This window comes from Panicum virgatum, chromosome 2K (assembly GCF_016808335.1).
Source record: "Panicum virgatum strain AP13 chromosome 2K, P.virgatum_v5, whole genome shotgun sequence".
In the NCBI taxonomy this organism is placed as follows: domain Eukaryota; kingdom Viridiplantae; phylum Streptophyta; class Magnoliopsida; order Poales; family Poaceae; genus Panicum; species Panicum virgatum.
Genome location: NC_053137.1, coordinates 48,848,180 through 48,917,312, shown reverse-complemented (window position 1 = coordinate 48,917,312; position 69,133 = coordinate 48,848,180). Strand labels below are relative to the sequence as shown.

At 46.5% G+C, this 69,133-nt stretch overlaps 9 protein-coding genes across 12 annotated transcripts in view; 4 read left to right on the top strand and 5 right to left on the bottom strand.

The window, feature by feature from the left end:
- Positions 1–1,318, top strand: part of LOC120681820 (isoamylase 3, chloroplastic-like) — an 11,288-nt gene extending 9,970 nt beyond the window's left edge. The window contains exons 23-24 of one of the 2 annotated variants that reach the window (XM_039963454.1): positions 401–512; positions 739–1,318. In XM_039963454.1, coding sequence (XP_039819388.1) covers positions 401–474 — 74 coding nt within the window. In that variant the 3' untranslated portion in view covers positions 475–512; positions 739–1,318. The remainder of the gene's footprint in view (positions 1–400; positions 513–738) is intronic. The other variant, XM_039963446.1, reaches the window with a different exon arrangement.
- Positions 1,319–4,776: 3,458 nt separating this feature from the next.
- Positions 4,777–5,529, top strand: LOC120681813 (arabinogalactan protein 1-like). Its single transcript, XM_039963434.1, has one exon. The coding sequence runs from the start codon at positions 4,875–4,877 to the stop codon at positions 5,277–5,279; it is 405 nt and encodes a 134-aa protein (XP_039819368.1). The 5' UTR covers positions 4,777–4,874; the 3' UTR covers positions 5,280–5,529.
- An 8,820-nt stretch (positions 5,530–14,349) lies between these two features.
- Positions 14,350–15,341, bottom strand: LOC120681806 (blue copper protein-like). The gene is made up of 2 exons (XM_039963421.1): positions 15,053–15,341; positions 14,350–14,973 (listed from the first exon to the last, which is right to left on the bottom strand). The coding sequence occupies exons 1-2, from the start codon at positions 15,210–15,212 to the stop codon at positions 14,666–14,668; spliced, it is 468 nt and encodes a 155-aa protein (XP_039819355.1). The 5' UTR covers positions 15,213–15,341; the 3' UTR covers positions 14,350–14,665.
- Positions 15,342–16,333: 992 nt separating this feature from the next.
- On the bottom strand, positions 16,334–17,177 carry LOC120696093 (blue copper protein-like). The gene is made up of 2 exons (XM_039979245.1): positions 16,982–17,177; positions 16,334–16,835 (listed from the first exon to the last, which is right to left on the bottom strand). The coding sequence occupies exons 1-2, from the start codon at positions 17,154–17,156 to the stop codon at positions 16,501–16,503; spliced, it is 510 nt and encodes a 169-aa protein (XP_039835179.1). The 5' UTR covers positions 17,157–17,177; the 3' UTR covers positions 16,334–16,500.
- A 6,507-nt stretch (positions 17,178–23,684) lies between these two features.
- Positions 23,685–24,966, bottom strand: LOC120681797 (mavicyanin-like). The gene is made up of 2 exons (XM_039963409.1): positions 24,561–24,966; positions 23,685–24,472 (listed from the first exon to the last, which is right to left on the bottom strand). The coding sequence occupies exons 1-2, from the start codon at positions 24,733–24,735 to the stop codon at positions 24,144–24,146; spliced, it is 504 nt and encodes a 167-aa protein (XP_039819343.1). The 5' UTR covers positions 24,736–24,966; the 3' UTR covers positions 23,685–24,143.
- A 2,149-nt stretch (positions 24,967–27,115) lies between these two features.
- Positions 27,116–29,240, bottom strand: LOC120681791. Its single transcript, XM_039963399.1, has 6 exons — positions 29,045–29,240; positions 28,841–28,885; positions 28,635–28,745; positions 28,452–28,522; positions 28,045–28,238; positions 27,116–27,472 (listed from the first exon to the last, which is right to left on the bottom strand). The coding sequence occupies exons 1-6, from the start codon at positions 29,215–29,217 to the stop codon at positions 27,359–27,361; spliced, it is 708 nt and encodes a 235-aa protein (XP_039819333.1). The 5' UTR covers positions 29,218–29,240; the 3' UTR covers positions 27,116–27,358.
- Positions 29,241–36,240: 7,000 nt separating this feature from the next.
- LOC120681772 (E3 ubiquitin-protein ligase Os04g0590900-like) lies at positions 36,241–41,141 on the top strand. 3 transcript variants are annotated; one of them, XM_039963365.1, is made up of 3 exons: positions 36,241–37,901; positions 38,109–38,213; positions 38,827–41,141. In XM_039963365.1, the coding sequence occupies exon 1, from the start codon at positions 36,446–36,448 to the stop codon at positions 37,547–37,549; it is 1,104 nt and encodes a 367-aa protein (XP_039819299.1). In that variant the 5' UTR covers positions 36,241–36,445; the 3' UTR covers positions 37,550–37,901; positions 38,109–38,213; positions 38,827–41,141. The 3 variants fall into 3 exon arrangements, with proteins under 3 accessions (XP_039819299.1, XP_039819308.1, XP_039819293.1); XM_039963374.1 differs by having other exon boundaries at positions 36,241–38,213; positions 38,827–38,886; positions 40,767–41,141; XM_039963359.1 differs by having other exon boundaries at positions 36,241–38,213.
- A 293-nt stretch (positions 41,142–41,434) lies between these two features.
- LOC120681786 (transcription factor bHLH94-like) lies at positions 41,435–43,403 on the bottom strand. The gene is made up of 3 exons (XM_039963384.1): positions 42,530–43,403; positions 41,954–42,415; positions 41,435–41,668 (listed from the first exon to the last, which is right to left on the bottom strand). Exons 1-3 carry the CDS (start codon positions 42,992–42,994, stop codon positions 41,555–41,557), a joined length of 1,041 nt encoding a protein of 346 aa, XP_039819318.1. The 5' UTR covers positions 42,995–43,403; the 3' UTR covers positions 41,435–41,554.
- Positions 43,404–58,429: 15,026 nt separating this feature from the next.
- Positions 58,430–60,139, top strand: LOC120681763 (E3 ubiquitin-protein ligase ATL6-like). Its single transcript, XM_039963352.1, has one exon. The coding sequence runs from the start codon at positions 58,497–58,499 to the stop codon at positions 59,868–59,870; it is 1,374 nt and encodes a 457-aa protein (XP_039819286.1). The 5' UTR covers positions 58,430–58,496; the 3' UTR covers positions 59,871–60,139.
- Positions 60,140–69,133: the final 8,994 nt, after the last annotated feature.

Genomic DNA, 69,133 nt, shown 5'->3' with positions numbered 1-69,133 from the left:
CGAGGGTTACAATTTTCATATAAAAATCATCTTCATCCGATGTTGTATCGAAGAATTATGATTTTTCAAAGATTCAGCCGAAATAAATTAGAAAAGGAAAAACAAAACCGCGGTAACTGTAGCAAATCCGGGTTTACTGTAGCAAATCGCGGGCGCACAGTGCCATGCAAAACCGGACTGGACCTGGGGTGAACGGGTTCGCAAGTTCGAGGGGGTAGATGTCCGGTTTCTAAGTTTATAGACCTATTTGACACAACACTACAAGTTCATGTACCCACAGTGCATTTTACTCTTATCTTATTGTACTTAAGTGTTACATTCTGTCCATTGGATGTTATTTCTGATGCCCTTTTACTTCAAATCTTGGAGTCTTAACTGCTTGTTCATGATTCTGGTGCAGGATACATGATCACAATTCTGGTGGAGATATCTATTTGGCATTCAATGCTCATGAGTACTTTGTGGATGCTGTAATTCCCTCACCACCGCACCATAAATCTTGGAGCCGTGTGGTATGGATACTGTCTGATCCTGCTAAAATGTTTATACTGAGTAATTTGTTGTTTGATCCTATGATGCTCAAGCTTCTGTTACCCTATAGCATTGTTTACTGCAAATGTAGTGTTGTCTTTACTTGGTCTGGCTAACTTTAGTGCTGCTTCTATCTCGGTTTGCCCTTCTATCTCGACTTCCAGTTCTGTTTGGTTAGCTTACTATTGCTTCATTTCCTTTCTGCAGGTGGATACCAACCTGGAATCACCAAATGATATTGTCCCAGAAGGAGTGCCATTCACAGGTTCAGGGTATAGAATTGCTCCTTATTCTTGCATCCTGCTCAAGGCAAAGCCTTAGTATGGTGGAGGCAAGCCATTCTCTAGGAAGCATAAGAATAATGTTGATTTAGCTTTGGTTAGTCGGTTTAAGATAGGCTGACCATTGCAAGAGTCTTGACTGTGCTGCAAACAAAGCAAGCTTTGATTATGTGAAGTTGGATCAATCTTTACGAAAATTGACTGGAAGGATCCATGTTTGCAATTGATTTGGTCAAGGCGAACTTATTTATAGCAACACATGGCGAATGGTCCCCACACAGAGAAGCAAGAAGAACCTTATTAGTCACTGGAGGCCTGGTTGGGGGAAGCATGTCTTGTTTCTAACTAATATTTACAAATGTTCTATCCTTTTCCATTCGACCTTCAAATGGCAGACAACCTCATGTTTTGTTAATAACAAGACATTCCGTGTTTGGTATCTGTAATTGTAATGAGAGCTTGATTTCCTGTACTGAACATAAGTTGGAGACTGGATGCCAGAACCACTTTCTTCTGTTTACGCATGTTGGTGGAGGTTGCCTGCACACTGATGGGGCCACACGGAGCGCATGAACTCTTAGCCAGCAAGGTACAGCATGTTCAGACTGAAAATACCATGCAGTTTCCTTATTGTAGTGCTTAACAGCTTGGAATTGGAATTTAGCATGCCAGTACCCATACTGTTGAAACCTTTGTGCTAGGCTGCTAGCAGCCGTGGAGCCTTGTGGCGGTGGCATGCCCACCGCGTTCGGCCGCGGCGGCAGGCTCCCGTGTCCGGCTGACGGCGGCGGCGGTTGGTGCGGAGAAGAAACAATGAAATCGTAACGGGGAAGGATAGGAATAGGATGGCATGCACCGGGGTTCCCAAGCGGGCACAAACCTGCGCTCCCCAGTGCTGCCAAAAGTACAGCCAGCGACGACGTGACAAGATAACATGGCATCGCTGATCGCCCGGGCCGGGCCAGCGGATCCCGGAACGGAACCGGCCATGTGACGAGTTCCCATCTCCGCCAATGAGGACAGCTCCGACGAGGGCCGAATAAAATGATCCCCCAGGCCCCACCCCGGTCTCTTAATCATTGGCTCATTGCCTGGTACTAAGTGGTAACCACCTTCCGAGTTACAAAGCGAGTGGAACGATGCGAACGCCTTTAGCCGAGATTGCGTATACTTAGCTGTCTTGTTTGCGGGTACTGATGCTAACGCCCTGCAAAGCTGCGGTTGCCATCATGATTTGCGTAGTACTATATGCGAAAGCGATCGGGTCGTTAGTACTAACCACCATTTACCTCACGGATAATGGGATTTGGCACTTGTTTAGCCCCATCCTGATCATTCACCGGTGACTAACGAACCACCCCGGTACTTGGTAATAATCAACGCGAAGCCGGTCTCCCTACCGGCCTCCAAAGAGAATGCGCGCGTTGAAGATCATGTGCCAACTAAAAATTTACACTTGTCAATTTGCAACCAGCTTTAGGGTATCCACAAGTATCGTAGTTTTGACATCACGAGGGGGTCGTCAGCGTATTCAACTTTTTTAGCCCAAAAGGATGGGGGGAAAAGATGGTAGTAGGAGTAACATTCCATCATCCTCATAATCGTCCATGCTCGCTCGTCACCACGACACCACCCACAAGGGCCACAACCATACGCCAACTGTACCACACTTCGTCCGTCGTGGACGGCACAGGCCACCATGGGGACGGGAGACATGGCGGCTGCTCGCGGACTCCACTCTCCAGGTGAATTTGTGGTTGTCACGTCGCGAACCCGCCGCCGCTCGGGGGAGGTGGGCGGCCTGTACGTCCGGTCTGGTTGGTACGTCGGCGTCGCCATTGCTGACTGGCCGGCTGGCCGGCCGGAATAATCTTCCAACCTGGGCACAGCCCTTGCCGGTGTGATGTGCGCGACGGTCACCCGAAAATGCTGTGGATCGCACGGGGAATTGGGAACGTACGTTGGGAGGTCATCTCACGCATGATCGACGGTTGTTCCATGAACGCCGCTGCAGAATAGGAGCACGTCCATGTCTCGCGACTAACTGCTGAGCTTTGTGTCGAGCGTAAAGAACTCATCGATCTTGCAGGTGTGCTAAGTGCCAATCTGCCCGTATTCTACAGTTTTTTTTTGCAAGGAATTTAAGAGTTCGTGATGCGTGGACTTGTGGGGCTTTTAGGCTTTGTCCACTTGATCGAGTAGGTTAGATGTTGCTGCATTTAAAGTCAATTGGTTGGATGTCAATTTTTGCCAAGCCAAAATCAGAGCATGCCAATAAAATTTGGCTATCAATTGGTTCATATTTAAAAGTTGGCATTTTAATATTTGTGACCAAAACAATGGCAAATTGCTAGAAGCTTCTTAAATCTTAGTACAAAGGAAAAAAAATATTGGTTGTCATGTTTTGGCACTAAACCAAATGAATACTTAAATTTCTTGACAACACGTTGACATGTTATGATTTTAGTAAGCTAACTAATATCTTGACTTGCTGTAATTTTAGCTCTGCAAAAATTGGCATCCAACCAATTAGAATTAGACCCTTGCCCAATTGCTCAAAGTCCAGCGTCACCAAGCAGTGAAACTCTTGGGATTTTGGTAGGGTTTGGTTAGGTGAGAAGTCACCAGAGTTTTCTTACATCGACCAAGTTGACCACTGCGTAGGAGTGCATGCAACTTTAGCCTTGGGAAGGATCTGGAGGTTAGGCTGGAAATCACTGGATTTATCTTATGGATCAAGTCATAAGAAAATCAAAAGTACCCATCTGCCATTCAAGCAGAACACGTTTGATAATGCAAAGAAGAAGAAAAAAAGAGCTCCTTGAAATTGTCAACCGATCGATCAGGAACCAAGAGGACTTCTCAGAGAGATGTCTACAATAATATTGTGATTCATGTCCCGTTTCATCCCTATCAAGCCACGACCGCTCTGGAGGTAGTTCGGTAGTAATGAACTGTATGTTTACCATTAGTCTGACTAAAAAAATTCGTGGGCGGAACATGGGCTTCATTGATTAGTTTCAACAGGCTAATCATCTCCCTCCGAAGGCATTATTCTAGGCAACCAAACCTTAGCTGGACTACGTACAAGTGGCCGCGCCAACGACTTTATCAACGGCTAGTGTAGCCGCATTAAAGTTTCCTTTTCCAAATTCACGAAAAAAAGCGGCACAATGTTTTTGTATTTTCCCCATAATATACAAAGGGCATATTCTGAATGAAAGTATAGCATATAAAAAAATCAAAATAATTCTCAATGAAACTGGGAAAGGAATTCCAGTCCTGCCAAATGGAACCAAATATGGAGCCAATCATATGTCCAACGAGTCATACTTAAAAAAAAGGGTCCATTTCAACAGTATTCGCTATCACAGGCTCGTCCCGGCGTTCCATACGGAGGAGAATTTTCCGTGGCCGCATTTTCCAAACCCCAGGAAAATACAAAATTAGGCCAGTTTTAATAAGAGTTTCATGGACACAGATACATAGACTGAGAACTAGATAACCGTACCAGATGAGTTTTATAGTGATGAAACTCTCTTCACATCTCATAAAACTCCATCTTTCTCTCTTCTTGCCATGTCAGCAAAAGTGATGATATTTAATGTCATGAAATCCTCCATGAAACTCTCAATGAGATTGTGTACGGCCAGACATACAGTGAGAGGCCAGCTCACATACCGACCATATCGATTTCCGCGAAAAGCAAGAATAAGAGGAAAATCCAAAATTGTAGATGTAGCCATATCATTTTCAGATTCTATTTTTTCTATCTATCTCTATCTCCAATCGAAGATCCGGAACCCGCCGCGATCTAGCCGGAGCGCGCGCCGTCGATCGCCGTCGCGCGTCGATCCGACGGCTGATCTCCGCGGGAAACTAGCACTAAACCCCCTGGCAGCGTTTCTAATCGCGCGTCGTGGCCTCGTCTTCCTCCTCTTTATAAGCTGCGCGCGTCTCCGCTGCCCCGGACACCATTACAGTACGCACTCCGGCTGACGCGCCCCGCACTCACAAAGCTCAAGCCTTTCGCTCGCTCGCTCGCTCGCGGCTACATCTACAATGGCGCGATTCCAGCTCGCGGCCCTGGCCATGGCCATGCTCTTCGCCGCGGCGGCGGCGCAGGCCCCGGCCGCCACCCCGACGCCGGCGCCCAGGGCGTCCCCCCCGCCGGCGACTCCTCCGCCGACCCCGGCGCCGGTGTCTCCGCCCGCGCAGGCCCCCGCCGTTCCTCCCCCGGCCCCGGCGCCCGCGACTCCGGCCCCCGCCCCCGAGGCCGCCGCCCCGGCGCCGGCTGAGGCCCCCACCCCCGCGGCGAGCTCCCCGCCGGCGCCCGCCCCCATGGGCCCCTCCCCGTCGCCCACCAGCGACGTGCCCCCGGCCCCCAGCGCCGCCGCCGGCGTCTCCCCCGCCGCCAAGTGGGCCGCCGCCGCCGCCGTGGCCGCCGTGGCCGCCGCCTTCTACTGAGGAGTACCCCCGCACCGCCCCCGCGGTGCTGTAATCTATTGCTATCCGTGTTGAATTTTTTGCTTTCATATTCCATTCGGCATTCGATTCGGTAGGAGAGACTCCTGGCATCTGTGCGCGTTGCTGCTACTGCAGTCTGTGTAGGATCGTGGCTTGGACATATTGGTTGGTTGGCTGCCCCCGGTGGTGTTGTGATCCCCCATTTGTATAATCCCCTGTTAATTTATCTTCACCTCCTCTTCAACCTTCATCTCCCACGGTTACTGTCACTTGGTACTCCCGTATCTACATTTTGCTTAGCTCGTTTTTCGTCGGATCACAAGATCGTGTTGCTCGTCCTTGAGCTTGGAACGCAGGCTTTGGTCAGAGGCCAGGAGATGCCAGGTCACTGACGATCGATGCGGGTGTTGCGATGCGTACAGTACAGTACAGGAGGGGAGGTCGTGCAGATCGAGTCGAGTCGACGAGCCGGGGGCGTGGATCTGGGCAGCTCCAGATCTGGGGCGCGGTCCGCAAGCCGCCAGAGGCCATTATTATTATACGCGCCCTACTATACTACTGTACTCGGCGCGGTGGAGTCGTAGGGGTAGGGCTGGGGCTGGGTGACGGAGGCCAGCTGGGGGTTCGCAGTAGACCTGGGCATGGGTCACCCGACCCGAACAACCCGACTCAACTCGTCCGAAAAAAATCCGACCCGACCCGAGCTACGTGGCGGGTGGGCGCGGGCCGTATTTTTTAACCCGCAACAATCAACGGGCCGGGCACGGGCCGTGATTTTTGACCCAAAACCCGACCCAACCCGAAAAACCCGACCCAAAGGCCAAAAAACCCGATCCAACCCGAAAAAACCCGACACGCCCGCGCAGGGTGCACAGGCCAATCCGACCCGACCCGGTGATAGGTACGGGTCGAGCGCGGACCGTCCTATGCGACTCGTGATCCGGTCTTGACCCGACCCGAACCCGACCCGACGTTTGCCCAGATCTAGTTCGCAGGCAGCGGAGGGCAGGGCAGGGCAGGGCAGGGCAGGCCAGCGAATAGAAAACGCCTCTGGGGGGCCGGCGGGGTCGGTGGGGAACGGTGGCTGGGGCTGATGCCGATGGCGAGGTGTCGAGAGCGCACTGGCCGGTGGGCCTGCGGCGGCACGTGTCCGCGCCCATTCGCAGCCCTGGCGCTGGCGTGGCCGCACGGTCCGCTGCAGCCGCAACGGCGGCGGGTTGCGGGCAGGCCGCGGTGGCGTGCCCTCGTTTGCCTGCGCGGCTGCACGGGCCGGTACAAGGACGCGCCAGCGCGCGCGGCACGTACGAGTACGGCCGGCCAGGTCGATCGGTCACCTCTGGCTCGTGTACGGTGCGGTGCGGTAGTGATCAGCTTCGCCCGGATGGGAATAGGGAAAGCCTGGCAGAGGCGGTGCCGGAGTTGATTGGCGGACGGCGGTGGTGGCGCGCCGACGGCAGCGCATTTTAGCTGCGCAGACATCATCGGAGGGAGAAGAAAGGAAGCAGTTTACCGCGGTACTTGGGCGCTCCGAGGAGCAGTTGCTGCTGCTGCTACGTGATTGTGAGCAGTTTATTGGCGATTTGTGTGTGCAATCAGTGTGCTGAAAAAGGCAGGTTAGGAGGAGGCGGCGGCGCGCACCATGGGATCGCGGTCATGCTGTCATGGAGAGCAATGCATCTTCCATTTAGCCTTTTCCGCTTTAGTTTTTATGTTTTCAGCGCTGTCCTGGCCTTTTGACACTTGCAGCGAGGCTAGCGATCTCGCTGGCCTGCCGCGCGCCGGCGTCTCGTTCCGCGTCAGAGAGAAACCGGCCGCGGCCACCTGTCGACTTCCGTGCGTCATGGTGCTGTTCCGTTCGTTCGTTGCCTCTTTGCAGCTTTGCTTAGCTGCAGCATAATGCGGTTCTCCTCTTGCGGCTTTCGGAGCTGTAAAGAAAGGAGCCACACACCACACCCCCTCAGCAGCCTCTTCTTTCTCTTGTTGCTTTCTTTTGATTGTGGGGACCACGGCGAAAAAGAGTGGCTTTGGGAATTGTCCTTTTTTCCCTCGCAGCCCTGCCGCTAAATCTCGTTCCGATGCGTGTGGTCTGGACCCTGGAGCATGTGTTCTCAAAGATGCATCGTGCGCGTAGCGCTCGTTCATGCTTCGTGCCGCCGATCATTGGGCACCATGGCTCCGGCGAAAGAGGCGCATCCAGTAACTCGCCGTGGAGTGGATTCATCAGATGAAACCAGATGTGTGTGTGAGAGAGAGAGCGTGTTGAGATGCATCATCTGCTCCGTTTTGCTTGGTCTGTGGGTCCCACTGCCACTTTCGTGGGGCCTGCTCAGCAAGTGTGATTCGCCCTGTTCATGGTCCGGGTTTTGTGGGTTTTTTGAACCAACCCGTCCAGCCCACGATGGAGCCAGGTTCGACGAGTTTCGACGGATTTACTGTGCATGGTTCCCGCAATCTCGCAGCGCATGGCAATCCCGCTCCCGGCGAGATGTCCATCGCGAGCTGCTTGTGCTCGAGCATTAGCCGCCTGAGGATGAGCATCAACCCCATATCGCGAAGCTAGTGCATGCCGAGCGGTAGTGTAATGGCGGCATCTCGAGGTCGTATCCTTCTTCTAGAACTGCAAAACCGTAAGAGCCAGGTACACCGCGTGAAGGTGACTAATATAATGAACAAAACAAGCGGAGTGGCATGGGGAATCAATTTTTGGTGGATGGCAACAGCAGCTACTGCTGTCCGCAATGGATCTAAAGAGCTACGCTCCATTGGCGAAAGGGCGGAGAGAGAAATTAGGAGATGCAGTCCGAGGAGGAAGAAAGAGTATAACATTTCGTTTTTGCTTGTTGCAGCCGGCCGGCAACGGGTTAAGCGGCAGAACCCGGACCGAACCTAACCCGTAGGGGCATGCTCAAATGGTTTGAGACGGGCTGGTTCGATGGGTTTGGTGGGTTGGAACCGGACCATGTACAGGGCTGGGTGATACATGTGGTGATGGGACGAAGGGATCGCCGGATCGGGGAGGGTCCAGGGGCGCATCCGAGGACGTACGAGTACAGCTACTCGACCGTTTCCTCTTACTTGTCAGTACAGTGTGCCTGATCTACTAGTTCTCAACTGTGATGCTGCCAAAAGGAAGCTCAAATGCTTACAGGAAAAAAAATTGAGAAAAGTGCTTACAGACAGAAATGTGAATATATTTCTTGGGCTGACTTATTATATCGAAACAAGGTGGGTGATGAATTTATTTTATGACAACTTAGTAACGAATTGAGACGATAATGATGCTGAATCGCTTGCCGAGCAAATATTTCGGATATTCTTTTTCTATATATAGAACGCTTAGTTTCACAAAGTAGTTATTTTTCACTGTTTTTTTTACAGAATTACACTTCAACTTAAGAAAACATGCATATAAATTTCAGTAGCCACTAAAGTGTTACCTGAACTCTCATGAGAACCAAATATACTGTAACTCTCATGAGAACCAAATATACTGTAACCACAGCCCACATGAGATGACAGAGGAGGGGCTCATGTTTTTTTCATTTTGGAGCAACAAGACAACAGTCTACAAGACTAAGGCCCCGTTTAGTCCCCAAATTTTTTTTCTAAAGTACCCGTCACATCGAATATTTGGATATGCATATAGCATTAAATATAGTTGAAAAAATAACTAATTACACAGTCTAGCTGATTAACATGAGATGAATCTTTTAAACTTAATTAATCAATAATTAAACATTATTTATCAAGTAACAATAAAATATGCTACAATATTGAAACTCAAACTTTTTCACCAACTAAACATGCCTTAAGGGAGGGCTCAGGGAGTCAGGCCCTGTTTGGATGAGAGTAGTACAAGTAGCACAAAAATTTTGACCAATAATTAGGGGTACTAAATAAAGGTAATTTACAAATCTAACTCCACAATCCTGTACTACTTCGCGAGCCGAACCTAATGAGGCATTTGACCGCACGATTAGAGGACGGTTACTGTAGCATCACTGTAGTCAATCATCGATTAATTACTATCATTAGATTCGTCGTGAAAAGTTACACCCATCCGTGAAAAAGTTCTACAAATAAACTTCATTTAATACTTCATGCATATAAGATTCTTTTCTCGGAAATTATGTGCTATGCTACGCTAGGGAAAAACAAACAGGACCTCAGGGTAGATGCACTCATGCACCGCAGGCGACAGCGACACCAGGACTGTCATCATCAAGGTTGTGGGCCTAGAGGCAGCCGGTAAGTGCATCCTACTACCAGGGCGCAGCAGGCCCATTAGAATTTCATAACCCAGCTCATTTCTATCTTATCAGTTAGGTAAAATTAGCTTTAACACCTTCTACCTTCTACGGAGTTCTTTCCCTTTGCTACAGTTCTCTCGGCGAATCCAGAGCGATTTCCGTTTCCTCCGCCGATTCGACCGCCCCCTCGGCTCCGGCGTCCTTGTTGGCGTCAGAGAAGGAGGGGAATCGGACGGATCGGCGGCGGATATGTGTATTTTCCTCCTAAATATGCTAGTTAGATAGTAGTGTGGTTCTCCCGGTGGCTTTCGTGGCCATTGGTGCTTTTGTCCCTCCGAGGCGTCTCCGGCGAAGGCGACGGCGTGTTCTCCGACGACGTCCTTGTGAGGTTTGTTTTCTACCGGCTCGGATGTTCGGGTTGGTTCTTCGGTCCCCTGTTTGGGTTCTTCGGTGTTCGTCGACTGGCATCTGCCTTGGAGGCGACTGGCGACAGATCCCAAATGTTGTGGCGAGGTTAAGGCGATTGGCAGTATGCCGGTGCGTTCATCGTCTCAAGTGCGTGGCTATTTGTTGGTTGCGCCACTCATTGCCTTTCAAAAATGATGATGCTTCGTCTGCACGGGTATCGGCTTCGAGCTTCCTCCTCGGTGCTCTTCTCCACTGTCCGCGGCGATGGGAAGGAATCCGAGTAGCGGCGGAGCCGTCAGCGACGACGAGGACCAAGGGAGTTTCTCTAAAAGGATTGCATTGTAATTTTCTTTTTCTTGGAGGGCTCCTTTGTAAGGGGATGGATGTAAACTTCCATTTTATATAATAATAATCCAACCCGTTCTTTCTCAAAAAAAAAGAAGGTAAAATTAGCTTTAGGACATTCTAAAGAAAAGGGCTATGCCATCCCTCCCGAAGGTCGTCGTGGGCCACGTGGCCGCACGCTCTGGCACCATTCGCCCGCTTGATAACAGGGTTTGAAATTTCGGCGAAATTTTTTGTTTCCGTTCGGTACCGGAAAAAAATATTTCGGTATTTTCGGAAAATTTCGTTTTGAAAATTCAAAATTCAAAAAAATTCGTCCGAAATTCGCCGAAATTCCGAAACAGAATTCCGTTTCCGCCGATCACCGGGATTTCACCGGAAAACAAAATGGTTAACCCTGCTTGATACCGGGGGCCGGAAACGTCCTCCTCGGCCGCACGCGTTGTTCTATGGGCTGGCTCAAGAACCAATGGCCCTGCTGTGTACAGTGTATATCCACCCTTGATGCATGTTTGGGTGTGTTTAGTTTATTTTGTAAAAACTTGTAAAGATGTAAACAAGGCATTTGAAGTATTAAATAAAATCTATTTGTAAAACTTTTTGCATAGATGGGTTGTAAATCGCGAGACGAATCTAATGATGCTAATTAATCCATGTTTAATCAATAATTCGCGGATGGTTACTGTAGCATCACTATTGTAAATTATGTATTAAGTAGACTCATTAGATTCGTTTCGCGATTTACAGTCTATCCATGCAAAAAGTTTTGTCAATAGACTTCATTTAGTGCTTCAAATTAGCAAGATTCCGTTTCACTTTAATGCGTTTACGGTTTTTTTACGTTTACATGTAAAAATCTAAACAGGGCCTTTGTGTCAATTTCTTCTCAACATTGTACTGGAATGAACTGGTGGACGTGTACAGATAAACGAGCTGCATATTATGGGGTGGCCAGCCAGTGGAGCGTTGTCTGATCATGTGAAATTACCTCACTGATACTTTGCCATTCAACAAATTTTCAAAAGAGTTTCCGAGTGGCACCACTGTTCCCGTTTTCATTTCAATAGTATTTTCTTTTCAGATTACAACATATTTAAGCATTTTTCAGATTTAAGCAAATTTAAGCTATCTCCAACATGGTTGTGAGTTGCCTGGCATCATATATGTTTTACCATTAGAAATTTGCTATCCTGGCATCATATACGCAGTGGAAAAAAAATTGACCCCGTACATTTCGCCCATGCTCCACGGCTGTGTTCTACGTATCTACTAACCAATCAGTCTTGACCGGAAGCACCCAGAAGAATGAATTTACCTCGAATTGAAACAATCCAGAGGGGAGAAATCAAAACAGGGTTGGCAAGAAAAAAAAAGAGGACAATGCAATTGAAACAAAACAGGGTTGGCCACAAAAAAATAAAAGAGGACAATGCAAATGAAACTGTAGCCAATTTAATTTGGACGAGGCAATCAAAATTGTGACCGCATCCAATCGTGTATCGGCGTCTATCTGGGCACCTTGCAAAGGGATTGAGATTCAGTGACTTGCTCAAGCCAAGTCACCGAGCACTGTTCCGGTAACTTGCCACCTCTTGAGAGCAGTCCATTTCGTGATCGACGGACAGATCTGCATGAACAGCACCCGTGCTACAGTATTAAACAGTACCCGTGGAACAGTATTTTGATACTGTACATGCTACAGTACTATCGACACAGTGATTTTCCTTGTCGTTTAGCGCCAGCTACGTTGTGACTTGCCAGAGACAAGTCACTGAATCCGTCTCCCTTGCAAAGGGCGTTTCGTCCATGGAGAAACAGGACGGCAACCGTTCGTCTAATAATGCCGTCCCCGTAACAAACGGGGCAGCCCAGCAAAATACCAGAACCAAATCTGGATGCTGTCTCAAAAGCACGAGAAAAGAAGTGGTTCTTGAGGAGAATCAAAGATGATTTGGGCGAGTTTTTGTGCCGCGGTGTGGCCAGGTATTGTGGCTTGGAACTAAAAGAAGATGGATCTCCAAACAATCTTCTCCTGGCGTCAATCTGGGCTCCATGCGGCAGTCAGGACGCCATTGAACAGCGCCTGCTGTTGACTCATAATATGGAGCCCGATTTCTAGTATTCAAATCGCGAGCGCGAAAAAAAAATCAGAAAGATACGAATCTTCCTTCCTAGAAACACAAGCAAATTTAATGAAGAGCAAATCGAACAAGCCCCGCAGGTAGGAAAATAAGAACGGTGGCCAGGTAGTGGGGCGGAGGCCGATCCGAAGCCGAGGGGGGGGGGGCGCCGCGCATGACGGCCGGGCGAGCGAACGCGGCGGCGAGGGCGGCACGGCAGGGCTAGCGGGCGGCCTCTGGGCTAGAGCGCAGGACGACGAGGCAGGCGGTGGGAGCGCGCGTGGGGGACGCCGAGGCCAGATGCGCCGTCGCGCCTGCGCGCAACCGCTGAATGGGGAAAAGGGAGGGAAGGGCTAATTTAGGGTTTTGGGATGGTTCTGGTGTTATATACTTGAGTATTTGGGCCCAGTTAGTTGGGCTGACTTATGAATCTATGGGCTTGTTTATTTGATGGTCCTCAAGGATGCCACGGCCCACAACGCCTGCAGGCTGCAGCTGCTACCGGATGGGCAGAAGTAGCTTGTTGCGAAAGGACTTGTAGCCTAGTGGTTATAAGAGTCTCGATAGAATTTGAGATTTTGAGTTCGATTCCTCATGAAAGCGAATATTCTGGAATTTAATGGTGTTGTGCATTAAGCGGTAGGCGACGCTACCGTCGACAGGCTCTCGAGGATATGCCGGCTCAGTCTTCGAAGATGCTCATAAGGGTAGAGTTTACGTACGTGTGTTCATAGGGTGTAAGTGTGCGTGCGTTGTGTGTGTCTGAATTGTATTATGTAATTTCAAAAAAAAGTAAAATGTACCGTGGACACCTGAGCTTGCAGCGCTATATCAAATAGGTCCATAAACTTAGAAACCAGACATCTAGCCCCTTGAACTTGCGAACCAATTCACTCCAGGTCCAGCCCAGTTTTGCATGGCACTGTGCGACCGGGATTTGCTACAGTAACAATGTTTTTGTTTTTTCATTTCCTAATTTATTTCGGCTGAATCTTCAAAAAAAAATCATAACTCTTCGATAGGACATCGGATGAAGATGATTTTTATATAAAAATTGTAGCTCTTGAGGAGATCTACAACTTTTTAGTTTTGAATTTTTTGATTTGACGATGTTAAGGTACTCAAAAAAATTATATAAAATTACAGCACCATAATAATCGCGTACTTTTGCTTGTCGCATTGGAAAATTACTATATTTTTTATTTGTTGTCAAATGAAGACACTTTGTATACTAAAATTTTAATACTTTTAATGATCTAGATTCTTGTAGTTTTTAGTTTTTACATTTGCATCACTGTAGCAAATTATGAATTAATTAGGCTCATTAGATTCGTCTCGCGAATTAGCACTCAGCTGTCAAAAAACATTTATAAACATATTTTATTTAATACTATAAAATAGTAAAATTCTTTTTGATGTGATAGGGACTTATGAAAAAAAGTCTGGGAGCCAAACCGGGTCTTACTCGTCTGAACTTCTGCGATGAAAGATCCAAACGTACTAACTCCATTGACTATCTTTTTGCAGCGTGACTTCACCCATGGAAAAGAAGATTCTTTCTAGTGTGTAGTGGTCCGGAAAGCTTGTTGTCTGTCTCCGTAATTTCGACGTCGACGTCAACTAGTTCTCTCTCAGCCCTAGCTTTTGCAAAGGTTGCCGGTGCCGGTGTTTTCCAGATTGCAAAGGTTCAAGAGTTTTCTGTAGCAACCAACAAAAAAGAGAGCAATAGCTATAGCTTTTTTTTTTTTGTGAAAGACGGGCATCCTTTAGAAATTTCTATCGACGCGTTACGCATCCGAGCAAGTGTCCAACCGACAGGATCGCTTTCTAATGTTCCTGCCCCTCGGTTCGATCTTTTCCTCCATTTTCCGCCGAGCCATCACTCCCCTACATGACCTGACAAGACAGTGATCTGAGAGGAGAGGATGTGTTGCACAAACTACTTCATCATCCATTGAACACAAGAGGAGCAAATTTTATTTTCACACCCAACAAAAAACGATCAGACATGATGTACACCTGATGACGAATACAGTACACACAGCCACAGACGTCAAAAGGACACGCCACGGCAGCGTAAGTAGTACACGAGCTGCTGCACGACGAGCAATCGCCAGAAAACGTAGCAGAAATATGGACAGCAATTTCTGATGGATTATTACACGAGAATGTCGTCAGCGGCTAAGAACGTGTAGCCTGCAATGCATGCACTGTCTCTACCCTGAGACTCCGAAGATCGAGACGGCCGTGCTCAGCTCCGCCGTCAGAAGAACAAGAGCTTGATCGCGGCGGCCGCGGCGACAGCGACGGAGGCCACCGGAACCTGCGGGGCGGCCGCGGACGCGGCGGCGCCGGAGCGCGTGGCGGAGACGGTGATGGCGAACTTCATGCCGCTGGCGCAGTGCCCGGGCACGTTGCAGATGAAGTAGTGCGTGCCGGGGGTGGTGAGCGTGACGGTGGTGGAGCCGCTGTCGTCGTCGCTCAGCGCGTTGGCGCCGGAGCCGGAGCAGGTGTCGTAGCCGCTCTTGGTCACCTCCGTCACCGTGTGCGCCTTGCTCACGTACCGGAACACTGCAGCAGCACAACACAACCCTTAACTAGACGTGAGGGCGGCGGAAGCAGGGAAGAAGCTCTGCAGCTCAGAGCTCACCTAGCGTGTCCCCGACGGCGAAGCTCTTGCCGTTGGCCCAACTGTCGTAGTTGGCGCCGGTCGTCCAGCCCTGCGACTCGCCGACGGTGAACGTCGTGGCCGAGGCCAGCGCCGCGCACCCGGCGACGAGCAGCGCGACGAGGGGCAGGGCGGTTGCCATGACGACGAGCTTCGCCTTATCTGACCGTGATGATGCGCTGGCCTGCCGCTGCCGGGCGTACGAGCAATGAGGATATGACACACGAGCTGTGCAGATCACTATTCTTGCTGTGGTAGACCACTGGGCTGGAGGTTGGAGGGTCTATTTATAGAACGAATAAAGGTTTCTAAATGTTCCTCATCTAAAGTAAAATGTATTTGAAAAATGGTCCACGTCAATCGAAGCATTTTCTCCTGTGCGTTGATTTGTTTACTTTCTCACCCGGCCCCTTTTCATCCGATTTTGATCAAGAAAAATTCAAAGGGCGCGGCGGCGGTGCCGGTGCAGTGCGTGAGGAGGATGGAATTGGAATGCCTTTGGTGCGACTCAAAGCTTCTCGCAGGGGGGCGCGCGAAAGTTGGGCGCAGGCCAGCTGGCGGTGGCATCTTCGGGCAGTTAGTTTTTGATGTGCGCGAGCTCCTTCTGGCAATCTCGCGACTCCTTTTGCACATTTTCTAGATGCGTTGTAACAGAAAAGGGTCACGCGTTTGCATGGCGTTTGGACCCCCCGTGGGCATTGGAAACAGGAAAGGAACAGCCGTTGGAATCAAAGCTTTTGATTTCTCAACAACTGGTGAAGCAGGAAACGAGCCCTGGGAATGGGATGGGTGGCCGGCGAGGGAACTGATGCCAAAGTGCAGTGGAGCAGAAAAGGCGCCGGCCGCCTCCGCGTTTCTTTGCTTGTTTCACACACGCGGAGGCGCCGAGAGGCGGGCGCTCAGGCCCGTGCTCGGATTCGGGTCGTCCCGGCCCATGCATGGCCGGTTTGCTAATCTTGTGGGCTCAGGAATCGGGAGGCTCCTCCTCCACACGGGCCGCATGGGCCTAATATCCCAAGAGGCCTAATTTTGCTCGTGCGTTTACCAGGGCTCAGGGGGGGAGATATGTGGCCTAATCTCCACACGGTCACCGGGTCACGGCTCGGTCTCTTGGCGGCAAGGGCAGATGGAGCTCCCGAGGCTCCGTCCTCCGTGTTTCCTTCCAGTTTTCCAGAGGCCAACCACGGAAGATCAGGCACGGCGGCGCGCCGTGGACAGCCACGCATCATCCAAATCACACACTAACACTGATGCAGATGCAGAGCCACGAACGATTTCTCGAAACAAACATATCAGGTACAAACTAATCTTTTCGTGCAAAACATCTAACGTATCGGAGATGTGTTGCATATAATGCACGTTTCTCCGCGATCTGCCCTGCCCCTTGAGACGCCGAGTCGCGCGCGCCAACGGACGCGGGATAGACTGCCTCAGAGCAGCGCGAGCTTGGTCAGAGCACCCGTTGCGGCGGCGGCGACGACGACGGGAACCGTCACCGGAACCTGCAGTGCGCCCCCGGCGGCGCCTGATGCCGTCGCGGCAGCCCCCGAGGAGGGCGCCGCGGAGACGTTGACGGCGAGCCTCATGCCGCTGGCGCAGTGGTCGGGGACGACGCAGATGAAGTAGTGCGCGCCGGGGGTCGCGAGCGTGACGGTGGTCAGGCCGCTGTTGTTGTCCTCGCTCCGCGCGTCGCCGCCGGAGCAGGCGTCGTAGCCGCTCCTGCTCACCTCCGTCACCGTGTGATCCGTCCTCACGTAGCTGAACACTGCGGGCACGTGGATATGCGTACGGTTTCCCCCGCACAATTAATTAACCCTTTTGCTAATAATAATGGATCAATGCGTGATAAGCTGCAGCACACACAGCAACACACATAGCTATGCCTAATATAATCATCAGGGCTTTGCTCACATAGCTGGTCTCCGACGACGAACGTCTTGTCGCTGGCCCAGGCGGCATAGTCGACGCCGGTCATCCAGCTGTGCACGCCGCCGACGGTGTGCGTCGTGGCCGACGACGCCAGCGCCGCGCACCCGGCAGCGAGCAGTGCCGCGACGAGAGCCCGCGAAGCGTTGTTGGGCGCCATCTCGGTGAACGACCTGGCCGGCTGACGGGAGGTTTTAGTGTTGCTTAACATCTTGGTCCATTTGTATGATGAGAGAGCGCGCTCGCGCGCACGCACTTTCAAGATGCTCTCGAACAGAAAATTCATTTATCAGGACCTCGAGGGCACTAAAAACAGAAAAAAGGATGCGCCTTGCTCTGAAAGGCGAACGACAAGTGCTGACAGCCATTGGTCACTTAGGGAACTGATGCCAAAGTTCAGTGAGGAAGCTGAACCAACGGACGGAGCCGTTTCACTTTCAACTAGTCTTGCGACTTGACCGGAGCGACGGAGCCTGAAGCAACACTACTCGAAAACGGGCCATCGATACAGGCCAAAGGTGCCAGCTCTGCAACAGCAGCGGGTACCTTTGGCCTTGGACCAATCAAGTGGAGGATAATTGGCACCGGGTGGTGGTTCCAACCGGTTCCAATGCGTCAGCATAGGCACCGGTTTGAACCACCACCCGGTACCAAATGAAGGCGGCGGTATAGGCATCGATTGATGGTAATAACCGGTTCCTATGGTGATGAAACGTGGCAGCTGCCAGGAGCTCGGGCCTAAGGCACCGGTTGGTGCCTTGACCCGGTGCTATTGAACAAAATTTAGCACCGGGTCATTGAAACCAACCGGTGACTTTGGCCCGAGCCTATAAATACCCCAGCCCCTCCCCCTCAAGCTGCCATAAACTCACTGTTCATGGCAGCTGAGTGAGGTGAGGGGAGACGATTTTTTGCTTTTTTTTGAAAAAAAATTAGTTATTTTTCTTTATAACTTAGCAATTAATTTTTAGAAACAGTTATTACTTGATTTAGTTTATACATGTGATAATTATTTTTATTTGTAGCATCTTATTGTAGTTATATGCGTTATCAATTTATTTGATATTTGAATACTATCAAATTATTGTATTTATATGTTTTATCAATTTATTTGATAAGTGAATAGTATCTATTTATTATAGTTATATGCATTATCAATTATATAAATATATTGTTATAAATTGGTAGTATGAATGAACTATTTGTACAGTACAATGATGTATATAAATGTATTGTGGACCCAGATGAGTCGGCAATAGATGTACATGGCCGACCGCCGTTCAAAGGAGTTCATGGATGGCGTGCATGAATTCATAGAAGCGGCCGAGAAACACAAGTATGGCAGTTTTGTTCGTTGTCCATGCAAATTCTGTAAGAATGAGAAGGATTACTCATCATCAAGAACCAACCATAGTCACTTGTTTAATAGTGGTTTCATGTCGAACTACTATGTTTGGACCAAGCATGGCGAAAGAGGAATTGTGCTGGATAATAATGTAGAAGAAGAGAACAGGATTCCTGACTTTGCAGACAATTATAATTTCTTTTTTAATGACACTGCAATGGGTGAGCCTGAAGAAGATTCTGAAGGATACGTTGTAGAAGATGATCTTGGTCAGATGATGCGCGAAGTTGAGGAAGGTTGCGAAACAGAAAAGGAATCGAGAGATCTGAAGCGTATATTGGAGGACTACAGAACATTGTTGTACCCTGATTGCAAACAAGACCAAAAGTAGTTGGGTACCACATTGGAATTATTGCAATGGAAGGCATCAAATGGTTTGTCTGACAAGGGATTCGAGGAGTTGTTGAAACTTATAAAAAATTTACTCCCTGAGGGTAACAACTTGCCGGAGACAACATACGAGGCAAAAAAAGTTGTTTGTCATTTAGGATTAGAGGCATAGAAGATACATGCTTGTCCTAATGACTGCATCCTATATTGAGGTGAGTATGAAAATTTGGATTCATGCCCTGTATGCAACTCATGCCGGAATAAGATCCCTCGAGATGATCCAGGCGATGTTGAGGGGATGCGCGTCAAGAAGAGGGTGCCTGCCAAGGTGATGTGGTATTTTCCTCTAATACCACGTCTGAAACGTTTGTTCATGAACAAAACGAATGCTAAATTGATGTGATGGCACAAAGAAGAACGTAAGCAAGACAATATGTTGAGACACCCCGCTGATGGGTCGCAGTGGAGAAAAGTGGACAGAACATTCCCAACATTTGAAATGATGCGAGGAATATAAGATTCGGCTTAAGTACGGATGGCATGAATCCTTTCAGTGAGCAGAGCAGTGGCCATAGTACCTGGCCTGTGACACTCTGTATATACAAACTTCCTCCCTGGTTGTGTATGAAGCGGAAATTCATTATGATGCCGGTGCTTATCCCCGGCCCGAAGCAACCCGGTAACGATATAGATGTGTATCTGAAACCACTGATTGAGGATCTTCTATTGTTGTGGAAAGAGGAGGGTGTTCGTATGTGGGATGCGCACGCAGAGGATCATTTTAACCTTCGTGCATTGCTTTTCGTAACCACCAACGATTGGCCAGCACTAAGTAACCTCTCTGGACAATCCAATAAGGGTTATAGGGCATGCACCCATTGTTTAGAAGAAACCGACAGCATGTACCTCAAGCATTGTAGGAAGATCGTGTATATGGGTTATCGTCGATTTCTTCCGATCAAGCACCCATTAAGGAGGAGGCATGCTCACTACGATGGAAAGGCAGATCATCGTACCAAGCCTAAGCACTGTTGTGGGAAAATGGTGTTTGAAATTGTCAAAGATATAAAAGTAGTATTCGGAAAAGGACCCAGCAGCAAATCAGTGCAGAGTGATGACGGACGTGCACCTATGTGGAAGAAGAAGAGTATCACTTACCTCTACATTAATACTTTTTGTTAACATGAACATAATTATATGTGTGCATTATAAAATTTCTATTGTATCGTTTAGACAGGAGACCCAAAGAAGCTGAAAACATAGATGGCAGCATCAGATCGGCTTCATGTCTCCTTTGCTAGTCAACCAGAAAGTGCTCAACGAAAATTACAAGGAAACGTGCCAAAACATGTACGATTCGTTGACTAGGCAAAATTACAAATCCTATATATTCATACCATACAACTTTGGGTAAGACTTGGTCGACTCAATCCTCTATTATATTACTAAATAAATACTAAGTCGTCTAATGCATGTATGTATATATCCTATCTATATCCGCAGTTATCATTGGATTTTACTCATACTTTCCGTAGAGACCGGCAATCTTATAGTCTTTGAATCAATGAGAAATCCAAAGTCCGCAATCCAACATATCATAGACCCCTTGAACAGGTAAGTTCAGTTTGCACAATCAAATCTTTTTTCTGTTAATAACAATTCCTGAATATCAAACTTAACTTTGAGCGCAGGGTTTGGAAATTTTTTTGTGAAAAATAACAAAGGACGTGGTCAATGGAGGCCCGAACTGAACGTTAATATGGATTATCCGATATGTTGATTCATAAAGATTTGTCTAGTTAAGTATATAATCCCTAATTATTCTAAATTGAGTAATTTATTTGTTTCTCCTTAAGTGTGCGAGACAACAACAAGGAACTGATTGGTGCGGGTACTACGTATGCGACTACTTGCACATCATGACTCCATGCGGGAAGTTTACTGATGAAGACACGAGAGTACGTCCAAACCGTTCACTAGTATATTTTCATGATTGTACTAATGCACATGATGTTAATCCTTTTTTTCTAAATGATAGATGTCTCAAATGGAGGATGAATGTTACTCTAATGATCGGATCAACGCCGTGTGCGAGCAGCTCGCCGGATTCATTTTGAACGAGATCTTGGATCCTAGAGGCGAGTTCTACCACGACGGTCACATCCATAAAGGACTTCCATCGACCTCCTGAGGGACCAGTAGTTGGACTACAAACATGACTTGTACATTTGTAAATATTTTTAAACATTATGTCTTGATGTTTGTAAATTTGTAAATATATTAGTTCATCTAATTAGCTTAATTATATGCTCGCATTTCACTTTTAGTTAGTTTCAAATATTCTCTGAAAACGAACACGAACGACCAATGAACGTATAGTACTATAGAGCTTGAGTGTGTTTAGCAATTATAAAAGAATAAACAGTAATAAATATAACAAACAAAATTGGATTTGGGAAAAAAGGTAAAATGTCATTGGTACCGGTTGGAAAGATCAACCGGTATCAAAGGGGCTGCCACCTTGCGTCAGCGTGGCAGCCTCTTTGGTACCGGTTGGTGTTTCCAACCGGTACCAATGGAAGCCAAAGGCACCGGTTGAAAAACCCGGTGTCTTAAGGCAAGGCCATTGGTCGCGGTTGCGGGGCATCGGTTGGGAAACCGGTTCCTCTGGCCCTCCTCAGCCGGTGCTGAAGGCCTGTTTTCTAGTAGTAGAAGCGTTCAGGGGAAGACGCCCAAGGCTCACATTATGCCCCGTGTGAGGGTAACGTGTTTGAGTTCCCACTTCATTGGTTGATCGAACTGTAAAAGAAAAAATTAGATCCGTACCATTAAAAGAACTAATCTTTAGCTATTTACCGTTATTTTTTTCCTTTAGATAAGCATCAAAAGATCACAATATTACTCTCTGGATGACTGGATGGCGCCCAACGCCATCCATTTGATGGAACCGTCTTGCTGCTTCTTTCTACCAAAGCATGCTTGCTCTTCATGTTTGATGGAGAGCGCTTCATGCCTGCTGTGCATAACCTACTGTTCTACCTCTCCGGTTGAAACTTCTTTCGGAGCTGCTAGCGCTCGGATGTTCGATGAAAATTGTTTTATCGGACGCTCCATCACAACATTGAAAATTAATCACTGCAACATTACAAAAATACATATAAAAATAATTTTATCTTCCGCTTCTATGATAGAAAATTTCCACCGCAACATGATAATATGTTTCATGCAACATCCAATGAAAATGACAACACGTAGAAATGGAGTTATGTAACATTGGTACTTACCTTTTACAACATCTAAATCAAAATTGCGATATTTTTGCCCTACAATTGCAACATTCCAAAAAAATAGTTTTTAAAAAATAATAATAAAATGAACAAAACTTGTTGATTAGCTTACAAAGGTGTAACATGGGGAATCAATTTTTGAAATATTTAGAATAAATTTATACAATATTTTAGAATATTTGTTGCACCATCACTTCACATCTCAAACATACTGAAAAGGACCAGCAATAATCACATATCGATCCATCAAACAATCTTAAAATAACTATTACAACATCGATAATCAATTGAAAGCTTCCATTAAAATATTAATAATGAACTTAAACAACTGCCACAATATTATCGTACGTCTGTATAAGAAGTCCACCACAACATCTCTCATTGAGGTTGGAGTCTCCCGCCGCCACATCAGCTAATACCTATCATCATAAAATTATATGTAAAAAATTTCCACTGCAACATCAGCTAATACCTATCCTCATAAACTTTCGTCATTATCAATTAGTGGGCATAACTGCCGCTACTCAATGGGACAGCCTGCAACTTGTTTTTCCATAACTTACACACATAACTTTATATACAACTTTTCGCCAAACACTTCTTCTAACATCTCTTTAGTATAATGTTTCATAAGAATATTGTCTGGAACGTTTTGGACATAACTTTTGCATATAAATACTCCACACAGCCTCTCAGTGCTGAGATTTGTACAGAGATGCTGTTTTTTATAACAAGAAAAAGGTTTCGGTCTCAATCATTCACAAGTGAATGTCTACGGCCACTCAAACACACTACTCCAGTATGCCAACAATCTGCGTACTGCATGCTTATTTGAGTAGTGTGTTTGAGTGGTTGAATGAGGCTGGAACATTTTCCTTATTCTAACAAAAACGGCCTCTCAGTACAAATCTCGGTGATAACTTTTAAAATGAGAATGTTGCAGGAGAGTTTCTTCCCACAACTTCTATCCAAAAAAACTTCATATAGTTTATTAGTAAAATTATGAATGATATCTTTTAACATAATTTTCATGATAATTTTCAAGATAGATTCTTGGAAGGAACTTTCCATTTTTGTGAACCCTTTTAGGCAACTTAACCACACAGGTTGTTGGTTGTTCAATTTCTCCAATAAAACTTGCTGAAAAACAAGTTTTCAAAACAACACAGGTTGTTGGTTGTTCAGTTTCTCCAATAAAACTTGCTGAAAACAAGTTTTCAAAACAGCTCGTTAAAAGACTTATCTAAAATACTCAATCAACTAAGTTTTTTTTTGTAGAAGCTTGTTAAAAAAATTAAAACTTATAATCTGAAAAACCTATTTTAAAACAAAATTTTGTTCAGATAGGAGAAAGCAAATGGTTGATAGTGATCCATACGAGTATATACATGTTTAGTACTATCTCCGTTTCAAATTGTAGTTCGTTTGACTTTTTTGGCTCTAGGTTTGACCAATCATCTTATTCAAAAAAATTATGTAAAAATTGTCAAATTTAAATCATTCTTGATGATCTTGTATTGATAAAACAACCCAAGATAAAAGAAGTGATACTTTGCACAAATTTTTGAATAAAACGACCGGTCAAATTTGGGATCAGAAAAGTCAAACGAACTATAATTTGGAACGGAGGGAGTAAGTGTGGATATCTAATGGGTTCAAAACCAAATAGTGAACTGTAATACTATTATGTCTTCACAAGATTACAGTTCATGATTTTCTAAAAAAAAAGTCTTCCTTTAATATTTATACTAAGTAGAGGGATTTTTACATTCCTATTTTACCCTTTACTTTTACAATATTCCTGGAATATGCTCTACCATATGGTTTTTATTGGGAAGAGAAGTATACAATTCAGACTTCTTTATCTTGTTCATTCATGCTTCCCTCGTGAGCTTCTGCCTGGACCTTCGCCAACGACTCACATGCTTCTTCTTCTGCAGTTCTGCTGCGACTTACGGACGTCACCTTCGGTTCCAAGCTTCATCTGATGATCGGCTGATCCGAGGGTTTCATCCTTGTCATGCTCGTGGCCTTCAGCTTATACCGCGTCGCAAAATCGAAGGTGTTGATCATGCTTAGCTTCGTTTCATAGTCGAAGTGTTAACTGCTAATTAGCTGACTTATACTACAACGCGAGCTTGATCATAGCTCCCGCGGCCGCAGCGACTGCAGGGCCCATCCTTGGCCGGATCCGGGAGCCCGTCGTGGCTGCAGTGGCTGCCGAAGTGACGACCGGGGGCGGCGAGCCGTCCCCGGCAACGGTGACGGCGAGCCTCATGCCGATGGTGCAGTGTCCCGGGATGTTGCAGATGAAGTAGCGCGTGCCGGGGCCCGTGAGCGTGACGTTGGTCGAGCCGCTGCGGTCGTTGCGCAGCGCGCCGCCGCCGGCGCAGGCGAAGTAGTCGTTCTTCCCCACCTCCGTCACCGTGTGCTCCGCGCTCGGGTAGCTGAACACTGCAATTGCTAGGTTTCTCACGACGCGCCAGCGCATGCGCAGCTGCACTCTGCAGGCTGGTCTAAGGGAGCAGAGCTGACCACTCACCCAGTTTGTCTCCGACCTTGAACGTCTTGCCTCTGACCCAGGCGATGTAGTCGACGCCGATCGTCCACCCCTGGTCGTTGCCGACGACGAACGTCGTGGCCGAGGCCAGCGCCGCCGCCGTGAAGCCCGCGGCGAGCAGTATTGCTACGACACGAGCCAAAGTGTTGGGCAGCATGGTGATCTTTAGCCTTGCGATGTGCTGCGACAGTGAGGGACACAAGAACGGAGGCGCACCACCGGTTCGGCGCGGGAGACCGATCAGGATTACGAACAGAAATCACCTGTTCCCCACTGTTGCTAGCTGCTGCACACTTTGACATGAGGTGAGGTTGGACACGGTGGTCTATTTAAGTGTTTATTATAGAGACCGTCACCTCCTGGTTGTTATGTTTTGAAATGCAAAATCCGGCCCGTGATGATTCTTATTTCTTGCATGTTTCTTTCGTTCCTTTAGCTTTTTTGACTAATTTCTTCAGAAGTGGAATAAGTGCAATGATGTGTCGAAGAATTATGAGGAAGGAATTGGAGTGCATACGGTGCGAGTGCGACCAAAAGCTTAACACGAAAGCGGCACTAGAGGCTACGGGTAGGGCAACCAGCTGCTGTCATCTTCGTGCTGTGAAGTGCATCTTTTTTGTGTGATCAAAACTCTAACGCATTTGTGTGATCAAGACGTCGTGGCGCGTTGAAAACGGGGGGGGGGGGGGGGGGGGGGGGGGGGCGTGAACATGTAGCTCAAATCATCCCTGATGTGAATAATCGAGGAGAGTTATGCCTGGTCAGGGAAAATTAAGTATACTCAGTTCCAAATAAGTATAGTTTTAGGAGTTGAGCACGAAAATTAAGGAAGGGTAAAAAAAATAGAGAGTGCACGTGAAACGAGGAGGGATAGAGGAGGAGAGAGATAACACTTATTTTGGAACAAATTTTGAATCCAAACTACACTTCCCCGTTTAGTTCTCAAAAAAATTTCTACAGTACCCATCACATCGAATTTTTTGACACATGCATGGAGCATTAAATGTAGTTAAAAAAATAACTACTTACACAATTTAACTGATTAGTACGAGATGAATCTTTTAAGCCTAATTAGTCCATGATTAGACATTATTTGTCAAATAACAACGAAACGTGATACAGTAACTTTTCGCAAACTTTCCTCGAACTAAACGGGGCCAATTGGCGTAGAGAGTAACATCTTACACAGCAACTAAACGGGTAACTAAACGGGGCCATTCGCGAACTACTTACAAAGCAAATTTTATTTTGGGACGGAAGGAGTAGAGAGCAACATCAAGACTGGGGCAGGACTCAACTAACTGTCTCGGATTCGTCACTCTCATGCCTCCCTCCTGCTACTGTGTCCCAAATTCATCTCGAAATTCTTGCAGCTCGGGCAAGGCCTCTCGTACGCAGAGCATGGCACTGCACGGTCCATTCGTTTTATGTTTTTTTTTTGAAAACCATTCGTTTTATGTTAGGGAAATCTGGCAGGTGCTTGTGAAAGGAAGCAGTACAAATAATAATCGCTGGATGATTTTTTTAACAGTTGGATAAATATCATGTGAAACGAAATCAGTAGCTGATATCAGGGTTAACCTTACCGACCGGTCCGGCCAAACCGGCGCGGTCCGGTACCGGTATACCGGTCCGGTTTGGACGGAAACCGGTCGGTACCGGTGGAATTCAAATTTCGCAGTTCAACCGGTTCGGACCGGTATACCGGTCGGTTTGACTGGTAACCAGCTAAATCCAAATTTTTTTCTTTTTTGGTTTAAATCCAAATGCCCGCAAAGTATACTAAATGAATGTTTGTATAACATATTTTAGTCTAAATGAACCCTCCAATCCTTTTTTAAAATACTTTTACATTGTATTTGTATATTTTTTATGCACGTTTTTTTGTTTAACTTCAAATCCCTGCAAACTATACTAAATGAACGAATTTTTGAGAAAATTTGACACCATTAAATTCGTCGCACCTTGAAGTATTTTTAGGAATTTTTTGAGAATTTTTCATTTTTTTGAATTTAAATTTGAATTTTGAATTTGGTCCGGTTTGGTACCGGTCCAAACCGGAACCGGGCCGGGCCGGTTTGACCGGTAACCGGTCAAACCGGAACCGGGCCGGGCCGGTTTGACCGGTAACCGGTCAAACCGGACCGGTTCCCACCGGTTTGGTGAACCTTGGCTAAGATAAGTCATTATAGTGGAAAACTACACGGTGCTCCCATGAAAACTGCACGCGTTAGGGAACTGATACTGAAGTGTGTGGAGCAACAAGGGCAATTTGGCTTTGATCAGTTCGTGGTCAGGGGACCGATGCCAGAGTGCAGAGTAAAACATGGCCATCGAGATCCATTTGGGCAATTGCGCTGATCGAGTGTTCAATGGGCACGTATAAGAACCACATAGAGTTTCTAGGAAATTCGTAGATCAATCTCCCCATCCCATTCCCATCTGCATTCATCACCTCATGGAGAACGAGTGTGGTGCATTTGAGTATTTTAATTTTTATTTTCCTTTTCAAAGCGATGATCATTATGGATTCAAAATGATTGGAACACAAGGTCTATGTAATATTCCAGACTCCAGTCGGTATTTTTTTTTTAATACATTTTGACCATCATGACACTCCGATTCGAGCATCCGGCACACACACCGTCACCATGTCTTACTACATCATGGAGCGGTTCTGGTCCATATTTACAAGGAATTCAGAAAGCTAGAGAAGAAAAGAAAGAACCATATTTACAACAAGCAACCCTTCACTTTTTCCCTCGAATCTACATGAACTATTATTTCTTGGCATCTAATCCAGTAGAGGATGTTGGGTTCGGCTTGAAGTCCTTCTCAAGCGCTTCAATGATAGGCTCCATAGCGGCATCGATCTTCTCACTCATGTCTTCAATCTGCAATAGAAGAGGTTTAACTTTTCCATAATACATGGAATTATCTTTGATTGGACGAAAGAAAACTGTTTCTAGTTTTAGCTGGATGCCTGAATAAATTTGGTACGAAGCTACCCAAGCATGTTCAGCAGGTCTGAAGTGTTTCTGAAATAAAGCAGACACGAGTGTTCTGAACTTGCCAAATAAAAGGCAAGTTTTGCAGGAAGCATCGGGAGTAATATTTTAGAATATGGTTTTCCCAGCTCCAAGTTAAGAAAAGATTGAATGTGTCGTCAGTTTCTTACATGAACAGCTAAATAAGATCCTTGTTTGAGCAGTGGTCCTGCTGTTTTTTTTTTAACAAAGATCCCATGTTAATGTGGTCAGAATTTTCCTACAATGAAAAGGTCTGAAGTTTGTTCTGGCACGTCTTTTCCATGTACCTTACTAGTTTCTAGTGAAAAAACGTGGCTGATAACAAATTAATACATAAGATTTTTAATTTGTCATGTACGACTGCAATATGACATCCTTAATATGTTGACATACTTTTCAATTTTAAGTAAGAGGAGCAGTGATAGTGCAACGCGTACCTTCTGAATGACCGCTTCAACCTTGTGTGCATCCTTATCCACCACTTCAGCAATGTACTCAATCTCCACAGCAACCTTCTGCAGAGACCCGTTCTCTGGTAGGGAATTGGCTGCGTTGGCAGCTAGCTTCTCTGTTACCTCAGCGACATGCTCCACAACCTCCACTGCAGTTTCTACATTGTTCAACGTTTCGCCTGACATAGTAATTCAATCATTGCAATAAGCTGTTAGGAACTGGGTTATATGAACATGTGTCAGCAGTTTGTAATTCATCTGATCATCCATGATATACTATAAACTATATAAACTGACAATCAATCCTGAACTACACCCCCAAGGCCCCAGTCACCAACCACCATCTGCAATTCTGCATCCTGCAACTCGCAGTGCTATGGGTCTGAACATACCTTCGATCTTCCTGGCCCTCTTGTAGAACGGCACAGCCGTGTAAGCCACGCCCCCAAGGACCATCTGCACCCTGAGAGAGAAACATGGAGCATGTTAAGCACATAATTCCGATCCTATTTTGTGCTTCAGAGTTCAGACAAAAAAACCAAACAAAGAAGAAAATTGCTATCCCCAATTCGTACCAGATAGGTATCATCGGCAGCGGCGAGAAGTTGAGGCGGGGGTGCCCTGCGGCAGCGGCGGCCTCGGCCAAATCCGCCGGAACGATGTCCGATTTCCCCAGAACAACCCACCTATTCACCGGAATAAACCGCATCAGACAAATCCACGAGTCGTTGTCGCAAACAGCACAGAACAAATCACAGATTCCTAGTCCGAGAAAACGTACTCTGAATCCATGCCGCCCGGATCTGCAGCGCTCGCGCCAGGCTTCCTGATCCCGTGGCACCATAAAGAGGAAATTCAAGAAACCACCCATCAGATTTGGCATCAATTCCTCGGCTCGGTAGGTTGAGTCTTGCGAAACCCCCAAAAGGAAAAAAAATAATACACAGGACAAAACAAAGCAGCAGCAAAGGTGGCGGGCACATACCCTGCAGGGCCTTCCTGGGTGGCGGTCTGGCCGCCGGCGTTGGTCGGCGGCAAGGTGAGGGTGGCCATGGAGGATCGGGGCCGGGATAGGTGAGCCCGAAGGCAAGAAAGGAACAAGCGAGTAGAGCAGATCGAGCTCGCCGGCTCAGCTATAGGTTCCGTGCTTAATTGCATACGCTATCATTAAACATGTGACGGTCTCAGAATAACTATTCGATCTGAAGCTGTAATTGACGTCGCGGTTGAGTACTACGGAGTAGAAAAACTGGCGCTCTAAGCGCGCCTATAAAAAAACGTGATTTAAAATATTAATAAAAAGATATTATTCGTTACTATATTCGAAGCAATATCATATTGATGTATTGAGTTAGATCTAAAAATTACAGTGCAGCAGCATAGTAGTTTTGTGTCTGAGAGCACGTCAATTTCAAGCATTGTAGTATAGAGTTACATGTAATTTTTCCTTAGGATTTTTTTGAGTAAATTTCAGTGGCGGTCATTGAACTTGCGCCAAGATCTCATCTAGATCCCGGTACTTACAATCTGCACAAGCGCATACATGAACTTGCATTTGGCTCACATCTAGGTCCAAACCCTCTCCGCCCGCGCCCGGGGGGACTGCCAGGTGGTTCACTAAATGCAAAAAACCACATGTACTTCTTCATTTTCCCATTTGCTCACACCATTTCTGCCCAACATCTCCTGTCCCCTATAATTTGTGAATGGACTGCCAGGTCGGTTCACTAAATGCAGAAAACCCCCCTGTACTTCTTCATTTTCTCATTTGCTCACACCATTTCTGCCCAACGTGTCTCCTGTCCCCTACAATTTGTGAATGAATGAATCAATTGGTGACTGAAAATGGAGTACATGTTGACACAGATCTGGAGATAAAGAACTAGATGCACACATCATATTAGCCATTTGAAATAGCATCCATACAAAGCATAATATAGGTTACTGGTGCCACACGGCATGCATACAGGGCGTCTTGGTTGCAGCTGAGGTTCCATACAAGTTTATGGTGCCTCATAGCATGCATACATGGTCCATGGATATGTGTTGTCAATATTAAGATCTTGCTTGAGTGTCTCTAGGAACCACTTCCATGTGGCTAGGGATTCCACTTCAACAACAGCCACTGATGTTGGAAATATACAGTCATTTGGGTCCACCCCAACAGCAGTCAGTAGAATACCCCCAAATTTAGTTTTCAAATGACACCCATCAAGGAAAATAACTGGTCTACAACCACTAAGAAACCCTATCTTGCAAGCATCAAGAGACATGTATAGATGGCTAAAATGGCCATCTAAAAGCTTTAGATAGAATGTGCTTCCAGGGTTTGATCTTAGTATCTCATTGCCATAATCCCAAAGTTTATTATTCTGTCCAAGCTCATCTCCATAGATGGTTTCCAAAGCTAGCCTTCTGGCTCTCCAAAGCTTGCTTCTAGTAGGTGTAAAGTTCCATTCCTTTTGTACTGTCCTAGAAAAATTACCCAAAGTCATCTTCTCATCAGCCCGGAAGCTTTCAATATACTTCTCTGCTAGCTACTTTGCAGTGCATCTCTTGAGATCCCACTCCCTTCTGCAGTTATGTTCTGCGACATATTTCTTCACTAGAAAGGTCTTCACCCTACTGTCCATTGAGCAGTACAACGTCCAAGGGCAACCAAGTGCACAGTGAGCACTAATCCTCATCTTATCATTTCTAGGCATCTTGATGTCGACTCTATGTTTCAAGCTATACTCTGTCACAGCTTTTCTGACCATCTCAACTGAAGGGAAGCTCATACCAAGCCTAAATGTTGGATTGTTAAGGTCATCTGGCACAAATGTTTTAAATTTAAGTCTCACTCCATTTGCTCCATCCTCATCATCTGGTAGGTCCAGTTCATCATCGGTTTCCTCATCAGGACTCTGTGGTTCAGAAACAACTATTGCATTCCCATTTCCCATCCTGCTCCCAGCTGCCTTCTTTGACTTAACAACTACAGGGTTTATCACCCCTTCATCATCAACATTATCAGTGAAAAGGTCATCATCGCCCTCTTGAACATCATTGTCACTGTCCAGGAAATCTAGAACTTCCTCACAGTCCTCTCCTAAAGGGGTATGATCAAAATAGATGACAAAATTCTTCACCTTATCAGCCACTCTGCTCATCACCGCTGTGTCATCATCAGAGGACAAATACCTCAAACCATCGGACAATTTTTTCCCAGGTAAGAGCCAGTACACCTTCAAGTTGGATGGATTTAACCCATAGCCTAGTTTCATAACGATTTCTTCAACCTAGAAAAAAGACCAGGACCAAGCATCGACATGATCCCACCAATCTACCTTGCAATTCTGGTAGGCACGATTCTGTCCATTCCCGCAGAAAACCCCACCATGGTGAACCTCAACAGAAAACCTCATCTCATCAGCTCCTACATTATGAACAGAACCACAGAGCATAAATCATCTAGGATGCAACACACAACCAAATAATAGGGAACTAAACTGCAGTTGGCGTGAAAATTAGTGAATGGAATATGCTTGCATCACCAATGGCTATATATCAATACTGATTAATGAGAGAGGCAGTTCAGTTCATATAGGCAAGAGGGCGAAGCTATTGTGCCAACGGGGAATCGAAATTTCAGGGGATCCACTTTGCGAGCACTAGTGAACAAGGGTCATAGGGAGCGCGTGCAGGCGCCTGCTGAGCCTGCTGACGGTGAGGCGAGCGACCGGACTGGGAGGGAGCGCGGGTCCTCTCCATGGCCGACCGGGGAGGGAGCACGGGTAGGCGGACCGCCCGCCAGGGAGAGAGCACGGGGAGGCGGACCGCCGGCCGGGGAGAGAGCACGGGGAGGCGGCGGGCCGACCGGGGACAGAGCGCGGGGAAGGCAGGCTAGCCGGACGGGGAAGGAGTGTGGGGACGAGCAAAGCGGAGAGGCTAAGGACTCACCATAATCTGGTGGGGGGTCGTCCGGCGTCCTCCTCCTCGGGGCCATGGAGAGGACGGGAGCCTCCAGAGAAGGGTCCTCGAACCCTAGCCGCCGCCCGCAGTCGCCCCCAATGCCCCTCACGCGCGGAGAAGAAAGAGGAAGGATGAAATATCTGAGACTCGTATTTCCCAGGGTTTTTTTTTGCATTTAGTGAACCACCAGGCAGTCCACGTGGTCCCCCCGGGCGCGGGCGGAGAGGGTTTGGACCTACATGTGAGCCAATTACAAGTTTATGTATGCGCTTATGCAGATTGCAAGTACCGGGAACTAGATGAAATCTTGGCGCAAGATCGATGACCGCCACTGAAATTTACTCTTTTTTGTCAGTAAGTATAGTTTAATTATTTTAGTAGGAAAAAAATAAGATTAGAAATGAATGAACAATTTAATTATATTTTGTGGGTTTACGGAGGGAAATCAAAACCCAAGAAGTAGTACAACTATCACATGTAAATGTAGTATACAAAGTTTAGTTATTATTTTTGTATGTAGGAAGTAGTTAAATATATTTTGTATTGTCAAATAATGGAAGGAAAATATTTTTTAAGATAAAGAGACTAACTTAATAGAATCGTGGGTCCCGCCTGAATAGTACGTGGGCCCCCACGTGAGTCCCGCCTAAATAGTACGTGGGCCCCACGTGGGTCCCACGTGAATAGTATGTGGGACCCGCATGAATAGTATGTGGGCCACGACTCACGAGCGCGCGCCGATTCTTGGCCCTTTAGTATAGTACTCAACTCAATTCAGCAAGAGGGGATTAAACTAAACAAACTATACTCGGCAATCAGGATAATTTGCGTGGCTCTGTTTATGCGGGGGCTTTGATTAGTGCGTGATGACGTGGCTTGCCTTGGCCCAGGCCAGAGGAATAGAATTCGGCAGCGCGGCCTTGCCCGGCCCATTAGGAAATCTCACATCCCAGCCCACGTAAATTTTATCTACTATACTACTACATCCGTCCCAAAATAATTGCAACTATAAAATTCAGAATTTATCCCATAAAAATTGCTAACTTTGAACCTACCCCAAATGACAAGCAATTTTGAAATATTTTGGCAAAAGACAACTAACATCTTATCCACTCATCATAAAAAACAAGAGGTATTTTTACAATTTTATGCCTAGCATTGGTTTGTGTGCTTGATCCTAGAATTACGTTTATTTTAGGCCGGAGGGAGTACACAAAAAGACCGAAGTAGACGTTTTAACTATTGCTCGTATGGAATTTTTGTCGGCACTGATGAGTTACCTGGGCCAGCACCAAACCATCCTTTTTCCCTTCCTATAATCAGTAAATGAAGTACTTCATACTCCCTCCGTTCCAAAATGTAGGTCGTTTTGGTTTTTCTAGATTCATAGTTGTTTGCTATGCACCTAGATATAACATATGTCTAGATACATAGTAAAATATATGAATCTGAAAAAGTCAAAACTACCTACATTTTAGAACGGATGGAGTACTCTTTTTAATAGCTCACATCTTAAGTGTCATGTGTAGTCCTGATTTTTTTGTGTGGAGATTGGAGCCGTCTTAAATTCTGATATAGAATTTTTGATATTTCTATAGATCTTACAAACTAATAGGGCCGAAGAATTACATGGTCACTTACACATGATGTATTTCATGGGTCCCAACACCTTCAGTGAACCGTGGCATCTCCCATGCCGTCCACCAGAACAAATAATAGAGATTGTGTATGTATACTTATCCTCAAATTAACCTTGATACTTACCGATCAGATTCAACCCTTTGTAGTCCTTTTCTTTTACCTCCTGAGCTTGTTGTGTAGCACTTTTGATTCAAATAACCTTTTTGATCTGTCTATTGGAAGTACTATCAAAATAATATTTCAAGAAAATAAGTACTATCCAAATTACTTGAAATGGTGCTCTAAATTTGGTCTCTTCTTTGTATGATATGAAGATGTGTTTAATCGATTTGTCCATGAGATAAACACCCTTGCAGCTTATCAGTGGTGGGAAGGATCTGTTTACAGTATCCTATGTATCCTTGCATGCCCCCTGGCTTGGTCATGTCAACAGTGCGTAGGAGAAATAAATTACAGAGACTTCGTGAATTTGTTTGTTCTGAATATGATCATTCGTGCTTACAGTCTTGCCGTTCACGTGCACTCTATGAAGGCCTCAAGGTCCGATTTGGATTCTCAGAAAATTCAAATACCTTTTCACTTGGTCATTCTCTAAATTTTTTCATGTGCCTTTAATTTTTTATTATTTTGTTGAAAGTAGATGCTTATGTATTGGTTTAAAACAGCATGCATATTGCAAGATTGTAATGTCTAATGATCTCAAAACACTATTTTTTAATCCTCATCTTATTGGGTTAGAAAAAATTCCAGCTCCCAGCTCCCATGGTTCTTGAAACAGATTGTGCAACAATGGCGAGCAAGCTCCAGGTGACATTGCTGGACATATCCTTAGTTCGCCCCTTGAGGAATGATGAAAGCTAGAACAAGAGTTAGACTTTATGCTTTTCTTTCTTTCTTTGGAGTGCGAGAGGACTCTTATCCATAATTAATGAACCTATTATCTCTGCAAAACGTTTGATTTTGAGGATTAGGAATTTATTATGAATGCAGTGCCAGTTGATACTGGGGTTGCAAACTTTGGCTTTTTGTTATATTTCCTGTAGATTGGAGAATGGACAATGGAATAGATACATCATGTGACAAATTAGGCAAGTTAGAGTGCTCAGTGTTCTATGAATTATGCTATCAACATTTTTTTTGCAAGATGACTCATCTACGTACGAAGGAGCAGCAGAGCCAGCGTGGGGTTGGAGGGGTAGGGTGGGGGGGGGGGGGGGTAGCTCAAGCCCCTCACCCCAAGAACTCCATGAAAATTAGACTAAGGGTCAGCGTTCATTAAAAATATTGGCATTAGTTTCATCCCATGTATATTTCATTTGTTATGTAATGTTGCAAATATTTCATATCATGAATTACATGTAAAATTTGTTTTACTTATAGCGAAGCACGAGCATATTTCATCTCATGAATTACATATAAAATTTGTTTAACCCGTAGCAACGTACGAGCATAGAACTAGTAGAGGTAAAAGGCCTTAGTTGGGCAGGTGGAAAACTGAGTTCAACTAGCCCGAACTAATAATGTTTGATTTTTCTCGAAAAAAAGATATTTGGGCTGGTCCTGATGGTAGTTTCATTTTGTTATTTCCAAGAGTGTTATGTCACCAAAATATAAATGGAATCATGGATAAAACTCACTCTACAATGCATTATTTTATATTTAGCCTTTCATAACATTTAGTTCTAAGATCATCAAGAGTCGGTAACAGTGCATGCATGGTTTTATCTAGATGAAACTTATTTCATCCCTCTCTTTATTAATTCAGTGTCACACCATCTAAAATAGTAACATGACACCCTATTCAATACGTATGAAACTCTCGTATAACCTCTACTGGAAACGGCCTTAGACAGAGTGCGTACCCCTAGAGAGAGACGGAGCGAGCGTGTCTTTGTAGGTAATAATGTCTAAGTAAAAGTTTGCTCAATCATCTAGTTAAACGAAAAAAATTTGCTCAATCCTCTAGATGCAATTTACCAGCTTCATTCAAATACAGTGTGTTCAAATCGAACGGCGAGAAGTTCAGAAACCAAATGAGCTGATGATATTGGGAGCCTGGAAAGATCCAAGAGCTCATTGACAATTTGTCGTCAGTCGATGTGACCCGTGATTCACCCATTGATTGCGTCGAAACATCGATCAATTTACCAGCACCTGCCTAACCCAATCACCCGACCCCTCTGGTCAAATTTACCCTTTGTTGCCACTGTAGGCAGTAGCTCAGTTAACTAATCTAGTATCATTGTCTGGACCACATCCAGAGCAAATACTTACGTAATCTTCCCCATTTTTAACAGCCTCACACACATGCCCTCCGGAACGGAATCAACGGCGTGAATTAGGGTCGACGCGACTCTCCAGTCCTACGTGTACAGGACAGTGGAGGCTAATCTTGGTCCAACTGTTGTTTGACTTTGCGTAATCCAATACGGGCTGCTGCTCGGCGCACGAGAAATCGAAGCAGGGTTTCTCACTGACTGGTGGCCCCCAGTTCCGTAGCAGAGTTTCTTGGGCCCATCGTGTCAGAGAGAAGCTTGCAATGTCGTAGATGTTGGGCTCTCGCCGTCGCCGTCGCCGTCGCCGTCGGCCGTCTCTGCGCTCCAGCTCCACCCCAAATTGATGCCTCTGCGTCCGCCAAACTTTACCAAACCCAACAACAACGACCAATCCAATCCACATCTCCACCCCCACCGGCCACCACCACCGCCACCTTCGCGCACGCGGCCACCTCCCCGATGCGCGCCGCCGAGCCCGCCGCGCTGCCCCAGCCGCAGTCCGATCCGAGGCAGCCATGATCCCGTTGCGCCCGCACGCGGCGACGACCGTCACCGCCAACTGCACGGACAGCCCGCTCGACTGCCTCCGGCTCTGCCCCGGCGGCGTCGAGGACTGCTCCGAGTACGCGCTGCCCCCGCCGCCCCCGATCCCGGCGATCCCGCGCGCGCCGGACGCCGGCCGCCACGCTCCCGTGCGCCTCCTCCTCGTCGTCTCCCTGCTCTCCGCCTTCCTCTTCATCTCGCTCGCGCTCTCCACGCTCCTCCTCTACCGCCGCCGCCGCCTCATCCTGCGCCGGCGCCGGCGCCTCGCCGCGGCCGCCGCCGAAGGGGCCGACGACGGCGGCGGGTCCGGCGACGAGGAGGAGGGCGGGGGAGGGGGAGGGGGAGGGGGAGGGGGAGGGGTGGTGCACCACGTGTGGTACATCCGCACGGTGGGGCTCGACGAGGCCACCATCGCGTCCATAACAGCCGTGGAGTACCGCCGCAGGGTGGGCCGGGCCGGGGACTGCGCGGTGTGCCTCGGCGAGTTCAGCGACGGGGAGCTAGTCCGCCTCCTCCCGCGCTGCGCGCACCCGTTCCACGCACCCTGCATCGACACCTGGCTCCGCGCCCACGTCAACTGCCCGATCTGCCGCTCCCCCGTCGTCGTCGTTCCTTCCGATTTACCCGCCACGGCCGCGGAGGCTGCGGCGGATGGTGTCCAAGCGGAAGAGCACCAAGTGCATGACGAAATGTCGCTGTCGCAATCTGAACCGGAGACTTTGGGCTCGGAGGTCTCTGAGGCCTCTTCAGACACTCAAAGTGAGGACACATCTGCTTCAGGGGAGGAGAATGTAAGGGCGGCCGCCAAACCAATTCGGCGCTCGGCGTCCATGGACTCACCATTGTTCCTTGTAGCTGTTCCTGAAGTTCAGGATGGTGTCGTGCCGTCTAATTGCAAGTTACCAATTGCCCGAGAGATGAAGATCTTCAGGGTGAAAGAGAAGGAGGCAGCAGGCACTTCTTCGTCTTCTTGTCAGTCAGGTCGGTTTAAGATTGGCAGGTCCATGTCAAGCAGTGGCCAGGGGTTCTTCTTCGCACGGAATGGCCGCTCCAGTGGCACTGTGCTGCCACTGTGAGTCGGCAAGTTTTTTATCGTCAAGGGGATGCAGCCTCAGCAAAGCCGGGAGCTGGTAGTGTGTCAGTGTCTGTTGATAGAAAGTGTATACGAGAGTGCTGAAGTCGCTCTCGGAGAAAATCTCCTTTGAGATGCGAACTGAAGAGTTGTTGGTGATAAGGATTTTAAGAGTGATGTGGTCGTGTTAGCTTCAAAGTCCCAAGTTTCCTGTATGATAACTTCAAGCTTGGGCCTTGGGTTAAGTGAATTTGGGGAAGCTGATGTTTTTATGTAGCAATCACGTAAAAAGGAATGGACTATCACCTATATCAACTTCTATTTATCTCAAAAAGGAATGGAACAAAAATACTAAAGTAAGAATCTTAGCCTTGGAGACCAGTACTTCCTGGTGGCGGTGTATGATATTGTTAGATCTCTTCTTTGTATGGATAGCATTGAGCATGTATTGATTTCAAACTCAATTAGTAATTTTGCATGTGATTGTCTTATTTATCATGGGGATGTTTAGATCCAGTTAGCATAACTAGTGATGAAATATTTGTTGTGCTGACATATTGCAGATTTTGCATGTGAGGTTTTCCTGTTGGCAGGATAAGAAATGGACTGCAGATACAATACTATGGTGTTCTGCTGCTGATCAAGGTGTAAAGATTCACCAAATCAAGGTACCTGAATTGCTGATTCCTCAGTAATCTAACATGTTTTAAACATAAGTGATAATATTGCAAGACCTATATACTTAGATATTGTCGATGCCCTACATCTCTAAGGTTGTCCTTGGCCTTTGTTAGTGGCCAACTAGCTTGTCTTATGTGAGATGTTTGATTACAACATTGATTTAATTGCCTCTAAGATAGTACTACAGAAAGATGTTTCATGATGAAATGATAAATTAACAAAGCTTTAGCAACCACCTCCAGGCATCATGAACTTGATGCTTATTTTATTAAGAATACTAAAAAAAATTCTCCACTGGTGCCATATCTTTTTCACTACTCTATCTATTAGTAAAAAGTACTAACATAATTAACTATTAATCTTTTTTTATCCTCTTTAATGGTTCGAGATACTAGGGACAAACCTTATCTGTTTTGCAGGTCTTAATTGATTTCTGTAATAAGAAATTGAAATAATAACATGATTGTTCATTTCCATTTGCTGTGAATCACAATTCACAAGATGTTTTTGTCAGTTTGAGTCCATGCCATGTTTGGTTTCTATCTTCTACTCTTTCCTTGTCTTCTTTTAGTGCTAAATGTAAACTATCATAATGATTAGGATGTTCATGGCAAGGAGCACGATCGAAAATACATCTTCAGGAAACTTACGAGCTGCATGGTGAGGAAAACAACTCACAAATTCATTCTTAAAATAATTGAGCTTAGTAAGGTATTCTTTCTTTCTTTTTTCTGGGAATCAGTAGGAAAGCATGTTTCTCAGACTTCCAAGTATGAAAAGGTATGGGATCGCTACATTAAAGATTCTGTTCTACGCCTTTTCTCTTTAATCTATATTACACTAGAGAGCTATTTATATCTAAAAATATGCTCACCTCTCAAGGAATTAACTTAAGAGCCTGCAAAGTATATACTAAAATCACAGCATAAAGCTCACTTTACGCACCATAACGTTTGTAAATGCAAGTTGAGGAAACATGTCGAATTCAATCAAAATATGAAACACTGACTGTAGCTGTCACCTCATTTACCGATTGATGAAAGTATTTGTGCTTAATAATTTTGTAAGTTTGCTGCTGTGGGTACGTTATTCCTTTGCATAAACCTTGGAAAAGATCTCAATATGTATAATATTTGATTATAGCTTCTCCAACGCTTGGATTTCGCCCATGTACATCTAAAGAGGATTGAGAACTAGTGCTTGTCTCTTGGTCTTTGTGTCTCTGAATTTTGTAAACGCTTAAGTCGTTCTGGCAGGCTTAGAACTGCATAGTTTGTACTCATTGGCTGCAAGCTATCAGTCTGTGCTAGCTGAGGCCAGATATTTTCAGAATCTAAAAAATTGTAAATTTCTTTCTTGACAAACGCGCAAAGTATGTCATTTTTTGTTCTGGAGCTAGAGTGTAGAGGAAGTTGCATTGCATGAATAGATATTACACCAACCAACAATGTATCTATTTTCACTGGTCTAGTCCTATGATGCTGCTGTATCTTTGGTTCCTTTTGGCAACCACTGAAATTCCCTTATGCTTAGACTTTCTGCCCCCATTTCATCTCTTACTCCATTATTGTCTTCCTTTTTCCATTCCCCAGTTTTTTTCTTCAAGTGGAGTTATTTATGCATCTGTTAAGCAGTCCATTTTTTTGTCTATTTGCTTTTTGATAGGGGTAACCGCTGCTGATCTCCAGTTGTCCACAGGCTAGTTTGGTTGATGAGAACCAAGACAACAATACTGTACTTGTATAGTGTAGCATCCGTGCATTTTTTTGATAGTGTAGCATCCGTGCATTTTGGAATGACATGTTTGATGCTTTCTGCCCTTCTCACTCTTTGAGAGTTTTGGTTCGATGTGAACTAATTGCATTAGCCTACTGACTTTAGCTTTCCATCATACATCATGCAAGTATTTTTCGGATCACAACTTGACTATAATTTTCCTGTACCATGCTTTTGCTTTTGTCATGGTTCAAGCGCTCAACTTACAACATGAACTTTTTCTATTGCTATCCGTATGGAATCCTGAACAAGATGTTAAGTCATTGATAGGCCCTCAACATGTGTAGGTCCTTTAACTGTAGGTCTTGTATGTATGTGATCTATGCTCTATGCCATGTGTGCTGTTGAGATTGGTTTTCATATTGACTACTATATTAAGCTGTGGTTAGCCCACTTAACTAAGATCAATGTTGTCTTGGTACAACCTATTTTTGCTGATTTCAAGCCATTCTGCTCTACCTTTTTTTTCTTTGTCATATGCTGCATAGAGTAGCTGCCTTCTATAGAATCAATATATGCACCTAAGCATATTGTGCATCAATGTCATGGTCTAGTCCTGTGATCTTATCAATATATATGCACCTATTGTTCGTGGTACATTGATCTGGCATATTCATGATACTCACATGCCTGCACATACATGTATTTCACGCTTGATGTTCGAGATATACATCTATCTTTACCAGGCAGCTGACGTTTTGGTTAATTGGTTGATGCATCATGCATGGGACTCAGCTCTAACTTGTGCTGTTATTTTTACACAGGTGGCGCCCTTCTTTTACCGGATTACATTCCTTCCGACCAGGACATTTGAAGAGCAAAGGCGACATGCTGCATGGGAGCAAGATGCACATGTAGTTTGTCCTGTTATTCGAATCAATCAGATGCATGCCTCACAGGGATGAAATGCTCGTGCAGTTCTTTCACTTTTTGATCAATCATGCTTATACAGAAATGGTAAAAGGTCGATCAGGTAAGGGTTCCCTGTTTTAGAACCGTTTCTTGGGTCAATGAGAGGACGCACACAAGTTATTTGCTCTTTTTCTTTCTTTCTTGTTTCCCTTTTTCAGTCTTGATATCCATACACTAAACCATACTCCATACTTGTTCTTGCGATGAAAGTGATCTGATTTACGGTACACACTACTCTTTGATTCTATGATCCATGTGCACAGGATGTCAGGAGCTGGGAATCTTTTGGTGTTTTGGCAGGGCGGTGGTGCTTCACAAGGGGAACAGAATCCCACCAGGAGGCGTGAAACAGCACCTGTCGGTTATGTCAGATCCTGTGTTGAACATCAGAACATGGTAGCACCCACAAGGGAATGTTATGTGCCATCTCCACCACGCCGTGGATTTGGAACCGTTCTCTGGCACTCTCGGAATTCAGGGACCTTTCATGCCGGACATTATCAATGAACAAAGATAAAGATATGCATTCAACTAATTGACAGACTAGCTAACCCGATAAGTACATTATTCGTTTGCACAAAGGGAATCACTTCAGTTGCTACAAGAATACAAGATCTAAAAAAAAGTTGCGTGCATGGATTCATGATTGATGCTGTTCTAAGCTGCAGCCTTGCTCTTGGTAGATATTCTCGACGATCTGATGAGTTGCCGCTGCAATCTGATCCACAGAGGTAAGCTGGCAGTCATCCTCTACCTGCATTCACGAGACGAACATCATGTGATGATCCACAACTCTGATCTGCAACATGATTAAAGTAAGAGATCTCTTAAAGTAAACAGACGCGAGAATTCGTAGCAGCTGGAGACAAGGCAAGATCCAAAAAGGCACGGAAACATAGGCGCCAACTTGCCTCCCAGACTTCCGAGTGTGGTATTGCGAACCAGGTATGAGTGCTATACACCTTGACCTTGGAGTGAGAGCGGTGTGTGTCCGCAGGGTAGCGTACGAGGAGATTGAGGAAGAAGAAGGTCCGATTACCTTGAGGCTGAACGAGTAGAGCACCATCTGGCCGGCGCTGCTCATGTTGAGGTGGAGCACGGTGAGGCGGTGGCCCTGCAGCCCCACCACGAGCCGCAGGAGCTGCCTCGGCCGCAGCCGAGACAGCACCCGCAGGTTGGCGTGGCTCTCCACCATGGTCGCCTCCACGTCGGCCACCGCCGACGGCTTCGACCCGGACGCGTCCTCGGCCTCGGCGGCGCCGTCGCGGTGGGTAGTGGCGTCGTCGGCGGGAGCGGGAGCGTGCTCCGGCGCCGCGGCGGCTCGCATCGAGTACTGCGGGAAGGTGAAGAAGCCCGCGAACGGTGCCGCGTCGTCGCCGCCGCCGCCGCCGGTGCCAGGGCGCTGCGCGGAACGCGGCCTCCGCGCCTCCAGGGACTGGAGCAGCTGCTCCAGCTCCTTGACGAAGTTGATCGCGCCGCCGACGATGGACGCCTGGTCGCCCTGCACACACGGCGGCGCGACGCGCGCGCACTGAGTTGGCATCGTACGTGCCAGATCGATCGATTCCTAGGAGGACGCGCATGTGATGTGGTCGAGGAACACCGGTGGGTTTACCCGTTGCGCGTAGGCGGGCGGCATGAGGGAGCGGAGCACGGCAAGGTACTCGTTCATCTGCTTGCGGCGGTTGCGCTCGACGGCAATGTGGGTCATCCGCTGGCTCTCCGCCTCCTCCTTGTTCTTCACCGCCCTCGTCCTCCGTCGCTTCCTCCTTGCCAAGGGCGCCGGCGCCACCGCCGTGGCCTCCGCCTGACCGACGACGCTTGCCCCGGACTCCACCGGCGGCACGGTGGCGGCCGCGATGTCACCGGCCGGCTCCTGGAACTCACGCAGCAGCAGCATCGACGACGAGCACGCCGCCGCGTCGTCCCAGCTGCCAACACCAGCGCCACCCGACTCCACCGGCCCCTCCGCTCCCCAAAACAGGCCATTCCAAGGCCCTCCTGCCATGGCGCCACACCCGAAGCGACGACTGCTGCCTTGCTGCTGGGACTGGGACAGCACCACGGCCTCCAATGCCATGCCTCCGTAGGTTCTCACCTCCCAAGGAGCCGCACCATGCAGCAGGGCCGGGCACACAAGAATCCGAGGAAAGCTAGGCCCCTCCCATGGGGATCGCCGGCCGGGGAGTTGAGTGGAGCTGGCTGAGCGGGCAGCAGCTGCAGCGCGGTGGTTGCGGTTGGTTCTCTTGTAGCAACACAACACAACACAACAGGTCGGAGCTGGAACGGAGGGGGAGCTACGGGGCTGGAGGACACGTGAACGCCGCTGCCTGCGCGTTCGGGAATCGGGAATGGCAACGAGAGAGAGAGGAGGGCCGGGGGGGGCATATAAGATTGGCTGATGGGAGGGTTTGGAAGGGAGCGGGTCTTGGTGTGATTAGGCCATAATTCGGTCGCGTGGCAGCGGGGGGCTGCGGCGCGGCGCGGCGCCATGCCAAAAGGTGGCGTCCGGCATGGGGAAAGGGGGAACGGATGGCGATGGAGACACGGACTATTCAGGTACTGTTTAGTTTGCACTCCGTAAACGCAAAAACACAAAATTTTGCAAAAAAAAATCTTGCTAATTTGAAGTACTAAATGAAGTCTATTTACAAAACTTTTTGTATGGATGGGCTGTAAATCGCGAGACGAATCTAATGAACCTACTTAATCCATGATTTGCAACAGTGATGCTACAGTAACCATCCGCTAATTATTAATTAATCATGGATTAATTAGCATCATTAGATTCGTCTCGCGATTTACAACCCATCTGTGCAAAAAAAATTTATAAATAGACTTCATTTAGTACTTCAAATTGATAAGATTTTTTTGAATTTTTTTTTGCAAAAAGAACTAAATACGGCCTCAGCTTCTTCGGCTGGGGAAAGCAGCTGAGCCAAGCTGCGGTGAAATGGAGAGAGGCCGGGCTCGGAATGGGAGGAATAAAGTAGCTGATGCGTGGGGATGGGGGGATAGACGAAGAGCGAGCCCTTGAGCTGTACAAACGTCGGTACACTTTTGCCCATCTGCTACGTTGACAATTTCATGCGCCTGCTGTATTTGTTTCGCGTGAAGCCCCCCACACCGCTTTTCTAGCATGCACGCGGACTTCCGGTGCCATGCTCCGGCAGTGGTGAGGTGGGGAGGAGGCCGGGAGGGGGGCTGGTGGCGGAAGGGGCCGCAGGCTGCCCGAGTCGCCCCCTGGAGGAGACGACACAGGTGCGAGTTTTCTGGACTTCTGGCAACTGATTTTTCATCATCCTTAAATTAGTTCCGGAACTAAATGTTCAGCACTTTTGTTTCCGGTTAGAGCCACCAACTGAGACTAAATGATAATTTTTAGTCTCAGTTGGTAGTACCAACCGGAACTAAAGCTCCTCCACCGCTCTCTAGCTGTTGGATCCGTGGGATTAAAGTCTTCATTAGTCCCGGACCCAACATACAACTATACCGTCACCTGACTATCGGATGTGCAGCTGCTTTTGTTGGAGCTCCAGTCACTATCAATCGTGTGCACTGGATGAGATATTCATTAATTCCAACTCCGGAACATTATCCGACGTGTACACCCGCGCTAAACTAGCAGCTATTGAACATTGCAGTGTTCATACTTGGATGCTTTCGGTCTGTACATACTCAACTCTTGCACAGCCGGACCTTGCGGCATGTACAAAGCTGGGACCTTGAATTAATCTAAAACTAGCAAGGTGACCCGTGCTAATAGCGTGATTAGCTATTTTTTTATGCGAACATTTTTATGGTTTATTTTAAAATAAATGGATGAAATAGTTTTTTAGTTCTAATATTAGAACAGAGCAAGGTACCATCTATGCATTTTATTCATCGTCATATTCTAAGACATATCTTTTTAGAATATAAATAATTCATAATAAAATGTTTATATGGAGACATATTTTTTAGTAGTTACTGACAACCGTATATATAAATATTTATACATTACTGATAGGAATGCAATTATTTTTAGATTGTTGGTTGGCATTGTATATTTTTTGTTTGCAAATTCTTTTTAACATGGTAAATTATTCTTATATTTTTAGTACAAATATCTTGATGAGTGGTTCAATGTATACCACCAAAACTAATAATTAGAATTTAAGTTTGAGTTGTAATCAAAATATCAATGAGTTGCTGATGCATCCTCTATAGTTTGAAATATGTATTTTGTTTTTATTTTTTCTTTCCATCGTAGCTGTTCATGAATTCTGAACCGTGTTTTTTTATGGCCGTCCCAACGCTTTTCTTCATGGTCATCCTCACACTCTCTAAATTACGCATTATCTAATAAACTATTATTAATTTGAAATGCATTGCAACTCATGATGTTCACACCATACCGCTGATGCCCTCTTCTTCGTTATCGTAGTAGTTGCTTGTTGCGCTGTGATGCCCATACTGCCATTATCTTCATTTATTTTTTTTCAATAAATTCAGTTAAGAATTCAACCATGTAAACCTATGACAGCGTGATGATGATGATGAACACCTTCTGATATCTGCTCCATAGATTCTCAGTAAAGTGTTGAATTCACAAAGCTAGCGGACACATATCATGGTGGGCAGTGTGATGGCTGACCACATATTCGCGCAAGAGCTCGCCATCGTGCTCTTACACAGATCAGCCCTATGAGTGCTTCGTTGTAAGTGACATGTATAGTCGTCTGAAATAGTTTTTTTCCTACTCAATTTCCACTGCTGATCCAATCCCATGTGGCTGTCAGTCGTCAGACCCAAGTTACTCCACTTCATGTATCAGTATCATCACCGACATCATCATCGATCAGAATTCTTGAAGCCAATGCCCATAGAGAATCTGATCTTAGCCTTTTTCTCTTAATTTATGTCAAGTAGACATTCTTAAACCTTTTGTTTGCGGCGGCACGTATCTTTTCAATCCTAATAAAAATCTATATACCTATTTCTAAGGCATGTAACATTTCCACTAAATTTTTTTGCTTGTTCCGTCTTGTGTTATTGACAGGTGGGCCTTAGTCCATCCCGTATGCGAGTCGGACCAGCCCTCCGTCCATGACTCGATCATGTAAATCCCTACCAATTAACACACAGAAATCTATACGTATCCGATACTTATACCAATTTTATCCATAGCAACGCACGTGCATATTTGTCTTTTAGTATTTATGTCTCCTTTAATTGATACTTAGATTAGATTGACACTTTTTTGTCATACTGGGTACGAACCAAATTGCCCTTACAATAATATTTGATCTATATACAAATTTTTTTGCTATTTGTTAACCATATATTTGATATACTCTTTGAATTATTTTTTATCAACCTGGGTACGGCATTCGATTTTGTATCCAGGAGCAAAATAACACACACCAGCACTCTCCCTGATCGATCATGTGTAGTGTTTTCTGAAACCTAGTTTCAAGGCCTCAGATGCAAGTATCGTCACTTGAAAACATGTGTTACATGGGGCTCTACCCTGTTGCTTTCTTTTTTGCCTTAAACCGAGAACTGAATTGTTTTTTATAGAAGGAATCTACAGTTTCCTTTACATGTTTCTTTTTTTCCATCTATAGAGTCCAGATCGATACAATTTAAATCCAAAAAGATCGATGGTGTAGAATTTTCTCTTTCTTCACCAATTGCTGTAGTGATTTATAGATCAATTTAGATTATGTTATTCCAAATTGAGTTATCTATTAATTGCATTTGGTATGTCTCTCTATTTAGCTATTTGCTTTCGTATTCACGTAGAAATCGACTATTAATTTCCTTAATTTCTAATTTACATATATTTATTAGTAGTAGTTGGTATGGACTCTTGGAGTTATTCTAGACCTTAGATCTTCATAAAATCCAACGGTACCAATTCTCCTATTTTTTTAGATTAATGTGGTAATTTTTAGATTTTTTTGATTAATGTGGTGTCTGATTTTAACACTATTAGCTTAATTTTCAACTGGTTCCATGGATCTATCTTGCTAGAGGTCATGGTGACCTTCTATATGTAGAGATTGTCCAGCGATCAATCTCAGCGTTGTCTTGCTTTGATCCCATATTTTGCTTCTTTCTAGCTTTTTATATTGCTTTGATCCCTCCTCTTCATAGGTTGCAATCAATCACGCTATTTTTTTTTCCCTTTTGGCCTAGTAGACATACAGATCCTCTTGAAAGCCACGTTAAGTAAAAAAAAAATCCATATGACTGAACTGCATTTCCTCTTATTGGTTACGGAATCGTATTTATTTTATTACATCTAAAATCCACTTTTTAATATCTAATATATATATATATATATATTAGTAATAGTTGGCATGGACTCTTTGAGTTATTCTATACCGTTAGATCTTCATAAAATCCAACGGTGTAAATCTTTCTCTTTTTTAGATTAACGTGAGAATTTTTAGACCCTCTCGATGAATGTGGTGGCTTCTTTTAACACTCTTATTAATATAATTTTAACACTCTCTTATTAATATAATAGATCTTCTCCGCATGGGCTAGGCTTCGGGCCAAGCTGAATTCACTGGGTTGCTCCTTGCCTTGGGCGGGGCCAGGTTCCCAACCCAGCCGGGGTATGTTTAGCTCACGTGCGTGATCAGTTTGTGAACCAGTTGATGGAACAAAACCTCGAGGTATTTGCCTCCTCGATCGGTAAGCCGGCCGGGAAAATTTCGCCACAAAGCGAACGCTACTGACATGGCATCCCACCGATATGAGCGCCGCCACGAGAGCGCACCCGTGGCGGGCTCGGAGCGCACGAGGCATCGCGAAGTGCCTGCCGCTCTAGCTGGTGGGCAGAGGAGACCAGCCTTCGTCGTCTACCTCGCCTCGTCTGCCATGGTCCATGGAGACTGAATCTGTTGTTGATGATGAAAATTGGTACGGCTGTGTGTGCAGGACCGGTCAGACATATCCCTAAAATCGATCAGACCAGTTTTGTCAAGTTGCTCAAAATACAAATTAGACTTCACCATTGCGTAAATCTCCTCGAGACTATCAAAATGCATATATGGAACGTCCGATTTGAACTTCGGATGAGAGAGATATGGCTTCGGAAAGTTCTGCACCTCGGTCATACTGGTCAGACCGGTTCGTAGGGGCGGTCAGACCGGTTTTCCCTGTGAAATCCGAGTTAGAAGTTATAATTTGACACAAAATTAATTAGAATTTCAACTTCTAATGGGATAAGATCATCTCTCTTTATAAATATAAAGAGTCACGGCCGATTGAGGGATCCAACCCAATCGAATCTATCAAATCAATCTATTTTTTATCATCTTTACCTTTTCTCTTACCCTATCTTTTTCAAACTCAACATGCAGTTGTTCCTCCGTCTCCATGGCGTTTGAAGACGTCCTAGTTGGCCTGCCGAGTCTAAAGCAACCCTGCGTGCGCTTGTCCCGACGGGTCCCTCCTGAATGAGGGTTCGTCTGATCGTCGTCGTTCTGCACAGCGACCGGTCTGACCAATTCCTCTGACCGGTCTGACCGCTCCACACAGGAAGTACTGTAAGGAGTTTCTTCTCGCGTCGCGCGATCTAGCGCGTTTGTGTGTTGATAAAAAAAACGTCAACATCTTCATGGCGGTATCACTGTTCGCCCTACCACACACGGTGCTAGCTCCGCCCACTCCTATGGCTAACATGTGCATCGATCGTGATCGTATCTCACTTCTCTTCTCTCGAGAAGTGCTGCGCGCGCTCCTACCACGCTACAGCCAGACCCAGGTTTCGATGCCCATGCATGAATGCGTGCAGCTAGCGCAGGCGGCGGCAGCGTCGCTACGCCCCGGCGGGAGCCTACTGAGCATGAGCAGCGGTGCAGCGGGCGGCAGAGCAGCTCGCAGGGCGTGCAGGATAGAGGTCCTGTTTAACAGTTCCCACTCCATAAATCCGTAAACACAAAAAAAACATGAATATTTCGACAGATACATGGAGTATTAAATAAAATATATTTACAAACTTTTTATATGGATAGACTGTAAATCGCGAGACGAATCTAATGAGCCTACTTAATCTATAAATTGCAACAGTGATGCTATAGTACCATCCGCTAATTATGAATTAATCATGAATTAATTAGCATCATTAGATTCGTCTCGCGATTTACAATCCATCTGTGTAAAAAGTTTTGTAAATAGACTTTATTTAGTACTTCAAATTAGCCAGATTTCTTTAAAAAAAATTTCGTTTCAACAGGGCCAGAGACCGATGACGAGCGCCGAGCAGTCGGCAAATGTTTTTCTGAAGGCGCAGCTTTTCTGCTTCTACTGTAGTGTCTGTTGGGGGGTGTAGACTGTAGATATCTTTGCAGTTCTTTTTTGTTCATCGTTTTGGCCCGTGTTTAGTTACAAAATTCAAAATTCTAAAAAAAAATTCGGCACCTGCATGGAGACTTAAATCTAGATGAAATAAAAAATGCATTGCGACTGCTGTCTGTAAATGGCGAGACGAATCTAATGAACCTAATTAGGCTGTAATCAGACGCTAAAATTGCAACAGTAATGCTACAGTAAACAACCTCTAATGAAAGATTAATTAGGCTCATTTGATTCGTCTCGCGATTTACAGACGAGTTATGTAATTATTTTTGTGATTAGTCTATGTTTAGTACTTCAAATGTAGAAAGATGCTTTTTCAAAAAATTTACGGAGCGCAACTAAACACTCCTCATTCGCTGTGTGGTGTTGCTTGTGCTTGGGGGCGAACGCTGAGGCAGACCGAGAGAAGCGTGGAATCCCGAAGAGAATAATGATTCAGGGTCTTTTAAAAAAGAATCACATGGTTGAGGGCGTAGAATCCCAAAGAGGATCATGCATCATTCAGATGTGCTGTTTGGAAGAATGAGTTTCCGGCGATTCTCGCAGAAATTCCAATGGGATAAGTCAAGTTCCACGAGAATATCTAAAAAAAAATGATCTCGTACCAAGTATTTCAAACGGAGATTGAAATGGGCACGCAACTGAAATACACAAGCAACAGTATTTTTTTTTACACCAAACCAGTACCAGCCACTAGCCACCGGCCGCTGCCAGCAGAACAGAGCGAAGGATATATATGGCCAAAAAGAAACAGGCAGGCTTTCAGCCACGATGGTATATTAATGCTACTACTAAACCGATGAATTAAGGTAGGGTGTGGATCATCATAGCGCAATGATCACGCAGAACCATTGGTTTCAGATGCAGGCCGATAAGCAACGTCCTGTCGTGTCGGTAGGCAAGGGCTGTGTTTGGTAAAACGTCAAATCAAAATTATATAAAAAACAAATATTCACATAGAGTAATAAATTAAGTCTATTTATAAATTTTTTTTTCAGAAATGGGGCTAATTTTTCGAGACAAATCTAATGGCGGTAATTAATTGTTGATTTGCTTCAGTGATGCTACAGTAACTATTCTCTAATTACGCGATCAAATGCCTCAATAGATTGGTCTCGCGAATTCACCAGAGATCCTGCAGGTGGTTTTGTAATTAGACTTTACTTAGTACTCTAAATTAGTAGTCAAAGCAGCAAAAAGTTTTCGCCAAATTTTTTCCAGCCTAAACCAAACACGGCCCTTCAGAACGATCCAAATCAAGAACGTGCAGCTGTGTCTCATCTGAAGAAACAGTGAATGCTGCGTACTCCACTGCCTGCTAGATCTCTTTCCCGGCCACATGAAAGTTTGCATATTAAGGGCACGCATTAAACGTCCGCGCAGCCACTCGAGATCTGAGGCCTCGCCATCACGCGACCACAATTCAAAGTGCTTACTTAGCGGCCATCACATAATTTAGCGTTTATATAAAAAGTTAATTTTTAATGCTTAATTAAGTTTGGTCATTTTAAGAGAAAAGTCCAGTTTGAACTATCAGAAAATTTGATTTTCAACTTTCAACTACAAAACCGGATAACAAAGGCCATCCAACTATCGAAACTGAGTGAATTTGGCCCCTTAGATGGTTTCAAAGGTGGTTTTCCATTTTATGAGAATTATAAATATTCAATTTCAAATTAAAAAATTATAAATAATTCATTTTAAATCCAAAAATACAAAATGGGTATCAATTTTTTTCCTAAAAATATAACTTATCTATTGGCACAATACTTTTTAGTTAATTAGATCCAATTTTTTACTTTCATAATATTTAGTTGCTTGTAGTTATATCTATTATTTTTGAATAGTCAAGATTCAAATAGAGCAATAATAGATATGTTACAATTTTTTTAAAAAATTTGGTACCAGTTTCCAAATTTTCTAATTTAAAATAAAATAGTTTTGATTTTTAGATCTAATTACATTTTATTTGATTTTTTTAAATACAAAATTACTTGAAAATCACCTCGAGGACCAAATTTGTCTGGTTTCGACAATTGGATGTCCTATTTTATCTGATTTTATAGTTGAAGGTTAAAAATCGAATTTCTATGATAGTTTGAGGGTGTAATTTGGATTTTTTTTTTACTAATTGACATTGAGGAGTACAAGCTAGATAGCCCTTAATGGTTAAATGCTGGCTCTTATCTAAAGAAATAACATAAAGTGGTGACCGGAGCTTTCAGGCTTCGAACGGCTGAACAAACCCTTCTTATTTTGAGTTGTTGAGGGTAAGCAACAATCCTCCAAGTCCAAGGTCAGCCGTACAATCCAGACCCGTGGCAGGTCTCATACCGACATACACCAGCGTTAACAAGATTCCCCGAGAACAACCCACACGCCACTACCTCCGCCGCCGCAGTGCGCACACGGATCGGAGGCCGTCGGAGTGCGCTGCTGCCCCGCCCGCGGCCGCCGGTCTCAACAACATGGTTGGACGGTTCGACGGTCGACGCACGCCAATCGATGTAGGACGAGGAGCGTGTCAAACACACACAGATATATATATATCTTTAGGTAGATTTTTTCGTATTCATTTTTTATTATTTGAAATTCGTGCAAACAACCACAGCCTTTGGATCCATTTCAAACCCTAGCTTCCTCTCTCTTCTTTGACCTTCTCTCTCACCCCACGCCGCCGCCATCTGCTCCCGCATTGCGCTCGCCCGCACGCTGCACGCCTGCGCCGCCACCCCTCCCCGCCCCGCGCGCTGCGCGCCTGCGCCGCCGCCGCCTGCGCCGCCGCCGCCTGCGCTAGCTCTGCGCGCCTGCACTGCCGCTGCCCGCGCCCCGCGCCCGCTCCGCGCGCTGCGCCGCCGCCACCCACGCTGCGTGCCGCTCCTGCTCCTGCTGCGCCCACCTCGGCCGCCCGCCGCTGCGCCGCCACCACGCCGCCGCCGGAGAAGATGAAGAAAGATGTTGGGTTCAATATTTTTAAAATATTGATTCAATATTTTCGCAATACTGGTTCAACATTTTTCAATTGTTGAATCAATATTTTCGAAATGTTGGTTCAATAATTTCGAAATAGTTATTCAATATTTTTTTAATAAATGAATTTTTGTGGACTTTATAGATAATTTGCGATGGGTAGAGGCCCCGAAGGGCGACCAGGCGCGCGTACGCCGCGTTGGTTCTCGGTTCCGGCCGCTTTTCATCAGCCGGCGGCGCAGGCAGTACCCTGCCACACCAGCCAAACACGTACTACGCCGTGGCCGCCGTCCTGTCCCGCTCATCTTTTTGCCCGCAGCCCGCAGGACTGCACAGGATATCGGGACCCTGACCCTGTGCGCGAGCCCGCGCAAGGTGTGGCCTGCTGGTTTACCGTTTACCCAGGCACAGGAAGAGGAACGTACCTGCCTCTCGCGGCCATGCGCTGTCCTGTCAAGAGCCAGTAGTAGGACGTGTGTGTGTCATGCGCGCATCGGAATCTTCCTCTCTTTCTTCCCGGGAAAACTCTGGCAATTCTCCGGGTAAAAATGCTCTCAGTACTAGACTTTGTCGCAGTGTAATTAAGATGTCGGATGTTATCAAACTTTCTCCTGCCAAAATCTGCTTGAAATTTGAATAATGGAAGTTTGTTTGCGGCATAGTGGAAGAGGATTGGGAGACATGAGGAGAAAATATAGGAGACGGATGCGGGAGTCCGACGGGATGGGGTGAGTACACCACTTACCAGCGGGTGGAAAATAGGGGTGTTAATGGGCCATGGCCTTAGTGGATGCGGGAGTACGACGGGGATGGGATGAGTACACCATAGACCGGCGGGTGGAAGATAGGAGTGTTAATGGGCCATGACCCTAGTGGTATCTTCACAGTCCAACAAGACTCTTAAATTTTTTAGCTCAAAATTGTATAGGATTAGAGCCCGATCCTTTTAGGACCCGGTCCTTAGATTTTATAGTTTAAAATTATGGATTCTTTACCACCCCTAGTGGAAGATGGTCGGATCACAATGACAGCCCGGCCTTACCAAGCCAAGGAGGGAGAGGAAGAAGCCTCTGGTTGGTGGAGGTTAGCGGTGGACTGAGGGAGAGCTGAGAAGACAAACAAGATTGATCATAGGAAGAAGAACGCATAGACGTCGCCCAAATCTGATAAAGGGTGAAAACCATTGAGTGCAAGAACTGAAACTTCAGTTCTCCTCCTGAATATACAGCATGCACATACCCTTATATATGGCCTTATTTCAAGTTATGTGTTATTGGGAGGTACTAGTGCTACTAGGTCCGACCATTAACAGGATTATCTTCGACAGATGCTGTGTGTGGTCCGAAGCTAAAGTAGGCCAAGGTAGACACATGCATGTGTCATGTGATCCCTAGCTTTCTACAGTACCAATCTAGCAATAACATGCATAGTGCATGGTCCTATATTATGCAGCAAGAGGCACAGGGCGTACGATATAGATAATTATATTCCGGCCGGCAAGAAGCAAGCTACTCCGATCCTATACTAGATTTGGGCCCGGCTCGATCTGATCGATTCCCTTCCACTGTTTCATGGATAATAGACTCTTCCGACAACGATTCAGGCGGGATCACTGGATCAGGCAGAGATGGCCTCCACACTCCACAGGCTCTCGCTCCAGAGTAGAGAGTACAGATTGCAGAGACTGTAGCGTGCGCCACTGCACAGCACACTGCAGGCACGATTGCATGAGCAAGGTGGCACAGTACTAGTACTGCTTTGGTGGTGGTGGCAGTAGCTACCGTAGTATAAAAATGGTTATGGCGCAGCCCGGGGATGCAACGAAATACTAGCCATCTAAGGACAAAGCCAGTGCTGATTCGAACAGGACTGCACTGGTGGGCCCATTAAGACCGATTTGGTTTTCTATTCGATGCCTACCGTGCTTTGTTCGATCCATGAGACGCACGAGTAAAAAAGAAGGAAATTATCATATGTTCTCTCATGTTCTTCCTCCTTTCTTTCCATCCCTCAAACATCGAACAGAGAGTTTGGGATGCGAACAGAAGAATCTTTTCCCTCTGCTTAGTTGCTGCAACATTGAAATCGACCTCTACTCCTATTTCTCTCTCCTCACGGTTCGTTTTCGCACTATACTGGAGCTGCTCTAATGGTCCCTAAGAAAGGACACCAAGGACCAGGAAAAGATGATGTGGATGTGACGCCACCGTGTGGAAATATTTGGAAAGTTGATAATTTAATCTTGCCGCCTGCCCACACGCCAAACTAGTCAGTTTGTTTTGTTTCTGCATTGCAGCTAACAGTTTCCCAACTTGTAAATTAAAAGTGTTTTTTTAGTTTGTAGTACCATTTTGTCGTCACAAACTTTATGTATTAAAAAGAGATACGGCAAACATTTGGGTTTGCAGGAGGGACAAACTAGAGTCCGAGCATATGTGTGGTTCTGTGAGCTTCCTGTAACCTCTTTTTTTTTTGTTAAAAAAAACTTATGTCACCATGTTAGATATGATCTTTGCATGCATCAGTCGATCGTAGCTCAATTGGTTATGGTCTTTATGTTGGATGTGCCTATAGGGGTAGGATGTGTGCCTACGTTCATAAATATTAGCGTACATGCATGTGTATGAGTATTTGCATTTTTACTGTTTTTTCAAGAAAATGATCTTATCACAAGACAAATCAAAGATGGTCAATTGTACTTAATTTTGGTGGCGTGAATTCGGCAGGCAAAGCAGCAACCCTCTGTTCCGTTCCAAACGGAATGCTGAACCCAAGGAAAACGGTGTGTGGGCTTTGACGTCGACTCCACTTCTCACAGATTCTGGCCTGCGAATTTTGGGCCCATGAGCGCAATTCGGCCGAGTTTCGAGTTTTCTGGCCCACCTGCCCTTCTCCCGCTAGAAAGCAGCAGGCATTCATTCCCCTCTCTCGATCCTTCCCCTGCTACAGTTGAAAGAAGGCAACAGAGAGGCGACATTGGGGATGACGAGGAGGCGCGGAATCGACACCGGTGTACATATCCCCTCCTTTTAGCACTAGTCTAGTTAGGTTAGGGTTGTGTATCTCCGCATCGGGGAGGGCTTCGATGCGGATGCTATCTCCGTGCCTGTCTTCTGCGACGGTGGCGTCGGTTTCAACCTGGTCTCCATTGGTGACCTCCGGTGCTGTTCCGGCTGCGGATATGATGAGGTACGTTACTTGTACCCTATGCGCGGTTGGGGTGGAACCTGTTCTTCTCCCCTGGCTAGGGTTTTGGCCTTTCCGAGGCACCGGTGTTCCTTGCTGGTCCATTTGGTGTGCCGGATTTCTATCCCGGGTCGTCGATTTTTTCGATGCCGCCGGTTCACAGCTTGGCCAAAGAGTCCGGCGACGGCGGCCGATGTACCCCAGAGGACAAACATGATGCGGCTAAAAAATGCTGGAGGTCTCGTTGGGCTACTTGGTTGAGTTCATGTCCTGGTTCGTGTGCTTCTTCCCCGACTCCGGCGGATCCGGAAGTGGCGCATCGGCCGGGAGCTTCGACGGAGGATCTGAGGACCGCTGTGTCAAATTTGACTTTCTGTTGGGTCCTTTGTGTAACTTTACACTCCTGGAGTTTGTATGCTGTGGAGTTTGTTGTATTTTTTATCTTCTCCAGGGTGTTTTCTGTAAAAGCCAGGATGAACTAAATATATGGGATCCAGCCCCTTCTCAAAAAAAAAAAACCTGCCCTTCTCCAGCGAACTCAAAAAAAAAAGGTTGTTCTGTAGAATCCCTTAAAAAGGAAAAAAAGTTGCTCTGTAGAAACGGTCAAGTTCTTTTTTTTTTGTCCCTGCCTCCGTAAGCGGCAGACCGCGGCGATCAGCAGAGCCATATGCATGCGTCAGAAGAAGCAGCCCATCGAAACAGACATCGCCTGCCGATGGAAGCACATGCATCACCGGATCAGGAGCGCGTGGCCGGCCGTTGGCGATCGAGCCGAGCGGCCGCCGAGGCGGCGTGGGGACGGAGCAAGAGCAACCCCCGTGACGACTCTCTTTCCAGCTCCATACCGCCCGGGCAGGGCCGATGACGCGACCCCGGAAGCCGGGAAGAGATCCCCTGGGGGTGTTCTCGCCACAGCCGCCGCCGGCGCTACCGCTCTCGCGCGTACGTGGCCGGCTGCTTCTGCTTCGCTCCCTAGCTTGCCCCGCCGTCAACTGCCTCCAAGGTCCAAGCGTTATCGCTTCGAGCGGTCCGATCCATCAGGTCAGGCGGCGAGCTCAGCTTGACGAGGTCAGATCCGTCCCGTGAAGCCAGGTCAAAAATCAGATATACATATACACATATATACTACTCGGCTCCACAATATCCATGAATATCTGTTGCAGGATCAGTCACTTGTATTGCATAACGCATACATACTAGTACTACTACTACTTAAGAACACTTCCTGTACAGCTGCTAACGCAAGACAGGCCGGACTAATTCGATAAACAAAAAAAATGTCACATAGTGACGTCAGTTTGCTGCACACGCGGACGTGCTTGGCGCTTAATTACTCGGCGATTTTGACCCGACGAATGGACCCGATGCAATCAGCGCATGCGACGAAGCGTGTGCCATCACGCGAAAATGATCGGTCGCGATCGAGCGACACATGGTCCACATGCATGAGAACGGCACGCAGTTGAGAAATTCAGAAGCAAACAACAGGAACCTTCTTCTGTTCTGTTCAAGCACTGTTGCTCATCATGGCCGTTTGCATTGATAGAATATACAACTCGATGGCCACGTCTTATTCGCCTTCTAGATCGATTTTTCCCTTGTCAAACACTCCAAGAAGCTTCTTCTCTCGTCATAAACATGCATTGACTAGTACTGGTTATGATTAACCAGCACCCTTGAACCGCAATTCTAATTAGGATGTATATATAAACAAATCGAAGCATCCGGCGGGCGCAAACGCAACTGCAGGCAGCCGGTCGCCGGTCGCCGGTCAGTGAAGACGACCAGCCGCGCTCTAGTCAGTTCTCAGCTGCTGATGATCGAGTAGGTAGCTCCAGGAAACGGAACGGAAAGACAGACCAGGAAGAGGCCAAACAATAATCGAACAGGAGGAGCATGTGGCTAATCGCGTTCGCCTGAGGCGGAAAGAAGGAAGGCTTACCAAATTCTCCGCCTACCCTGCATAAAGTTCTCGTGCGTGCATCGACAGCGCGGGGTTTCGAACATTCCTCCGCCCGCCACTTTGCTTTGAAGCGACATCGTAATTTTGAGAAAACATAGGCGGGTCATTTGTTAATACTAGTATTTTTTTCATACATATATCCACGTTTAACATGATGACTATGTTGTTCTTGCTCCTTTTCGCGAGGGAATATAATAGGAGTATGAAGCTATATACGTATATGTCAGCATTCCTGGATTACAGAGTTCTCTTGCTAACATTTTGCCTTGTCGTTCGCAACCCGCCTACAAGTAAACTTCTCACATTGTCGCATTAAGATTTGCAAAGTTTTTGTTTTAGAAGTACATCCTAAAACGACATTTAACTTTAGTCATTTGTATCCGATGTGTCCGCTATTAGTACATCCTACCTCCTCCTGTAACAAATATAAGTCCATTAGAATATCTACATCTCCTCGAATATTTTCTTTGACTAGTGCTAAGATATTTTTTTTGAAAGAAGTATGAGGTTTAGGAACAGTTAATTAGTTTGTCCCAAACATCATGTATTTAAAAACAACATAGTATTTAAATTCCCTAAAAATAAAGTATTTTAGAATATTATTTTAATATAAAGTAAATTATTCTAAAGTATTTTTTAAAATAATCCAATAATGCTAATCTTGTAGTGTTTATCACTGTATATAAACTTCTAGAAATTGAAAACCAAAGGGATGAAAAAGGTTGATCATGGCAAACATTGATAGATTTATTTGTTGTGATGAGAGCAAGAATTGAATGTGCATATATTTTTTAGGTAATGAAAATTAAAAATATGGATATGGTAAGAAAAGTTATCATGGATGTGGAGTGGGTAATCATGGGGACGCACAGGTTATTTGCATTATTAGGTAATGATGTCCATGGGTTCACAACATAATTTAGTGCTGCTGTGGCTGGGAAGTGAGAACTGAGCGGCATGCCAATTGCCAAGGGTTCATTCGGTGGCGGGGGGCCGGGCGAAGACTCTCGGACTCTCCTCCAATAGTCCAATCCAACCTCCTGCGCTCGCCGAGCTGGAGTCCTGACAGCGACTTCTTGTTGCTGGAGCCAATACGAACCGGATCTCGATGGCTTCGCTCTGCTTTCTCACAAGCTCCCGCTCTTCCTCCTCACGTATAAAACGCTCACGCTCTCACCTGGTTGCCGTCTCCTCCATATTGATCTCCGAACACTCCCCGACTCCCACAGCCGCCCCACCGTCGGGCGTCGTCGCTCCATTATTCCCAGTTACCACTCAACACGTACTAGTATCGATGGGAACGATGATGCTTCCGCCTAGCAATGGCCGCTTCCATCGCCTCTTCTTCCTTCTCGCGCTCGCCGTCGCTGATCTCACGGTGGTGCGGGGGCAGTCGACGCCGAACGGCGACATGCGCTACGCCACCAACTTCAGCCCGTCCATGGCCATCGTCATCGTCGTGCTCATCGTGGCCTTCTTCTTCCTCGGCTTCTTCTCCATCTACGTCCGCCACTGCTACGGCGACGGCCCGAGCGGCTCCTCCTCCGCGGGCCCGGCTCCCAACGGCGGCGCCGCGCGCTCGCGGCGCCAGCGCGGGCTCGACGCGGCGGTGCTCGAGACCTTCCCCACCATGGCGTACGCCGACGTGAAGGCGCACAAGGCCGGCAAGGGCGCGCTCGAGTGCGCGGTGTGCCTCAGCGAGTTCGACGACGACGAGACGCTGCGGCTGCTGCCCAAGTGCTCCCACGTCTTCCACCCGGACTGCATCGACACCTGGCTCGCCTCGCACGTCACCTGCCCCGTCTGCCGCGCCAACCTCGTCCCGGACCCCAACGCCACCGCCGGCGACGAGCCCGCGGAGCTGCCGGCTCCTGGTCCAGAGCAGGAGTTGCCGTCGCCCACGTCCGCGCCGGCGGTGGTCATTGACGTGGAGGAGACGGAGGAGCAGAGGATCATCAGGGAAGAGGCCGACGAGCTGATGCGCATCGGCAGCGTCAAGCGCGCGCTGCGCTTCAAGTCCGGCCGCGCGCCCGCGCCGTTCCCGCGCTCGCACTCGACGGGGCACTCGCTCGCGGCGGCGGCGCCCGGCACCGCCGCCGCCGCCACCGACAGGTTCACGCTGCGGCTGCCCGACCACATGCTCCGGGACCTCGCCGCGGCGGGGAAGCTGCAGCGCACCAGGAGCCTCGTCGCGTTCCGCGCCAGCCGCGGGGGCAGCACGCGCCGCGGCGCCGGCGTCAGGCCCGGCGAAGGCAGCAGCCGCGGCGGCGCGAGGAGCATCCGGCTGGGCCAGTCCGGGCGGTGGCCGTCGTTCCTGGCTCGGACGTTCTCCACGTGGGGGTCGCGGTCGACGCGGAGGGGCGCCGAGGCCGACGGGTCCAGCAGGGGCGGCAGGGCGGCCGGCGCCGCCGCCGGCGCAGGCGCAGGCGCGAAGTCAGTGGAATGCGACGACCAGGCGTGCGCGGCTGGGCAACGTGTTTGACGCGGCTTCCTCTGTCGTGGTCAATCGGTGGCTGCTAGGAAACTCTCCGTGCTTTCGTCGCCGTCGTGGTGGTAGACACAATTTTTTGGCACTTGAATTTTGGACGGAAACAGCTTGGTCGCTCCTTCTAGACGCGTGTTGTATTCATTTTTTTTGTACACAAAAATCTTGTACAGAAAATGGTAGTACTTAAAATATCATGGAGCGGAGAAAAACCCTCCTGTCCTGTACAAATGAAATGAATTCATCTTATTTCAAATTTATCCATACTTCCTCTAGAATTCATGTATATAATTAATTGGTCCACTTGACAAAAAGGAACATGGGAATCATGTGACAGAGACAAAGAGGCGCCAAATGTTTCTCGCCAAGCATGTGCATGGTCTCAAACCAACTACGCATGCTTCTCCAGAAAGTTCCTTCGAACAGCGTCCGGTCGGTGCACGGCTGCCTAATGTCAGCACCACCATGCTCAACAGAAACCGCTGGTTGACGAGAAAATCTGAAAAAAATGAATGCACTCTAGAAACGAGATGCATAGATGCGTCAGACCGTGCATCATCAGGCACGATCAACGGTGGTACTCATGATAATTGAAATAACTCTCTCTCGAACTCTCCCGTCCGGCTACTGTTGGAGAGGGGTTTGAGCGAGCGATTCATGCGGAGCCGGCGGTCTTCCTCACCTCCAATGGCCCCCTTCCTCACCTCCGATGGCCCCCTGGGCTTGGCGAGGTGCTGAGGACCACTGTGCTTTTGCCGGTTGGGGGCGGTGGTCCCAGTTGGCCTAGGGTTAGAGTTTGTTTCCCGGCGGCGGCGTCGAGGCGGCGGCGTGTTCGTGGAATAAGGTCCTCCCCGGTTCGTCCTCGCCCTGTTGGTGCTCTACTCCGGCGCCGACGGCGAGCTTGTGGAGGAGGATGGATCGAGCTCGAGCGTCCCGAGGCGGCGGCCGTCGTCATCATCGGCGAGCTTGGATCCATGGCCGAGGGTGCTCGGCGTGTGTCCCCGACCGATGGACGAACAGCGTTGGCTTCAGCTTGTCTCTGCTGGCGGGTGTCTTCTGCGGTTTGCCAAAGCCTGCATGCGATGGAGCTCCCTTCGGCCTCGGGGTCGCCGGCGGCGTACGGCGCTGGCGTCCGGCGGTGGCGGCAGGGATTTATTCCTTAGCCTGGAAAGGGTCTAGAGACCTTTTTGTAATTTCTGTTTTGCTAGTGGCCCTTTCTGTTAGTAGGATGGAGCAGTTGTCCTCCATATTCCTGTACGGTGTGCTTGCATGTGTACGTTTTCCTTAGCTTAAATACAGGTATGCGTGATAAAAAAACGGTGGTACTCCGTACAACATATCGTCAGGACGTCCGGGCATGATGTTCTGATTTCCTTCCTGTGAACAGGGAACTGACACGTCCGGGCTGTTGTGTTCGTTATTCTGTGCCCGGCTTTCACTACGTGAAAACCTCAAATAGGTAACACGGCATTAGTAACGGGCTCTAGAAGCCCGTTACAAAGAAGTAAAACTGTAACGGACCACAAACAACGCTCGTTACCAATAATCCTGGCAGGGCCCAGCCCGACCACGCCACCACAACGCCTGTTACTAATAATCAACAATAGTAACGGTCGTAAGTAAAGACCGTTACTGGATTCTGGGCCGTAACGGTATCTGCACGCAACCGTTACGAATGGGGACATTATCAGTAACGGTTTGTTAAAGACCGTTACTAAAAATACCAAAATGCGTAACGATTGGTTTAACCCCCGTTACGAATGGCACTGACATGAGTAACGGTCTGCTATGACCGTTACCGATATCTTGTTTTCATAACGTGGGAGAGCACCCGTTTCATATGTTGCTCAACGCCCGTTACGAATGGCTCAGACATGAGTAACGGTCTGCTATGGCCGTTACCAATGTCTTATTTTCGTAACGTGGGAGAGAACCCGTTACGTATGTTTCTCAACGCCCGTTACAAATTGTCTAGCAATGACTGAGGTGGAGCACTTTAGCAATGATTGACGTGCGGCATCATTCTAGCACTGTAGCCTCTCGATCGCCGGCGTTGTCCACCCGGCGCCGGCGGTCCTTCGCCGTTGAGACTGCCGCCGCTGTGCTCGCCGGCGGTGTCTCTGCTGCAACTGGTCGCACTCCGGCTCCACCACCACCAGCGCCCGCCGTGCTGCTCCTCTGCTGCGCCCGCCGGCGCCTCTGCTCTGCTCTGCGACCGCCGGCGGTGCCTCTGCTCGCCCGGACCATCGACCGCCGCTGCTCTACTCTGCGACCGCCGCCGGCGCCTCTGCTGCGACCTCGGGCCGCCTCTAGTGCGAGTTGGCTCCACTTGGCTCTACCGGCGACCCCGCCGGTGCCTCTGCTCCACTTGGCTCCCCCGGCGACCCCTACGGCAGCTTGGCTCCACCACGTGGCTCCGTCGCGCCACCGTGTTCCCTCCCCGCCGCTCCTACAGCAGCACATTGAGAGGGTATGTAATTTGAGCCTCCTAATCCTCCCAAGTAGTTGGCAAACCTCTAGTAGAATAAATATTTATCAAATACAACCAAAATACTCTTGTTGATCCATGTTTTCAAGTTTTTGCTAAAGCCTTTGTAACACTTTGTTTCATAGTACAAATTTGACCAATATGAAATGAACAAAACATCTTGTAGATGGCGGTTGATCGGACTTGGATGTACAGTCAGCCCCGAGTTTGGGAGACCTTCCTAAGTGGGGTTAATGCTTTCCTTGCTCAAGCAGAGGCAGACATGAGAAATCGGGGTGTGCCTTCAATGCATTGCCCCTGTGTTGACTGTCTGAACCAGAAGAAGTTTGGACAACGGGACAACATTTTCCATCATTTGATCACACGTGGATTCAAAAAGAATTACATGTGTTGGAACAAACATGGTGAGGAAGGCCTTAATGAAGGCGAAGATGGATGCCTTAATGAAGATGTAGCACGATGCCATGCTGAAGTCCATAATGAAGGTGAAACGAGTAACTATTGACTTTACTCATTGATTTCTCATTGTTACAGGGTAGAGCATAATGGATTAACTCTTTGATTTGTCATTATTATAGGAGAAGAAGAATGTGGCAATTATGACTTTAAGGAAGATGAAGCATTCCCACCGGGCGTGATGCAGCCTGAGGAAATGACTGACCAAGAAGTTACGAGTTTCAACTATGATGATTTACTGCCTCGTGTGAACAATGTTGATCAAATGTTGAGAGATGTTGAGTTTCAGGGCGTGTACACATCTTTAGAATTATCGAGGCTGAAGCAATTCGTCGAAGATTCAAAGAAACCCCTGTACCCTGGTTGTCACAAGTACTCTCGGCTTTCTGGTGATCTCAAACTTCTGCACCTTAAGGCAAGTCATGGTTGGACCGACAAAAGTTTCAAACAACTATTGGATTTGCTAAAAGACATGCTACCAGAGGGAAACCAAGTGGCCGAGTCTGTCTATGAGGCTAAGAAGATAATCTGTCCTTTGGGTTTAGAGGTGGAAAGAATACATGCATGTAAGAACAGTTGTGTGTTGTTCCGTGGAGAGTATGAGGACCTTGAAAATTGCCCTAAGTGTGGGTTCGGTCGTTTCAAGAGGACAAAAGATGGCGGAGATAATAATGCTGAGGACGGGAACAAGCCTGTGGAGATCAGAGGCAGGAAGGGTAACAGAGGGGGTCCTGTGAGGGTGGCATGGTATTTTTCACTCATTCCCCGCTTGAAACTCATGTTTGCCACACGAAAGGAGGCCCAACTCTTGCGTTGGCATAAGGAAGGCCGTAACAAGACCGGGGATGGCAAGCTTAGGCACCCAGTAGATGCAGCACAATGGGGTAATATTGATTCCCACTCTCCTTGGTTTGAAGAAGATTGCAGGAACATTCGGTTCGCTATGAGCACAGATGGGGTGAACCCATTCGGTAATCAGAGTTCAACGCATAGCACCTGGCTTGTCGTGTTGTCAGTGTTGAACCTTCCACCGTGGCTCTGCAAGAAACGTAAATACTTGATGTTGTCAATCTTGGTCTTGGGGCCAAAGCAACCCGGTGACCGTATTGATGTGTACTTGAGGCCCTTGGTTGATGACCTGCAGACACTTTGGAAGCCTAGTGTGAAGGATGTTTGGGATGAGTTTGAGCGTAAGGACTTTACATTGCACGCCATGTTGTTCACCACCATCAACGACAACCCGGCTCATTGCAACCTCTCCGGGTAGAGTAAAAGGAAAGGTGAAGCTTGCCCCCACTGCTTAGATGAAACCTGCTCATTGTGGTTGAGAAAGTAGAAGAAATTTGTCTTTTTGGGGCACCGTCGTTTCCTCCATAAGAAACATCCATACCGGAACATGGATTGTCAATTTGATGGGGAAAAGGAGAATCGAATGGCGCCTCAGCATGTGTCTGGAATGGAGGTCCACTTGCAAGTCAAAGACATCAAAACTATTGAGGAATTACCTAAGGATGCTATCCTTGGCAAAAGAAAGAAGCGAGATGGTGAAGAAGAAGAGGAGCAGGGGATATGGAACAAAAAATCAATATTATGGGAGCTAGAGTATTGGCAGCTGTTGGATGTGCGTCATTCGATTGACACCATTCACATCAAGAAGAATGTGTGTGAGAGCATGTGTGGAACATTGTTACAACAGAGGGGCAAAGGAAAAGATCATGAAAATGTAAGGGAGGATCTGAAAGATATGGGCATTAGGCCGGAGCTCTATGCAGAGGAAACAGACAAGGGGACGGTCCTTCCTGTAGCTGCAACCACATTGTCAAAGACGGAGAGAAAAGAATTCTGCAAGTTTTTGCATGGTTTGAAAGTACCTTCAGGTTTACTCATCGAACTTCAAGAGGCTAGTGTCGGTGAAGGATATGAAAATGAATTTCCACTTGATGAAATCTCATGATTGTCATGTGTTAATGATAGCTCTTCTGCCTGTTGCACTTAGAGGTATCAAGACAGTACTGGTTCGCAAGGCTGTCATGAGCTTGTGCTTTTTCTTCAATGCGATAGAACAGAAGGTGATTGACGTGGATGCACTATCGAGGTTACAGAAAAAGCATTTTGAGACCCTATGCTTGCTTGAGGCTACTTTTCCACCAACATTCTTTGATCTCATGGTCCATTTAACAGCACATCTTGCGAAGGAGATCTTCTACCTTGGCCCATCTTACCTTCATCAAATGTTTCCTTATGAGAGGTTCTATGGCTTCCTCAAATCTTTGGTACATAACCGGTCTTTTCCTGAGGGAGCCTTGGTTCGTGGCTATGGTACCATCGAAGCAGTGGAGTGGGCCATGGGTTATATGGACCCCCAAAACCCCATTGGTGTGCCTCATTCATGGCATGAAGGTAGGCTTGCAGGTGTTGGGACCTTGGGCAAAAAGTCAATCACTCCTGCTCGAGATTCCTTCAACAAGGCTCATTTCATCGTGCTACAACAGACTGACATAGTTACACCGTATGTCAACGAGCATTTGCGACACCTACGTGAAGGTAATCCTAATCAAAATGAGGCTTGGGTTGCAAAGAAGCACATGCAAGGCTTTAACACTTGGTTTCGAGATTATGTCCAGAAAGGCAGCACTACTATAACTGATCATGAGATAAGAAAACTAGCAGCGGGGCCATTATTCACTATTATAACATACCAAGCATATGATATCAATGGATACGCTTTCTACACCATGGCCCAGGATGCCAAGAGCATCTATCAAAATAGTGGTGTGCGTGTTGATGCCATCGACAACAACATGGAGACAGACACATATTATGGTCAGATAGAAGAGATATGGGAACTTGACTATGTTGGATTGAAGGTAGCCCTGTTTCGGTGCCGATGGGTCAATGGGAAGAAAGGTGTGACCGAGGACAAATATGGGTTTGTTAGTGTTGATCTACGAGTTTTTGGTTACAAAGATGAACCGTTTGTCTTAGCCAAGGATGTGCAGCAGGTGTTCTATGTACCCGACCTTGCAAAGAAAAACTGGTATGTGGTTTTGCCTGGGAAAAAAAGGATTGTTGGGGTTGAAAATGTTGTTGAGGAGGAGGAATACAACCAATTTGATGAAATTCCTTTGACATGCCATACGTGCCCCGACTCTTGGCAGATGAAAAAACACCATACTTGAGACGCGACCATCGGGAAACCATCAAAGTCCATAAAGCAAGGAAAAAGCAAGCTTGATGTATGTATTGTGGAAATTGAGCCTTTTTTGTTGACTTTGTATGTGGATTGGTGATTTTTGAATCCATTTGTAATATATTATGTGGATTGGTGATTTTTGAATCCATTTGTAATATATGATGTGGATTGGTTATTTTTGAATCCATTTGTAATATATGATGTGGTAAATTCAGACATGGTGATTGGTAATATTCAGACATGCTTGACTTGGTAATATTCAGATCACATGCTTGACTTGGTAATATTCAGTCTGTTACATTGTGTAGTTGGTCATTGGTAACGGGCATTACGAATGTGCCCATTACAAATTAGTCATTCGTAACGGGCCTTACGAATGTGCCCGTTACGTATGGCACAATTCCCAGTATGGCTTTTAGAGATCAGATCACAGAACACAGATCACAGAGCACAGAACACATGACACATGACACAGCTCATTTTTAGAGATCACATAACACACACACACACAGACCCTTCAGTTTTTCACAAGTACATACATATATATATATATATATATATATATATATATATATATATATATATATATATATATATATATATATATTAGCAGGAGCACATGACTAATTGGGCACACACAGAAATGGACAAAATCGGTGTGCCTTAGAACATGGGCAATTAGAAAGTATATGAGGCACACACAGGCATGGACCAGTTCAGTGTGCCTTGGTCAACCTTTAGCCTAAGAACATGGCCATTACACAGTCTACCAAAATCAGACATGGCCATTGGAATCCAAACCAAAATGAAAACAGGCCTGGTGGATTAGATGTTTCTGCCACCTCTCTGAGCCTTGATCGCTGCTTTCAGTGCACGCTCAATGGCCTTCTTCCTTCCTCTCTCCCCAGCAAGCTCATCTTGAAGTGCCACCACCCTCTCATGTGAGTCTGCTAAGGTGTTGTGCAACTGCATGATGGTCATTTGATCAAAAGGTACCTGCAAGACAAAGTTTATCAAACAGAAACTAAATACCATGAATTAAATCTAGATATATGGCAAACAAGATCTAAAAATTCTCTAACTTATATATCAGCAAGATCTCAGTAACATGTTCATCCAGTAAAAATTTCAGAGCTAAACTATGACTAGGTCTACCAGCATTAATATATGAAGTTCGCTAGTAGATTTAAGAATCTTTACCATTTAAGTAAGTAAACGAGTTCAAATAGAGTTCATATTTTTACCAGGTGTTTCTAAAAACACTAAGATTAACATACCCAAAAATCAAGCCTAGCCACTGAACTAAACTACCAGAACATTTATGGGCTATTTATTCTATTCTTTTTTATAGATTAAAATGTGGACAGATTCTGATGATTTGCATCTAACAAAACTTGTAGATTTCGTTGCAAGGATTACCTATGATGCGTTGGAAGGGCCCTTCCCTGCAGCTGCCGCCGGCGGCGGCGACGGCGGCGGGGTGGACTGGGAAGCGCCGCCGTCCTCCACCTTGGGCCCGAAGCCCGGCGGGTAGGGCAGGAGGGGTCCCAGCGCCTTGGGGGTTAGGGCCGGAGGGATCCCCGCGGCCGCCGTCCCCACCGTGGCTACTGTAGCCGCGGCCGCTTTCCCCGTGCATGTCTTCGTCCCCGCGGCCGCCGTCCCCGCGGCCGCCTTCGTAGCCGCAAGCGCCTTCCCCGCGCGGGCCTTATTCCCCGCACGGGCCTTCGTCCCCGCGGCCACCTTCTTCCCCGCGCTCGAGCATGCCGCGCCTGGCTTCTTCCCCGGGATCCAACGGCCGTCCTCCCGGAGTTGCAGGGCGACCAAAGCATGCCGCTTGCGGGGTGACATTGCCACCAGAGACGAAGAGGGAGACGACGAGTAGAGGAAGAGGAAGAGGCAGAGGGATCGAGGGAGACGAAGAGGAGAGGAAGAGGAAGACGAAGAGGTGGAGGGGTCCAGAGGCTGCGGGGTGTGGGTTATAGAGTCTGGCCTGGAGCATTGGTAACGGGCATTAATGTGACCGTTACCAATACAGTTACTATTTGTATAGATACATTTCAAACTGTTGACTAAATGAACTTACTCGCATAGTGCAACGGAAAGGCTTTTCAGTGTGGATCAGGTCGGCCGCGGTTCGAATCAGGGCAGCGCGCCCAAATTTTTTGATGTTTTGTCGACCGAAAAAACCCTCCAAAAAAGAGTGTCAGTGGGGGGATTCGAACCCGAGACCAGCACTTCATGAGGTTCAAGCACTACCACTCCGCCACTTCGTTGTTTGTTGCACTCTACTGAGTTTTCTATTTTTTACTTAGTTCTACGCTGCGGGCTAGGTGGCAGCGCGCGGTTGCCTCGGGGCCAGGTGGCAGCGCGCGATTGGCCCAGTTCTATTGCCCCGGTTGCCATTTGTCCTTTTAATCTACAATTAAAATTTGTAATTGGTATTACTCGGTCATACGGAATCCAAATTCGATGTTTTTTCCTGAATTTTTCTAAAATCACCCTCCTTCCTTTAATGATGCTTTCAAGTACATATTCAATTTATCAGATTCTATTTCTATAACTGACCTTGTTTGACCTAAATAGATATTAGAAAACACATTTGTTTGACACTACCATTACCTTGTACTTCATTGTATTTTGCAATATTAAGGTGAGAAAAAGGTTATGTTGAAATTTGACATGCATACGAGTTCGAACATGTGGTAAAGTATAGAAGACTTCAATGTTGGAGTAACATTGCATGGAACTATGTGGAAGATGTAGGCATTTGTACACAATGCGTATTCTTCCTTCATCGAATCCATTTGAAATTTTTATGAAAAGCTTAGGGACCCAAATTATGTTGCCACATCAATTTGTAGAACTTTTAGACCAAGTTAAGATGTTATTAAAATTGTTATATCATATTAATTTATACAAGATGCATCATATTGTAAAGTAAGTTACATTCTTAATACAGAACTATGAATTATGTTATTTTATTCAAATACTATATGTCAAATGATGAATTTTTGACATTTTTAATGAATTTTTAGGGGCTGTTTTCTGAACTCTAAAATTAATGGAACATTTAATTTGGGCTGTTTTTCTTTTTGAGTTGTGAACAAAACATAGCAGATCCAA

Bases quoted from the DNA above. Each gene is read 5' to 3' on its own strand.
- LOC120681813 (XM_039963434.1), top strand. From the start codon at position 4,875: ATGGCGCGATTCCAGCTCGCGGCCCTGGCCATGGCCATGCTCTTCGCC.
- LOC120681806 (XM_039963421.1), bottom strand. From the start codon at position 15,212: ATGGCAACCGCCCTGCCCCTCGTCGCGCTGCTCGTCGCCGGGTGCGCG. The intron at 14,974-15,052 runs GTGAGCTCTGAG...GTGCTGCTGCAG, and splicing joins CGCCGTCGGGGACACGCTAG to TGTTCCGGTACGTGAGCAAG.
- LOC120696093 (XM_039979245.1), bottom strand. From the start codon at position 17,156: ATGGCGCCCAACAACGCTTCGCGGGCTCTCGTCGCGGCACTGCTCGCT. The intron at 16,836-16,981 runs GTGAGCAAAGCC...ACGTGCCCGCAG, and splicing joins CGTCGTCGGAGACCAGCTAT to TGTTCAGCTACGTGAGGACG.
- LOC120681797 (XM_039963409.1), bottom strand. From the start codon at position 24,735: ATGCTGCCCAACACTTTGGCTCGTGTCGTAGCAATACTGCTCGCCGCG. The intron at 24,473-24,560 runs GTGAGTGGTCAG...TAGCAATTGCAG, and splicing joins CAAGGTCGGAGACAAACTGG to TGTTCAGCTACCCGAGCGCG.
- LOC120681791 (XM_039963399.1), bottom strand. From the start codon at position 29,217: ATGCAATTAAGCACGGAACCTATAGCTGAGCCGGCGAGCTCGATCTGC. The intron at 28,523-28,634 runs GTACGAATTGGG...TTTCTCTCTCAG, and splicing joins CTGCCGATGATACCTATCTG to GGTGCAGATGGTCCTTGGGG. The intron at 27,473-28,044 runs GTACGCGTTGCA...CTTCTATTGCAG, and splicing joins TTGAAGCGGTCATTCAGAAG to ATTGAAGACATGAGTGAGAA.
- LOC120681772 (XM_039963365.1), top strand. From the start codon at position 36,446: ATGATCCCGTTGCGCCCGCACGCGGCGACGACCGTCACCGCCAACTGC.
- LOC120681786 (XM_039963384.1), bottom strand. From the start codon at position 42,994: ATGGCATTGGAGGCCGTGGTGCTGTCCCAGTCCCAGCAGCAAGGCAGC. The intron at 42,416-42,529 runs GTAAACCCACCG...CCGTGTGTGCAG, and splicing joins CGCCCGCCTACGCGCAACGG to GGCGACCAGGCGTCCATCGT. The intron at 41,669-41,953 runs GTAATCGGACCT...TCGTGAATGCAG, and splicing joins TCTACTCGTTCAGCCTCAAG to GTAGAGGATGACTGCCAGCT.
- LOC120681763 (XM_039963352.1), top strand. From the start codon at position 58,497: ATGGCTTCGCTCTGCTTTCTCACAAGCTCCCGCTCTTCCTCCTCACGT.